At 44.0% G+C, this 72089-nt stretch overlaps 1 protein-coding gene across 1 annotated transcript; it reads left to right on the top strand.

The window, feature by feature from the left end:
* The first annotated feature begins 40561 nt into the window (after positions 1 to 40561).
* On the top strand, positions 40562 to 59860 carry LOC142301677 (procathepsin L-like). Its single transcript, XM_075342694.1, has 8 exons — positions 40562 to 40584; positions 44192 to 44295; positions 46233 to 46375; positions 46678 to 46869; positions 46980 to 47162; positions 54419 to 54578; positions 55220 to 55337; positions 59627 to 59860. Exons 2-8 carry the CDS (start codon positions 44193 to 44195, stop codon positions 59727 to 59729), a joined length of 1002 nt encoding a protein of 333 aa, XP_075198809.1. The 5' UTR covers positions 40562 to 40584; position 44192; the 3' UTR covers positions 59730 to 59860.
* Positions 59861 to 72089: the final 12229 nt, after the last annotated feature.

The following is a 72089-nucleotide window of genomic DNA, read 5'->3' as shown; positions in this document are numbered from 1 at the left end:
CTACTGAACCCATGGACACTACTGCTCCAAGTCTTATTAATACAAACTCAATTTCAACCAACAGAATTGTAGAGAGTGACATCTCCTCTCAATTTCTAAAGGTATCTGATGCGAATCGTTCATTAGATTCTCTAAAGGATGCCAAATCAAGCGAAATTTACATTAAGCACAAGAATAAATTACACAATTACCACAAGGCTCAGCAAGTGGATTGCAAACAGATAGACCACACCTCCCTGACGAAGGCTACGGTCGAAACACGAGGGACCACACCTCCCTGACGAAGGCTACGGCCGAAACAGAGTTGGTGTGGCTCACCAGTGGTTCAATGGCGACAGGTAATTACCCCTATGATGGGATCTGTTGTGGTATTTTCTTCTTGTTTTGCCTGTGATTCTGCTTTTTAGTTATGTGTAAACAGTCATTTAAAGCCTTATGGCATTTACTATGTGAGTGATGATCCAACTAACTTTTTGATACAATTTTTGTATATCACATTCATTGAACTTTATGTTATACGCACTCCTGGGAACAGATAATTGGGATGTGATACATATCTATATATAAACATTTTTCTGTTTGCAATCCACTTGCTGAGCCTTGTGGTGCTTTGGCACTTTATTCATTACTGTCCCTTGCTTTTTATTGTGATCCTACTTCTTAAGGGCCAGGATGCAACTCACAAAGGTTTTGGGCATCGGTGCAGATGCTTTCCTTATCTTCAGTCAGGGAATCTCTGGAGTGGAAGTGTGATGAACATGATATAGAATCTGTGAACAGCTCTGCAGACTCACCCATGTGTGGTTCCCCACAGTCAGTTTGCCAGTTGGAGATTTGTGACTCAGGGGCAAACAAGTATAATTGGTGTGGCACCTCTGGAGAATGAACTGTGTGTGATGTTGAGGTGCAGGAAGTGGAGGAGAGGCCACTTAATGCAGCACTTGCCATCCACTCTAGCAGGCTGTTTATCAGCCTCTTTCCAAGTTGAAGAGATGCACGATTGGCAACGAAATCTAGTGTAGTAGGCTGTTATTCTCATTTCTCATGGGATAGTATGAGCCGGAATAGGCTCACTAGACCCCTGACTAACAGAACTTCCCACACATACACCTCCAACATCCCTTCTATTCCTACTTCCATGACAACCGTGTTGTGATTCACCACTCAGGGTTGATGTATCCTTCCCCTTCCAAACAAATGTTTTGCAACCCTACACCCACACCTGTAAGACACTTGACACAAAAGATACATTTTTTATTTCCTGCCTGAGTTGGCAATATTGTGAAGGAACTAAAGTACCACTACCTACAAATATGGTTCACTGCGTAATTTGGAGCAGACAAGGAAAAGTGCCAAGAAGACCTTTTTAGCTTGTTCAATAGCAAATTTTCAGCAGCCGCCAGTAACATCATCTATAAATGTATTTCACTGCGGAATTTTGAGCAGGAAATTAAAGTCGCCAAGAACCACTTTTTAGATATTTCCTTATAAATATGTTGGACTGCGTAATTTGGAGCAGGCAGCAATACCTATTTAGATGCTTCACTGGTAACTCTTTAGCAGGCACTATAAGTGCCAATCCCTATTTCTATCATGAAATGTGCCGATTTGTGGCACACGCACACCTTTCCCTATACTGCACATCCCTATTCTAAACTATCGCTCTCCTATCTATATATCTCAACTACCTAGCATTAAACCCCTAGCTAAGCTCACCTACACTGCATGTCCCTATTCTAAACTAAGATCATTCTGAAATATTTACTAGGGATAAGCGAATGTATTCGCCACTATTCGGTATCCGACGAATAATAGGGTATTCGAGGTATTTGCTATCCGACAGCTAATATGGTATTCACTTAGATACTTTCATTTTAATTTCTGACTTCCTGGCGCCTTTTTCCAGCCAATGAACACATCTGATGTTGTTTGCCCTCACAGTAATGCCGCAGCCATCTTTGTTATGCTGTTACTGTGATTGGCTTGGCTGCACAGTGTCATAGGGGCTGTACTTCTACAAGTGCTTCATAAGTGCTCAGAAATATACCAGAAAGCAGAGATGTAATTCTGTGGAGTGACTTCTCCATGGTCATCATTCATCTATGATATTGACAATCCATCTGTCTCATTCACAGGTATGAACACTGTTCATTTGAATTGACCCTCTGAATTTCCTGCACAGATCCTAATCTATTCTCCTGCTCTGTCTTCACACTTAAAGCTGTTTCTGATATTGGTATGTTAAACTGACCTATCTCTGCTGTGTAATTAGTTATGTGTTGTCTTCTCTCCTGTGAGTTGTTTCCATACATGGTGTAACTCTTTGATCTGCTTCCTTCTCTCTTGCTCACCTGCTGTTCATCTTGTGTAATGAGACTGGTATAAATTTAGGGCATTAGGTCTGTGTACTTCTACAAGTGCTTCATAAGTGCTCAGAAATATACCAGAAAGCAGAGATGTAATTCTGTGGAGTGACTTCTCCATGGTCATCATTCATCTATGATATTGACAATCCATCTGTCTCATTCACAGGTATGAACACTGTTCATTTGAATTGACCCTCTGAATTTCCTGCACAGATCCTAATCTATTCTCATGCTCTGTCTTCACACTTAAAGCTGTTTCTGATATTGGTATGAACACTGTTCATTTGAATTGACCCTCTGAATTTCCTGCACAGATCCTAATCTATTCTCATGCTCTGTCTTCACACTTAAAGCTGTTTCTGATATTGGTATGTTAAACTGACCTATCTCTGCTGTGTAATTAGTTATGTGTTGTCTTCTCTCCTGTGAGTTGTTTCCATACATGGTGTAACTCTTTGATCTGCTTCCTTCTCTCTTGCTCACCTGCTGTTCATCTTGTGTAATGAGACTGGTATAAATTTAGGGCATTAGGTCTGTGTACCTTGGTCTGTGTACTTCTACAAGTGCTTCATAAGTGCTCAGAAATATACCAGAAAGCAGAGATGTAATTCTGTGGAGTGACCAGAAGGTGAACTCTACTTCTTTAACTGTGTCTTTCACTTGCATTTTGCTCCTTCCCCCTTATTCCCACTTGAAAACCCAATTCACACCATGTTCACTTACGCCCTCACAGTCTTTGCTCCACTCCTCCTCACTCTCCTTCGCTATCCCCAAACCCCAGCACTCTCCAAACAAATATTCATCTCCCCTTCCCTCTTACCTCCCCACCTGTCCTCATCTGCTGACCTGCTCCTAAACCACAGATCGCTTCTAGTATCGCGCAGACTAGGCCGTCCACTCTCCTTCTCCCACCTGCTCTCCCTTTCTCTACTTCTCCTCACTGCTGGTGACATATCTCCCAATCCTGGACCCCCACAGATGGGACACTCCTCTTTATCACCCCCCTACCGCTCCCCATCTAGTAGTAACTACCGCAACCTCTCCAACATAAAATCCATTCCCCTCTCTGCCACTCCGCAGCCCCCTCTCTCTGGAGCGCTCTGGAATGCCCGTTCCATCTGTAATAAACTGCACTTCATTCACGACCTCTTTATCTCTAGCAATCTATCCTTTCTGGCCCTCACCGAAACATGGCTGACACCATCCAACACTGCCTCCCCTGCTGCGCTGTGCTACGGCGGCCTCCACTTCACCCACACCCCTCGCCCTGGCAATAGACAGGGTGGAGGAGTGGGCCTCCTCCTTTCTAACAACTGCAGCTTCACCCCAATGCCACCTCTACCCTCCCTTGTCCTGCCTTCCTTTGAAGTGCACTCTGTCCGCATCTACTCTCCCTCCAACCTCCAAGTGGCCGTCATATACAGACCCCCGGGCCCAACCACTGCCTTTATCGACCAGTTCTCCGCCTGGCTTCTACACTTTCTCTCTGCTGACATCCCCACTATCATCATGGGTGACTTCAACATCCCCACTGACACCCGCCAGTCAGCGGCCTCCAAACTCCTCTCCCTCGCCTCATCTTTTGGTCTAACTCAGTTGTCCGCCTCTGCCACCCACAAAGATGGCCACACACTAGACCTTATCTTCACCCGTCTCTGCTCTCTATCTAACCTCACTACCTCCCCTCTCCCCTTATCTGACCACCATCTGCTGACCTTTTCAGCCCTGTCCTCCTCACCTGCCCCCCCTGTCCAGCACATATCACACCCCCGCAGAAACCTTGCACACATCAACATACACACCCTTTATGACTCTATCCTACCGCTGTCCTCCATATCTTCACTCCACGACACAAACAGTGCCACCATTTTCTACAACGCCACTCTCACATCAGCTATTGATTCAGTCGCTCCTCTTGTGAACGGCAGAGCAAGACGAATCAATAGACAACCCTGGCACAACAGCCTCACTAAAAAACTACGGCAAGTGTCTAGAGCCGCAGAGCGGCGCTGGAAGAAAACGCACTCCCAGGAAGACTTCACCACATTCAAAAATGCAATTCACACATTTCGCTTGGCCCTTACCTCGGCTAAACAGAATTACTTCAAAAACCTCATATCCTCTTTAACACACAACCCCAAACAGCTATTTAACACTTTTACCTCCCTCCTTCGCCCACCGCTGCCCCCTCCAACCTCCCTCATCTCCGCAGAAGAATTTGCCACATATTTCAAAGAAAAGATCGACCAAACCAGACAAGTCTTTTCTGCTGAACCACCACAACCCCTTTATATAACAGACCACTGCCCCTCCCCCATAAACTTCCTCCCCACTATCACCGAAGGAGAGCTTGCACATCTTCTCTCAAAAGCGCACCTCACTACATGCGCACTTGACCCCATCCCATCCCACCTCCTCCCCAACCTCACCACTATCCTTATTCCCGCCTTATCCCATCTCTTCAACCTATCTCTAACAACTGGTACCTTCCCTTCTGCCTTTAAGCATGCAACAGTCACACCTATCCTAAAGAAACCTTCCCTCGACCCAACCTCTACTACCAGCTATCGACCCATATCGCTACTCCCACTTGCCTCAAAACTCCTGGAACAGCATGTCCATGCTGAACTTTCCTCCCACCTCTCCTCTAACTCTCTCTTTGACAACCTACAGTCCGGCTTCCGTCCACATCATTCCACTGAAACTGCCCTGACTAAAATCACAAATGACTTACTTACCGCCAAAGCTAACAATCACTTCTCTGTACTCCTACTTCTAGACCTATCCTCAGCCTTTGACACTGTTGACCACTCCCTGCTACTACAGATCCTCTCTTCCCTTGGTGTCAGAGACCTCGCTCTCTCTTGGATCTCTTCATACCTCTCCAACCGCACTTTTAGTGTCTCCCATTCCCACACAACCTCTTCATCCCGTTCTCTCTCTGTTGGTGTCCCTCAAGGCTCTGTCCTGGGACCCTTACTTTTTTCTATCTATACATTTGGCCTGGGACAACTCATAAAGTCCCATGGCTTCCAGTACCACCTATATGCTGATGACACTCAGATCTACCTCTCTGGTCCAGATGTCACATCTCTGCTGTCCAGAATCCCAGAGTGCCTATCTGCTATATCTTCCTTCTTTTCCTCTCGCTTCCTAAAGCTCAATATGGCCAAAACTGAACTGATCATCTTTCCTCCATCTCCCCTGCACTCTCCACCTGATCTATCCATTACAATTAATAACATCACGCTCTCCCCAGCACCCAAAGTTCGGTGCCTCGGAGTGACCTTTGACTCTGCCCTGTCCTTCATACCGCACATCCAATCCCTCACCACCTCCTGCCGTTTTCAACTCAAAAATATCTCCAGAATCCGCCCTTTTCTCAATCCCCAATCTACAAAAATTCTAGTGCACGCCCTCATAATCTCCCGCATCGACTACTGCAACATCCTCCTCTGTGGTCTCCCTGCTAACACACTCGCCCCTCTCCAGTCCATCCTTAACTCTGCTGCCCGACTGATCCACCTCTCTCCTCAATACCACCCCGCTTCTCCTCTCTGCAAGTCCCTCCACTGGCTCCCAATCTTCCACCGTATCCAATTCAAATTACTAACACTGACCTACAAAGCTATCCATAATCTGTCTCCTCCATATATCTCTGAACTAATCTCTCGCTACACTCCAAAACGTAACCTCCGGTCCTCCCAAGATCTCCTTCTATCCTCCTCTCTCATTCGCTCCTCATGCAACCGACTCCAAGACTTCTCCCGAGCATCCCCAGTCTCCTGGAACTCACTGCCTCAACACGTCAGACTATCTACTACACTCGCAAGCTTCAAACGGAACCTAAAGACTCATCTGTTCAGAAATGCCTATAACCTTCAATGACCTCACTGCTTCACCCCCGTGCGGAGCTGCCGCCCCACCACCGTGCGGAGCTGCCGCCCCACCACCGTGCGGAGCTGCCGCCCCACCACCGTGCGGAGCTGCCGCCCCACCACCGTGCGGAGCTGCCGCCCCACCACCGTGCGGAGCTGCCGCCCCACCACCGTGCGGAGCTGCCGCCCCACCTACACCCCACCTACTGTCTCCTCCCCAAAATCCTTTAGGATGTAAGCCCGCAAGGGCAGGGCCCTCTTCCCCCTGTGCTAGTCTGTCTATTGTAACGTGTACATGTATTCTGTATGTAACCCCCTCATGTACAGCACCATGGAATCAATGGTGCTCTATAAATAAACAATAATAATAATAATAATAATAATACAAGCCAGCGGCAATTTTGGTCAGTCGGTCTCTCCCGCTCTCTTTCATACTCACCGATCACGGGCACAGCGCTGCACAGCTGTCACACTGTGGCAGGTTCTCCAGCTTTTGAAAATGCCGGCCACTCATTATTCCATCTCGTATTCCCTGCTTCCCCCGCCCACCGGCGCCTATGATTGGTTGCAGACATGCCCCCACACTGAGTGACAGCTGTATCACTGCAACTAATCACAGCCGCCGGTCTATATCGTGTAGTAAAATAAATAAATAAATAATTTAAAACAACAACGTGCGGTCCCCCCCCCCAAATGATACCCAGCCTAGGTAAGCACACAGCAGCGGGCCGGTATTGTTAGGCTGGGGAAGGCGAGGGCCATGGTTATGCCCCCCCCTCTCGCAGCCGAGAATATCAGCCCCCTGCTGCCCCGAGAATGTCACATCCATTAGATGAGACAGTCCCGGCATGTCATCAGCCCTTCTCAATTGCCGTGATGCGTTGGCAATCGGGGTAATAAGGAGTTAATAGCAGCCCATAGCTGCCACTATGTCCAAGATTAGTAATGGCAGCGGCTATGACACGCGATCACTAATCTGTAAGTAAAGTAAATAAACACAACACCAAAAATCCTTTATTTGAAATAAAAACACCAAAAAGCCCCTCTGTCACATCTTTATTAACCCCCACAAATATCCAGGTTCGGTGTAATCCAAACTGATTCAGCGACGTCTGAGACCCGATACTCAATGCAGCCTCATTCCGTGAATGATGCTGCAGGGGTTAATAGTTAGATAGATAGAGGGATAGATAGATAAAAAAGGAAAGATAGATAGATAAACAGGCAGACCAATGTCAAACACATATATAATGTCCTACCTCCCTGCATATTCTAAGCTGGCACCCTTTAGTGACCTTCATGTGGCACTAAAGGGTGCCTAGCTTTGTATTTAGCCAAAAAAATAAATAATTAGCGACGTAAGGCCCTCCCCATTTTTGATAGCTAGCTAGGGTAAAGTAGATGGCTACAGCCTGTAGACCACAGCTGGCAGCTTTAGCATGGTTGGGGATTCAATTTGGAGGGTCCTCAGGCTCTTATTTATAAATAATTAAAAAAAATGTGGGGTTCCCCCCAAATTGGTTCACCAGCCAAGGTAAAGCGGACAGCTGTGGTCTGGTATTCTCAGGGTGGGAAGGTCCATAGTTATTGGCCCTTCCCAGTCTAAAAATAGCAGGCCGCAGCCACCCCAGAAGTGGCGCATCTATTAGATGCACTAATCCTGGAGCTTCGCCCCAGCTCATCCCGTTGCCCTGGTGCGGTGGCAAACAGGGTAATAAATGGGTTGATACCAGATGTGTAATGTCACCTGACATCAAGCCCAGCAGTTGGTGATGTCATGGCATCTATCAGATGCCCGACATCACCAACTGTCAGTAATGAAAATAGAAAAAGAAAACAGACGACAAAAAAATAAAATTTATTTGAAAACACACTTTCCAACCATTCCCTCTTTCACCAATTTATTGTAAAGAAAAAAAAATCCCCTGTAATCAATTTTGGAAGACCCACAACAACTCTGGACCTTCTAGAATATGGCGGGCACGCTCAGGGAACGTATCCCCCATTTTCTAGGTGTGCAGACCCTCCATGTGAGGAGTGTGGGTGCAAAGATTCTGCACCTACTCTTCCAGTGTCCACACCAGTAGTGTGCGTGCAGCCAGCACAGCTCTCACTGAGCACAAGAAGCTGAGTTGACAGACGCTCTCTGCTCATGCGCCCAGCGTTTATTGTGAAGGAGCAGGGATCAACACTGCAAAAAGGTACAGACACTGGGGAAACACCGGTGGGGTATGGGGGGGGTGACTTAGCTGGACCCGGGGAGGAGTTTTCTGTTGCATGTGTCATGGCACATGCAACAGAAATCAGAGGAAGAGGGTGAATGCGGGTAGCACTGTAGTGTGTGCGCTTCTATCTTGGATGATTGGGAGGGGGCAGAAATCCAGTCAGGCACCTTCTACAGGCTGTGCCCAAACTGTTTCTGTCTTTTCCCATCTATTTCAGCCTCTTCCTCAGTCACCACAGCTCACCGTTAGGTCCAATATGAAATTATTCTGGTTTCCCATAGACTTACATTGGGGGTCGAATATTCGTGAATACTCGAATAGTGGCGAATTATTCGCCGGATATTCGGCGAAGCGAATAATAGGGTATTCGATCTTCCCTAATATTTACCTGTTCTATACCAGGATCTGACTTTGAATCAGTCAAAAAATTCACAATAATAGGACTTGGCTCTCATGTACTGGGTTTTATGGTTGTGGACACAATCAATGTGTTTCGTGTAAACATATAAAAGTAAAACATTCTCTTCTATTAATACAGGTCTTTCCTATAACATAAAAGATTATATTAATTGTAATACGTCTAATGTTATATACCTGATTGAGTGCACAACCTGCAAGATTCAGTATGTTGGATGTACGATTTGCCCACTTAAAAGACGCATCAGACGGCACATGTCTGATACACTCAATCCCGCTGCGGTAAATGTGTCTGTGGTTACAACAAAACACTTTGTTTCCGCTCACAATAGATGTTTGGATTCTTTGATCTTCACCGACATAGAAAGGGTGTACAAACCAGCCAGGGGAGGGGACCATAGGAGAAAGATTATCAACAGAGAATCCTTTTGTATTTTCAAATTGGGCACGAGGATTCCATATGGTATGAATACCAGAAAAGATCTGATAATTCAATACACATACAGTAATTCTTCACATGAATGCACAGTTTTGGTACAATTATGCTGTTCTTCATATGTTTTCTAACATTAATATAAATCATATACAGACAGTATTATAAATAGGAGCTATTATAATATTATCCCTACCTTAAATTAGAATATTTCTACAGGACTAACCTTTTAACCCCTTAACGACCCATGACGTACTGGGTACGTCATGGACCGTGTGCCGGTAAGCCCCGCCTCCTGCCGCCGGCAGGCGGCGGCGATCCGCGCACATATCAGCTGTTATCAACAGCTGACATGTGTGCTTGCTAGCCGCGGGTGGAATCGCTTCCACCCGCGGCCAATAACCCCTTATATTTCGCTGCCAAAATCAGGCAGCGATATGTATATGGGCGCCGCCATGACAGTCAACTTGCCCCGCCCCCACCGGAAGTCACGTGACATGATCACATGACTTTCGGTGGTTGCCATGGTAGCACAGGGTCATGTGATGACGCCTGTAGCTAACATGACTCACTTCCTCTCAATGCCGGAATATAGCCGGCATTGAAAGTAAAGCAGCAAATCTGCAGTTCTCAGCTCTGTAGCTGAGATCTGCAGATAGATAATAGCGATCGGATTGCTGATCGCTATAGCCCCCTAGGGGGAATAGTAAAATAAAAAAAAGTTTTAAAAAATTAAAAAAAATAAAAAAACCTAAAAGTTCAAATCACCCCCCTTTCACCCCATTGAAAATTAAAGGGTTAAAAAAATAAAAAATACACACATATTTGGTATCGCCGCGTTCAGAAATGCCCGATCAATCAAAATATAAAATCAATGAATCTGATAAGTAAACGGCGTAGCGGCAAAAAATTCCAAACGCCAAAATTACGTTTTTTGGTCGCCACAAATTTTGCGCAAAATGCAATAACAGGCGATCAAAAAGTAGTATCTGAGCAAAAATGATACCGTTCAAAACGTCAGGTCGAGACGCAAAAAATAAGCCATCACTGAGCCTCAGATCCCGAAAAATGAGAACGCTACGGGTTTTGGAAAATGGCGCAAAACGTGCGCCACTTTTTTTGGACAGGCTTGTGAATTTTTTTTAACCCCTTAGATACAAGTAAACCTATAAATGTTTAGTGTCTACAAACTCGCACTGACCTGAGGCATAACATAGATACCTCAGTTTTACCATATAGTGAACACGGTGAATAAAATATCCCAAAAACTATTGTACAATCACACTTTTTTGCAATTTTTCCAAACTTGAAATTTTTTTGCCATTTTCCACTACACTATATGGTAAAACGTATGGTTTCATTTAAAAGTACAACTCTTCCCGCAAAAAACAAGCCCTCATATGCCAAGATTGATGGAAAAATAAAAAAGTTACGCCTCTCGGAAGAAGGGGAGCAAAAAACAAAAACGCAAAAACGGAAAGTGCCCGGGGGCTGAAGGGGTTAAAGGTATATAATTAAATTGGATCATTTGTCTTGTTTTTATACAGTACATTCTGAGGATTTTTTATCCCCCACTTTCATATGAAAACTAGTGCATTCTCATAGAAGTTCTTTATGCATATGTGTATAACATATTTAAATTGTTTGGGTTTTTTTCAATTTATTGTTGTGGATATTTATCCATCCCTGTTATATATATATATATATATATATATATATACATATATACATATACATATACATATACATATACACACACACACACACAGTACAGACCAAAAGTGTGGACACATCTCATTCAAAGAGTTAAATTGTAGATTCACATTGAAGGCATCAAAACTATGAATTAAAACATGTGGAATGAAATACTTAAAGTGTGAAATAGGTGAAAATATGTCTTATATTCTAGGTTCTTCAAAGTAGCCACCTTTTGCTTTCATTACTACTTTGCACACTCTTGGCATTCTCTTGATGAGCTTCAAGATGTAGTCACCGGAAATGGTTTTCCAACAGTCTTGAAGGAGTTCCCAGAGATGCTTAGCACTTGTTGGCCCTTTTGCCTTCACTCTGCGGTCCAGCTCACCCCAAACCATCTCGATTGGGTTCAGGTCTGGTGACTGTGGAAACCAGGTCATCTGGCGTAGCCCCCCATCACTCTCCTTCTTAGTCAAATAGCCCTTACACAACTTGGAGGTGTGTTTGGGGTCATTGTCCTGTTGAAAAATAAATAATGGTCCAACTAAACGCAAACCGGATGGAATAGCACACCGCTGCAAGATGCTATGGTAGGTATGCTGGTTCTGTATGCCTTCAATTTTGAATAAATCCCCAACAGTGTCACCAGCAAAGCACCCCCACACCATCACACCTCCTCCTCCATGCTTCACGGTGGGAACCAGCCATGTTGAGTCCATAAGTTCACCTTTTCTGCAAAGACACGGTGGTTGGATCCAAAGATCTCAAATTTGGACTCATCAGACCAAAGCACAGATTTCCACTGGTCTAATGTTCATTCCTTGTGCTCTTTAGCCCAAACAAGTCTCTTCTGCTTGTTGCCTGTCCTAAGCAGTAGTTTCCTAGCAGCTATTTTACCATGAAGGCCTGCTGCACAAAGTCTCCTCTTAACAGTTTTTCTAGAGATGAGAAGGTGTGTCCAAACTTTTGGTCTGTACTGTATATATAATATATATATATATATTGCATTGTTTGTGCAGTTTTTATAAAGTTATTATTGTCTTTGTTTATTTACGTATATTTCAGTGTTGTTCCCATTCAATTTTAAGTGGGTGTACACCCTTTACGTGTTCTACCCTAATTAGTACAACCTGTTTCATGACGTATCGTGCTAATGATTTAAATAACTATCCTATAGACATTTTTCATTCCATGATCAAGACCAAAAGGTTGAAACGCATATGATAAGTCCTCTCTTTTGACCCCTTCGTGACCGTGTTCGTTTGACCATATTTTTAATGGATATAATAACATTTTCACTTTTATAATATTCCCTGTTCTCCATTGGACGCTATTTTTTTTCTGTTTGTATTCTAAACCATCGTGCTCCTATCTATCTCAAATACCTACCACTATCTAAGCTCACAGTCTAGCAGTGGCGGCAGCACTGCGCATGACCGAAACCGCAGGCATCTTCTGAGCATGTGCAGTGCGCGTCAGAAGCCGACATGCAAACACCAGGATGAGGCAGCGAGAATGGTAAGCACGCGCGAGATTCTGAAGAAGCGACGGTCATGTCGCTGATGTAAATCCATGGTATCACACCCACAGGGGCTTGATGCCATGGAAAGCATGTAGATGCCCACGAGGCGATGAGACGCCTATGGGGCTAGAGACCTCTGCTATTTACATAGGACATATGAAAGCAATAAAACATATTTTATTACTTTCATATTACACAATATTACAACACAGGGAAGAGTAGGAAGGGGTTAGCAGCTCACACAGGCTCCTGCTTGTAGGTCAGAACGCTTTTTTGACTTTTGGCGGATTCAGTTGTTCCCATAGACATGTATGAGCGGCGGATTGTGACTGATGCCCTTGCGTTGCATCCGCCGCCTGACTGATCAGTCGTGGAACGACTGACCGTCGGGCGGCAGGAACGCAGCTTGTAACGTTTTTTGACCAGCGGAATTCTTTTGATTTCGCTGCGCATGCTCTCTCTCGGTGGCCGAACGATCAGCTGATCGCCCGCAGCCGCCTTCTGTGAGCGATCAGCTGATCTCCCAGCCGCCAGCTTTTGAGCGCGATCAGTCGCTCTCAAAAGCCGGCGGCCTGGAGATCAGCTGATCGCTCACAGAAGCTGGCCGCCGGGCAATTAGCTGATCGCTCTCAAAAGCTGGCTGGCTGATTTGTGAACGATCACTCGTTTTACAACGGAATCCGCTTTCTTGTGACAGTGAATTCCAATTCTTGTCACCTGTTGTACAACGCATCAGTCACAAGCGTCAAGCAGCGCCTGTGATTGATGCAAAACAACGGAAATGTGAACCTAGCATAAGCCGGTTCATATAACAGTTTCCACAGCCTATAATACAGTTCTTTCCTTATCAGCAGGATTAACTCTCCCTCATCCAAGCTCTGAGAGGATCTTAGCATCAGGCATCAATAACTGTCTTGGCTTTGAGCAGTTTGTGGTTTTCTGGATCTTGCTATGTTCGGGGCCTACCTTGATTTACAATAAATGGCAGCCTGTATTTTTCCTTTCCACAGAGAGTTTCCTTCTCCTTACCAGACACAGTCACTAGAGGATAGAAGTGACTGGAAGTAGGCCACCGACTCCAGCGTTCATACACCTCTCCCACCAAACTCAGTCCTCACCTCCCTCTGCCACAGTCTTTTTTTTTTTCTGTCAAAAAAAGACACAGGAATCTCCTCACTGCTGCTTCACTTCCATTACCCATATGAGGCAACGGTAGTTTGGAGAACGGCCAGCAGAGGTCAGTGTGGATTACAAATGCTAAAACTCTCAGAGCAACACTTCGGAAGGCAAAGGTAATGGCCAACATTATAGAGAAACACTTGGCTCATGAAGGAACATTCTAGTAGTGTCTACTCTGGGTCACTTCACTATCCATAGATCCCGCTCTTTGCTATGAAAGATTCCTAAATGTCTACTCAGCTCTGTGCTCCTGAATACTATCCAAGAAACACTGAAAAAATAGGTGTTCAGCTGCTGATAATAAACAAGTTATAAAACAATGGGTGCTGTCCACTGCAGTGACAATATTACATAATATAGAAAAGAAAACTCACTGAACATAAAGGGAAAGCACAACCAATATCAATTATATAAGAAAACAACTTTTACTGACTCAATATTTAAAACCTATTAAAAACAATAACACAAAATCCCCACATGTGTGCAATAACCTGTCAATAATACTAACAACCTGCTCCAATATATATGGCCATAATGTAAATACAGGCCTCCGGGGGGATAAGGAGAACCCTGGGGTGAAAGACCCCCACGGGTATCACCGTGCACACACCATTTCTGCTACAAAAAAATGCCTGACTGTATTCAGATCATCTGTTCTTGAGTGCTGTCTGCACATCCAACTCTACTACAACAATTTATAGATTGTCTAATTTACTCTACTGTTCCTGAGTGCTATCTGCACATCCAGCCCTCTGATAAACTAAGGCAGAGGTCTCAAACATGCACCCCGCATGCGGCCCCAGAGGCAAGCATCTGCGGCCCGCGGTGCACCAGAGGTCTCAGGCTAGCAGGGAGGAAGCGCACATATGCGCTCCTTGATGACATTGCGTCAAATATTTGCCAGAAAAATGTCATTTTAGGTACAGATGAAGCTTAACAAAAGAGTAAAGTGCATGTTTGTGGTATCACCACATATGAAATAACCCAAATTATAAATCTGTACCATAACCCTTAGGCCAGATTCCCACTTGTGAGAGAGTCGAGCGAGCCTCGCATTGCATCACCTGGCATGGCCTGCTGCTCTCCGGACAGGAGCATCTCAGCTGCATAGAAATAGATGCAGCTGACCCGCTTCTGTCAGGGCAGTGTTCGATTGTGCCGGGTGATGCGATATGAGACTTGCCCGAGTCTCTAGCAAGTGTGACTCCGGCCTTAGGCCTCTGTCACACGTTCATGCCTCTGGTACGTGTTTGGCAGTTTGTTCACGTACCAGAGGCACGTACACACGGGGACATATGATTTCATAATGGTTTGGACACACGTAAGTATTTTGGAACGGAACGTGTGTCCGTGTGTTCCTCACGCCGACATGTCCACGTTTTCTCCGGCAGCACGGGTGTCACACAGCCCACACCCGTACCACACGGAAGTAGGGTGGATGCGGTCCCGTTTGACACGCGCCGGAGAAACACGTGTCATTTAAAATAAAAAAAACACATACTCACCTCCACCAGCCCTGCAGAATCTTCCGCTCCAAACAGTTGTTGCCGACCGGCGCTCATTATGAGCGTGTAAAGAAGGTGGGCGTGCTGGGACGGGCTCTAATCTCCGCCCCTCCACTCAGCTGAAAGTAGCATCAGCGGGAAGTGGGTGAGGCTGGAGCTGAAGATCAGAACCCTGGACAGCAGCGAGGACCACGTTAGTATGTAAATTATCGGTTCTCCGTGTGTTATCGCGGATAGCACACGGAGAACACACGTGGACCTCACGTACCGGAGACACATACTTACCACACGCAACACGCAGGGAAAATACATGTCTCGCGGCACGTGCGTGATTTCCACGTGAGTGTGGCAGAGGCCTTAGGCTGTTTTCAAAGGTATTTTTGCATTGTTTTTTAATGCAAATAAGCTGCATTTTATTGTACCAACAAAAGCTATGAGATTTCAGAAATCTCATGTATGCATTAGTTTATTTTTCCTGATAATTGGAAAAGTGCAGCGTTTTTTTAAATCTGCAGCATATCATTTCTTTCAGCTTATTTCTAGTATTTTATGCAGTGGTTTTCACCCATACAAAACAGAGAGTGCAAAAACGCTGCATTTTTGTTGCATTTTGGTGAATAAAATTTATTTTATTAATTGTACTGTAGATAACGGACACCTGTAATCTGCACCACTGACACAAAAGAAGCACCAAAATCTGCTTTTTGTGAGCAATATCTCTACTGCCTAGAGCAGGTTTTGTTTGCAAAAGAAAAATTGCAAAAATGCAACGTATCAACATAGCATTGTGATAAACCTCATACAAAAAATAAAAACACATCAGAAAGGTACCGTATTTTTCGGACTATAAAACGCACCGGACCATAAGACACACCATGGTTTTAGAGGAGGAAAATAGGAAAATAAAATTTTAAGCAAAAAACGTGGTCATGACACTGTTATGGGGCGAGGATCTGCTGCTGACACTGTTATGGGGGTGTTGTCCCCAAATTCTCTACTAAGGTACCCCATCCTGGTAATGATCCTCCTGCCTTGTATACGTGACGCCCTGGACTAGCCAGGTTGTCACAGGTAGTCCCACACACACACACACACACGTTCCCCCCCCTTAGTAAGGTGACAGCAGCAAAACTACAAAAACCCTTGTCACCTCCCTCCGGGTTTGATGTTCACACCAGGGGGGCAGAGTCAGGCGGTTGGCTCAGCCAACCGAGGAGTTCACAGGCCCGAAGGCGGGAAAAACAGTAGATTAGCTTTGACAGTGAAGTGGAGTGGAGTGAAGTTCAAGGGCAGACCTGTGTCTAGGTCTGCCATAGGCTACATCTGGTGTCTGGGTTGGAGCCCAGTCACCTCTGGCAAGGAGGCAGACGGCGGTGGCCGCCTGCAGGAGCTGGGATTACAGCCGGTGGAACCGTAGGGACCGGGGACGGGCGGTGGCCCGCCGGTACTGAACCGGGGAACCGATTGGAAACCGGAGCACCTGGAGGGGTACTCAAACCCAGTACGAGGCCCAGAAACAACCGGGCTGAGTCAAATCAACTGATTGAGGACTGGACTTTAGGACCTTTTCCACATAAAACCCGACTGAAGACAACAGCCCAACCATAGGGGTAAAGCCACCGCCCAGGCATAGAGACCCGAGGGGCCAGCGTCTGCGGGCAAAGAGGGCTCTCCCGACACATATCAGATCGGGGAGCGAACTACCATTGCTCAGGCATAGGAGTCGTGATTTCTACATAAGTGAGGTGCAGGAGAAAGGCGGAAACCACCAACCTGATAAGGGGAAAACTGCAGCCGGCTGCGGGCACCGTTCACCATCTTGTTTTGGTTTACCAGAGACTCCAGCGTGTTTGTCATAGTGAGTATAACAGTGCCTTCGGGCCGCGCACTGCGCCGCACCGCACCGACACTCCAGCACGCATCCATCCCCTCACCTCAGCACCTCCCTCGGACCCCCGGGACCATCATCCCCCTACCCACGGAGGGGGTCAACACCAAGCTGCGCAACACCGTCCATGGGAGCCTAGTCAACGGCAGCGGTGGTGTCCATCAATTCACCACAACCCGTGGGTGGCATCACGAACTTAGATCCCCTACAAACAACCGCGGCTCCGGCCGTGGACCTCCCCACCGAAGTCCCTACGTGTAGCACCAACCCCCTTTCAGAGCAACGTGACCCCCGGGTCCGTGAAGAGCTCGAGCCACCCACCGACGAGCACGGATCCGAGTGGCTTGGCAGCCGGCCGAGCCCCGGGGCGGTACATATATACAGTATATGTCCCTCATCCTGGTATAGCCCACATCTTGCTATATACCATCATCCTAGCATATGGCCACATCCTGCTATATACTGGCATATGGCCGCATCCTGCTATATACCCCATCCTGGCATATGGCCCCATCCTGCTATATAACCCATCCTGGCATATGGCCCCATCCTGCTATATACCCCCATCCGGCTCATATACCCCCATCCTGCTCATATACCCCCATCCTACTCATATACCCCCATCCTGCTCATAATATACCCCCATCCTGCTCATAATATACCCCCATCCTGCTCATAATATACCCCTATCCTGCTCATAATATACCCCCATCATGCTCATAATATACACCCATCCTGCTATATGCCCTCATTCTACTATACACCCCCATCCTGCTATATACCCCCATCCTAGTATATGGCCCGCATCCTCTGGCACATAAAAAAAACTAAACGTTCATACTTACCTTACCTCACTCCCTGCAGCATCGCTCTTCCTCCCGTCTGTGCCAGCAGCAGCGCCGCTGACCTGTCTGGAGCCGGCCACGATCCCTGCAGCATCGCAATGTCCTCCTGTCTGTGCCGGCGGCGGCTGCGTGTGGACACGTGCGCACAGCGATGACGTCATCACTGTGCACACCGCTAGTCTCCACACAGCCGCCGCCGGCACAGACAGGAGGACATTGCGGTGCTGCAGGGATCGTGGCCAGTTAGTATACTGATTCACTGCACCCTGCGCTGATGATGATGCCGCACATGATCACTCCAGGCTGTAGTTGCCAGGGGTGATCACACAGGCCGGCTGTTTATCCCTCGCCCATCATCCCGCCCAACTGTCAGCGCCGGCTTCAGCGCTGAGAGATGATGGGCGGGATGATGGGCGTGCAGGCGCTGCTACAGCCTGCTCGTGCCGCCGATGACCGGCTCCGCCAAAGCACCCTCATTCCCCTCAGTCCTACATTCAGACTATAAGACGCACCCCCCACTTTCCCCCAACATGTGGGAGGAAAAAAGTGCGTCTTATAGTCCGAAAAATACGGTAGCTTTTTCATCACTGTGACAACAAATTGAATCAAATATTATCAGTTATATAGGAAAAACAAATATCACTGAAAACATCTTGCATCACGGCAAAAAAATCTGTCAACAAATGTTTACTAGTAGTTCAAATGCCCTAGAAAGTGACATAGCTCCCAAAACACATTTCCAGTAAAATTCACATTCCCAAAGCCAAATGGCTTCCCGTTTCTGAACCCCAAAGAATGCCAAAACCAAAGTTAGGCTGGAGTCACACTTGCATGTGCCTCAAGCGATGATTGCATTACCCGAAGCAGCAGGTGGCTTTACTGACAGGAGCAGGTTAGATGCATAAAAATACATGAAGCTGACACACTCCTGGCAGCCAGTCCAGGTGATTGCTATCCTCAGTTGTCAGATCTGTGTAAGACCCGCAACACACATCCGTTTTTTTTGTACGTGTGCGGTACGTATTTGCACGTACCGGAGACACGGAGACATGGAGACCCATGTTATTCAATGGTAGATGGCACACACACGTAAAATTGCACGGAACGTGTGTCCATGTGGTAAGTACGTGTGTGCGCTTTTCTACACGGATGACATGTCCGTTTTTGGCCGGCAGCGCGCAGGCACGGACCCGCTTTAGTCTATGGGTCCGTGCCTGCATGTACCACACATGGAGTATGTCCGTGTTCAGCACGTATTGTCCGTGTCCGTTTTCCATCACAAAATCTGAAACACTTGTTTCCAATCTATGAGGTCAATAGAAGGCAAACAACAACACCAGGATCTCATGATGAATGATTAAAATCGTTAATTGGGTAAGAATGCGGGCCTTTAAAAATGGACAGCACACGGACAGCACACGTACGTATTTTTTGTCAATACGGACATTCCACACGCACACACGGCTCGCATACGCCATCACACGGATGCCATACGTACCGGAGAAACGCCCCTAAAAAACGGAACATGGACCCGAAAAACGGACCGTAAGACACGTACGTTTTTTTGCGGAAGTGTGTTTGAGGCCTCAAGCGGGCTTTACACGCTGCGATATCGGTACCGATATCGCTAGCGTGGGTACCCGCCCCCATCTGTTGTGCGACACGGGAAAATCGCTGCCCGTGCCGCACAACATCGCCCAGACCTGTCACATGTACTTACCTGCCTGGTGACGTCGCTGTGACCGGCGAACCGCCTCCTTTCTAAGGGGGCGTTTCGTTCAGCATCACAGCGATGTCACAGCTGCGTCACTGAACCGCCGCCCAATAGAAGCGGAGGGGCGGAGGTGAGCGGGACGTAACATCCCGCCCACCTCCTTCCTTTCGCATAGCGGCCGGGAGGCAGGTAAGGAGAGGTTCCTCGTTCCTGCTGCATCACACGGAGCGATGTGTGCTGCCGCAGGAACGAGGAACAACTTCGTTACTGCTGCAGTAACGATATTTGAGAATGGACCCCCATGTCACCGATGAGCGATTTTGCACCTTTTTGCGACGATGCAAAATCGCTCATAGGTGTCACACACAACGGCATCGCTAATGCGGCCGGATGTGCGTCACCAATTCCGTGACCCCAACGACTTCTCATTAGCTATGTCGTAGCGTGTAAAGCCCCCTTAATTACGCTTTGCAACCAAGCACATCCATATGCCACCGACATGAGGAACAGCTGATCAGCAATAGGCTGGATGTTGCATTCCATCAATCAAATATTGATCACCTATCCTAAGGATAAGGAAACAATATAAAGTTCTCGTACAACACTTTTAATGATTAATGACCACATCATTGAATAAGTCAGTGATATGAGTTCGGTGGGCTTCTAACACCAGGCACACCCATCGGTCAACTGAAAACTACTCCAGCAGTGGCCAGAACGAAAGCGGGCTTTACACGCTACGACATCGCTCAAGTGATCTTGTTGGGGTCACGAAATTTGTGACGCACATCCGGCTGCTGTAGCGATGCCGTTGCGTGTAACACCTATGAGCGATTTTGCATTGTCACAAAAACGTGCAAAATCGCTCATCGGCGACATGGGGGTCCATTCTCAAATATCGTTACTGCAGCAGTAACGAAGTTGTTCCTCATTCCTGCGGCAGCACACATCGCTCCGTGTGACACCGCAGGAATGAGGAACCTCTCCTTACCTGCCTCCCGGCCACAATGCGGAAGAAAGGAGGTGGGCGGGATGTTCGTCCCGCTCATCTCCGCCCCTCCGCTTCTATTGGGCGGCGGTTCAGTGACGCTGCTGTGACGTTGCTGTGATGCTGAACGAACCGCCACCTTAGAAAGGAGGCAGTTCACCGGTCACAGCAACGTCGCAGGGAAGGTAAGTAGTGTGACGGGTCCGGGCGATGTTGTGCGACACGGGCAGAGATTTGCCCGTGTCGCACAACCGATGGGGGCGGGTACGTACACTGGCGATATCAGTACCGATATTTCAGTGTGTAAAGCGGCCTTAAGTGATGTTTGGGCAGAACACAGCAGCCTCATACATTGCTTAGTGGTCACATTGAAGTGAGTGTGCTGCAGCACTTGGCAGTGGCCACTAAGGAATGTACAAGGCTGGTGTGTTCTGCCCATACAGTACTTATTACTGGGGGTTAAAGACAGAAGAGGCCCCTATGCAAGAACTTTATAAGGGCCCTTTGAATCCCAAAAGCTCATCATAATGGGGAATTCCACCTGCTTTGTAGACAGAAATGGATCCCCCGTACCTCTTGAGCCCATGTGCAACTGCACAGGTTGTACCAATTGAATGTCCACCCCTAGTGCTTAGTTCTGGCAGCTGCTGGAGCACTGAAATTTGAAAGGGGCAGCAAACTGTATATAAGGACGGATTCTGTATTTTTCTATAGGAGCAGCAGACTATAAAGGAACAGCCCAGTGATGGGGTCACATGGTTCGGCAACGCGGTCATGTGTGAAGTCGTGGGACCCGGATGTGACGTTGCGGGACCCGGATGTGGCGTCCTGTGACCCGAAAGTGTCGCCGCGGGTACTGGACGACCAGAAAGTGCGGCCTGTGTTGTCACACAGGACCTTGGCGACCTCACACCGACGGCAGCCCAGTTCTGCGGGGCCAGGCCAGTGGTGCGGGATGGCGGCCGGAAGACTACGACGGCAGGCAGAATCCACAGTGACAGCGGGGACGTTCCCAGGTGTGCTGTACTGAGGAATAATGGGCGGCGGAGGTACCGTGGACGGCAGGGACTCAACAGTCTGAGTTATCTGGAGCGGGGAATGGATCGGGTTATGGGTTAAGCTCACCGGCGGCTGCTGGCAGGATCCCCGGGCCCGGGTCCAGTTCCGACGAGGAGTACCTAACACATCTGGCAGTGAAGAAGTGGTCAGAACTCGTCACGGAGGACACGTGACGACTGTTTCGGGGTTCCCTCGAAGTCAGCCTGGTAAGACCACGGTTTCCCCTATTCCTTGTTTCTGAGGTGCGGATGTTGTGGGTGGTGTGCCTGGTGGTCCGAGTGGCATACAGGGTCTGAATGTAGGTACTGGTGATGGTAGTCTGGTGTCTGAATTGTTGCGGTTGGTTAGGGGTTTATTTACCCCTCCGATGGGCACTAGTGCAGGGTGTTGCGGCCGGAGGGTCGGGGGTTGTGAGCGTTGGTGGCACCGGTGGGTGTTGTGGTATCTGGCGAAAGTGATGTCAGTGTGCCGGTTGTGGCGGCATCCACTCCTGCATCGCCTGTCATGGTGGATATTGTTCGCTTGTATGAGAAGGCTAGGGGAGAGGTATATATTTGCTTTGATGGGCCGCTGGGGGCACACCTAAAACAGGAGGTTGGGGAAAAAATCTGGAAGGATGAGTATGTAGAAATTTGTTTGTTACTCCCTCTTGAGACGTTTAACCTCGACCAGGTTAAGTCAGACAAGAGTAAGAAGGATGAGGAGGAGCGGCGGTGGTATTACCTCATTACTCGTATGTTTCAAAATTGGTTGCAGGCGTTTGTGATATTGGCTAGGGTTGTAGGCAAAAAGGCTCCAGATAAATGTTCAGCGCTGTTTTGTTATTTGGATTCCATAGGTGAGGTGTATAGGATTTATGGGGGGACTGCTTGGCTATGCTATGAAGAGTAGTTTTGGCAGCATAAGGCGGTTCAACCCAGTTTACGGTGGGACCATAAGGTGATTAGCCTGTGGATGTGGCTGATGGCCGCGCCCAAGGCGGCTTCAGAGTTCTTTCCTGGAAGCTTCGGGGAGGCTCCGGGGTCGTCTGTCTCTTCGCTGTCCAAAAAGGGTCTAAAAAGGGGCTGTGTTGGGAGTTCAACAACAAACAAAGAATGTTGTTTTGGGTCCTCTTGCAAGTTTAAGCTCAAGTGCTTGGGCTGTGGGGGCTCTTACAGTTATCTTAAAGGCAACCTGTCACCACTTTTTTGTCGTATAAGCTGCGGCCAGCACCACCAGGCTCTTATATAAAGCATTCTAACATGCTGTATATAAGAGCCCAGGCCGCTGTGAGAACATAAAAGTGCACAATTGTAGTTGTCTGTTGTGGCCCCTTGGCTTGAAGCTGTTGGAGCCCCGCTAACTATGTGAAGTGTAGCTGTGCTCTTGATGGCTGGCACTTGGGATTTTAGTGGGTTGTTTTATCTGGAGAACGCTATCCTCTGTGTTGTGCTGATGCCTTCAATCTCTGAGCACTTAGGGAAGTTCATAAAGATACTCTCCCTCCCAGGTTAATTATCAGGACGTTGAATCAGTTCCTGACCTAGGGTCCTGTACCCCGTCGTGCTTGGTACTGGTCCGCTTATTGGGCTTGCTGATACTGACAGTCCTCCAAGACTATGTCCGACCATCAAACTTAACTGAACTGGAATTGTTTTGTAAACAGGAATGGTCAAATATACCTTCATCCAGGATCCAGGAACTCGTTAAAAGCTACAGGAAGCGACTAGAGGCTGTTATTTTTGCAAAATGAGGATCTACAAAATATTAATGCCACTTTTATGTTGAGGTGCCCATACTTTTGTACCGTTCAAATTTTGTTTAAATGCGGATTGCACATTTTCTGTTAGTACAATAAACCTCATTTCAATCCAGAAATATTACTCAGTCCATCAGTTATTAGATATATGAAACTGAAATAGCTGCTGCAAAAACCCAATTTGTTATAAAGAAAAAAGGTTAACATTAATAGGGGTGCTTAAACGTTTTTATATGACTGTATATATATATGTATATATATATATATATATATATATATATATAGGATATGTGATAAGATGTGAAGTACTGCTATATAGTAAAGTAATATACTTATAGGAATGCATAAGATGTAGTGTATAGATGTAGCCAGCGCTTTTTTTCTAAAAAAATATTACAATATTCGCCAGTACGCATCTCTGAGGCGAGGAGCGGGGGGGGGGTGCTGTCACCGGTTTACCTGTTGAGGCACTGGGCGGCGGAAAACGCCATTCCCCATACAGCTACACCCCCGGCCGCATTGCTGCCCCCCTGAATATAGTGCCGCCTGAGCAAACTGCTCAGCTTGTCCAACAATGGACGATGCGGGCCTGTTTCTCATTGTTCAGTTTTGTAGTCTGTACGCTAATTTCAATCAAAAACTATGTAATTCAGATTTCAAAAGAAAAATAAAAAATGACTAAAACCGTATAATCGTTTTTTTTCACTTGCAAAAGATGGTTTTTTACTTACCTAGGCTGTATTCTATAATAAACGCCAAATTTCAACCAAATTTTCATCAGTGATGATGTCTCAAGTTCGTTCTTTACGGTTTCTGGCAATGGCTGATTGCCGACCTCGAAGTATCCATTTGTTTCTGTCTCCACGTCTGTTCGGGGTCTTTTGCTTGCCGGAGCCGCACCGACCGAAAAATAGTACGTTATTTTATCTATCTAAGACAAGTTTGACAAAACAAAACTCAATAAACCCTGCTCCCTCCATTCTCCATCCCCCTGTTCCCTCCATCCTCCATCCCCCTGCTCCCTCCATTCTCCATCCCCCTGGTTTCTCCATCCTCCATCCGCCTGCTCCCTCCATTCTCCATCCCCCTGGTCTCTCCATCCTCCTTCCCCCTGCCTGCTCCTTCCATCCTCGATCCCCCTGATCTCTCCATCCTCCATCCCCCTTGTCTCTCAATTCTCCATACCCCTGATCTCACTCTATCCCCCCTGCATCCTTCTTCCCCCTGCGCAGCCTGCCGCTCTCTGCACCCCTTTCTCACATACTCTGAACTCCTCCAACTTCTCCAGCTTCTTTCCCGCTGGGCAAAACTCCATGGCTCCGCCCACCCGAGTCACATGTACGTTACATCATCACAGGTCCTGCAGCTCCAGTAGCTGCTCTGCTTGTGCCTCCACTTCACACTTGGCTAATTTGTATAGTTTACAAATTAGCCATGTGGACAGTACATACCAGCACGTACCGCCACAAAAAAAGCAATGGATGTAGCAGTTGAGGTAGTGACATAAGGTTATAGGATGGGATGCTGATAAGATAGGTTGCCCGGCAACCGACTGTAGGGCAAATGACAGTTGGCAGTTGGGATTAGCCCATGAGGGAGGAGTTAGTGCTGAGAAAGAGACAAACTCCGTCTTAGGGCTCTTTCACATTGTGTTTGTGCAGTCCGTCAGACGTATACGTTATAAACCACCCCAAATGGATTCTAACGTATATGTTACCGCATCCATAGACTTTTATTAACCCCTCAACGACCGCGTGCGGTAAAATTACATCCTAGCGGTCACAGGGTTAATCCCGGCAGCGGCAGGAAATTGGCACACATCTCAGCTGATTTATACAGCTGAGATGTGTGCCTGCTAGGTACGAGCGAAATCATTATCCGCCCATGCCGCTTAACTCCTTAAATGGTGCTGTCAATAAGTGACAGAGCCATTATAATTGCGAGCATGGTGAACGTTTACATACCGCCGAAACCGGAAATCACGTGATGTGATCACGTGACTTCCGGTTGTTGTCATGGTAGCACAGGGTCATGTGATGACTCCTGTAGCTCACATGACTCACTTACTGTTTCACCCAACTGAGAGCTGGGTGAGACAGAAAATGAGCATATCTGCTATTCACAGCTGTGTAGCTGTGATCAGCAGATATGGCAGAGTATATAGTCCCCTAGGGGACCTAGTAAAGTAAAAAAAAAAGTTTAAAAAATTAAAAAAAAAAAAAAAAATCTAAAAGTTCAAATCACCCCCCATTCGCCCCATTGAAAATTAAAGGGTTAAAAAAATACACATATTTTGTATTGCCTTGTTCAGAAATGCCTGTGCTATCAAAATATAAAATCAATTAATCTGATCGGTAAACGGCGTAGCGGCAAAGTAAATTCCAAACGCCAAAATTAAGTTTTTTGGTTGCCACAAATTTTGCGCTAAATGCAATAACAGGCAATCAAAAAGTAGCATCTGTGCAAAAATGGTACCATTAAAAATGACAGCTCAAGACACAAAAAATAAGCCATCACAGCCATAGATCCTGAAAAAATGAGAACACTACTGGTCACAGAATATGGCATAAAACGTATGCCACTTTTTTCGGACAAACTTCTGATTTTTTTAACCCCTTAGATACAAGTAAACATATACATGTTTGGTGTCTATGAACTCACACCGACCTACACACTGACATATCGGTTTTACCATATAGTGATCACAGTGAATAAAATATCTCAAAAACAATAAGAAAAACAATTTTTTTTGCAGTTTGTCCGCATTTGGAATTTTGTTGCAGTTTTGCAGTATATGGTAAAACTCATGCTTTCATTTAAAAGTACAGGTCGTTACGCAAAAAAATGAGCCCTCACATGACCATATTGACTGAAAAATAAAAATGTTACGTCTCTTGGAAAAAGAATGGCAAAAAAAAATAACGGAAAGCGCAAAATCGGCCGGACGTGAAAAGGATAAGTAAACAAATGCTATCAAATGTCAAAAATTGCATAAATTTGTTAAATATACATTTATTGAAACACACGTGAAAACATACACAACTACGTTTTTATGTCCTTTCTAAACAAACATACATTTAACGTTAACACATACCCTATAAACGGAAGGATATACCATAGAAATCCTCAAAATCTCATCTAGAATATCAAAAAGCAACTAAAAAAACAAGCAGAGATATTCCAAGAACATAAATTTCATATAAATTTTATTGGTTAAAAAACATACACACAATTTAAAAACATACATAAAAAACAAAAAAGAGGGGAGACAGGGTAAGACAAAATATAGTGGGTGGCCCAAATGATATATAAAATAACTATAGAGGTGGAATAGTCTGCTGCATCGTTTTAAATGTAAAGACAAAAAGGTCTAATGCCTGCTTTACACGCTTCAATAAATCTTTCAATCCGTCGTCGGGGTCAAGTTGTAAGTGACGCACATCCTGCATCGTTCGTGACGTATTTGCGTGTGAAACCTACGTGCGATCAAGATTGACCGAAAATACGGTGATCGCATACACGTCGTTTATTCCTCATACATTGAGCGTTTTGTTGTATGAACCTAATGAATTGTAACGTGTAACATCCGTCATACGATTTTGGTGTCTGATGCTATGTGCGCAGGTGTGCGCTCTGCACCGCAGCTTAAAAAAGCTCTGTTTCAGAGCGCAGCTGAAAAGCTGCGTTCTGAAGCGCCTCACAATGTCTGTCATTCCCTAATCTCTGTCAGTCGGTCACTATCTCTGTCCCTCTCTCTCTGTCCATGTCAGTCTATCCCCCTCTCTCATATACTCACCGATCCCCGATCCCCGGCGCTGCACGGCGTTCACACTGCTCCGGCGGCTTTTACTGTTTTGAAAAAGCCGGCCGCCCATTAAACAATCTCGTATTCCTTGCTTTCCCCGCCCACCGGCGCCTATGATTGGTTGCAGTGAGACACGCCCCCACGCTGAGTGACAGGTGTCACACTGCACCCAATCACAGCAGCCGGTGGGCGTGTCTATACTGTGTAGTGAAATAAATAATTAAATAATTAAAAAAAACGGCGTGCGGTTCCCCCCAATTTTATAACCAGCCAGATAAAGCCATACGGCTGAAGTCTGGTATTCTCAGGATGGGGAGCTCCACGTTATGGGGAGCCCCCCAGCCTAACAATATCAGCCAACAGCCGCCCAGAATTGCCGCATACATTATATGCGACAGTTCTGGGACTGTACCCGGCTCTTCCCGATTTGCCCTGGTGCGTTGGCAAATCGGGGTAATAAGGAGTTATTGGCAGCCCATAGCTTCCAATAAGTCCTAGATTAATCATGTCAGGCGTCTATGAGACACCCTCCATGATTAATCTGTAAATTACAGTAAATAAACACACACACGCCAGAAAAAATCCTTTATTAGAAATAAAAAACACACACATATACCCTGGTTAACCACTTTAATCAGCCCCAAAAAGCCCTCCATGTCCGGCGTAATCCAGGATGCTCCAGCGTCGCTTCCAGCGCTGCTGCATGGAGGTGACAGGAGCTGCAGCAGACACAGCCGCTCCGGTCACCTCCACGCAGGTAATGAAGACAGCCGCGCGATCAGCTGCTGTCACTGAGGTTACCCGCTGTCACTGGATGCAGCGGTGGCCGCGGGTAACCTCAGTGACAGCTCAGCTGATCGCGCTACTCACCTCAGTTGCTGCGTGGAGGTGAGAGGAGCGGCGGTGAGTAGCGCGATCAGCTGAGCTGTCACTGAGGTTACCCGCGGCCACCGCTGGATCCAGTGACAGCGGGTAACCTCAGTGACAGCAGCTGATCGCCCAGCTGTCTTCATTACCTGCGTGGAGGTGACCGGAGCGGCTGTGTCTTCTGCAGCTCCGGTCACCTCCATGCAGCAGCGCTGGAAGCGACGCTGGAGCATCCTGGATTACGCCGGACATGGAGGGCTTTTTGGGGCTGATTAAAGTGGTGAACCAGGGTATATGTGTGTGTTTTTTATTTCTAATAAAGGATTTTTTCTGGCGTGTGTGTGTTTATTTACTGTAATTTACAGATTAATAATGGAGGGTGTCTCATAGACGCCTGACATGATTAATCTAGGACTTATTGGCAGCTATGGGCTGCCAATAACTCCTTATTACCCCGATTTGCCAACGCACCAGGGAAAATCGGGAAGAGCCGGGTACAGTCCCAGAACTGTCGCATATAATGTATGCGGCAATTCTGGGCGGCTGTTGGCTGATATTGTTAGGCTGGGGGGCTCCCCATAACGTGGAGCTCCCCATCCTGAGAATACCAGCCTTCATCCGTATGGCTTTATCTGGCTGGTTATAAAATTGGGGGGAACCGCACGCCGTTTTTTTTAATTATTTAATTATTTATTTCACTACACAGTATAGACACGCCCACCGGCTGCTGTGATTGGGTGCAGTGTGACACCTGTCACTCAGCGTGGGGGCGTGTCTCACTGCAACCAATCATAGGCGCCGGTGGGCGGGGAAAGCAGGGAATACGAGATTGTTTAATGGGCGGCCGGCTTTTTCAAAACAGTAAAAGCCGCCGGAGCAGTGTGAATGCCGTGCAGCGCCGGGGATCGGGTATCGGTGAGTATGATAGAGGGCTGCTCAATTCAGTTACTCAGGAGTTTAGCGGTCACCGGTGAGTCCTTCACTGGTGACCGCTAATCAGGGCGCTACACAGACAGAGCCGCAGCATGACAATGAAGTCGGGTGAAGTTCACCCGAGTTCATTCTGACAGTGGGGCTCTGTCTGTGTCTGCTGTCATCTGCCATTCAGCTCTGCTACATGGCTGTCTGTGGCTGCTGTCAGCGGCCATGTAGCAGAGCTGAATGGCAGATGACATAGTAAAAACGCATCCCTACACATTACACACGCTTGGCAAGTCAATAAATAAAAAAAAAAAAAAAAGGTGCCCAATGCATACGTCACAGAACACATGATCTAAAGGATCGCACACAAAATTGATCAATTGAACATAGACTACTAACGCACGTGTGACAGCAAATGAACGACCTATGTGCAATCTCATTCAATCGCATATGCGACCTGGGCGTGTCACATCGCATACGAGATCGCATACCTAATTGTAAGGTGTAAAGCTGGCTTTAGATAGGCTGAGTCACAGAATTGATTTAATCACAAGGGGCAGTGATTACTTTAACAACAAAAATCCTAGATCTTTATAGACATTCTCCCTGAGAGTTATCAATAAATAATCCTGATCATAAAGAACAGGGGAATCTAGGTCCAAATGGTTACATATAGAAACACAGGGAGAGCTTGTTTTCATAGATCATTATATTAAAGTGAAAATCGTAGATGACTGCTGCCTATATACTCCATTCTGCTCCATATAAACCATAGAGATGATACTGCATAGATCGTGCAGACAGACAAGGTTAGTCAGACCACTTAGTAAGGTGAGGCCATACCCAGAGATACTTAACGACCCCTCAACACCACTCCAACGACCGTTTCGCACCCGCTTCTGCGTTCTGAACGTTCTGCGTGCACATTTTCCTGATGACAGGATTTTGAGCCACTCTTTCCCTAACGCATGGCCACCGCGTTACCCAATCTCAAATCTTGCGATTTCTGGTTGTGGGGACACTTGAAAGAGTGGATTTATCAGGGAAATGTCGACACCCTGGCTGTCCTTAAACACCACATTATTTTGGAAGTGCGCAGCATCCCACCAGACATTTTCTGCATAGGATGAACATGATCACCATGCATGATGGTGGCCATATTAAACAGTTATGCTAGTCTGTGGAACAACTGTGACATCTCCAATTATCGGCACATGGTTTTTGGGCCGCTCGCTCACTATACAGCTCCACTTTTTCACCTGGTGTGGAGTTTTGGTATAAAAAACTTTTTAAGATGCCTTCCATTTCCCTATGCCTTGAATAGCATGCATACCTATTTTTAGCCAATTCTGTCCACTGGGTCAGTCTGAACATGGCTCCAAACACCTAAGGGTATGTGCACACGTTGCTTTTTACCTGCTTTTTACCTGCTTTTTTGCTGCTTTTTCTTCTGCGCTGTTTAATGCCAAAATGGATGTGTTCTTCTATTCAAGCAAAGTCTATGGGAATTTGGGTTTCTTGTTCACACTATGTTGTTCAAAATGCTGCCTTTTTGTGGCAGAACTTTGGTCAAAAACTCAGCTTTTCAAAGAAGCAACATGTCAATTGTTTTTGCCATTTGGGTTTTGCACTGCAAAGCTGAGTTTTTGACCAAAGTTCTGCCACAAAAAGGCAGCATTTTGAACAACATAGTGTGAACAAGAAACCCAAATTCCCATAGACTTTGCTTGAATAGAAGAACACATCCATTTTGGCATTAAACAGCGCAGAAGAAAAAGCAGCAAAAAAGCAGGTAAAAAGCAGGTAAAAAGCAACGTGCGCACATACCCTTAAGTTATTTTATAGCCAGCTTGTACATGATATTAAAATGCCATTAATCATTGTCAATAGGTATAGCACGTCCATGGTAGTGTGAAGATTCATTTAGCAATTTATTTTTTTGCGGCAGCCTTTAAAGAAAAAAGGCTTGTAACCAAGAAAGCTTCTAGCCACATGCCTGGTCAGGTAGACTATAATATCATTTTTACAAAATGGCGGTTTCATTAGCTTATCATTTATCAGGTAGTAATGTGTACAGGAGTATAAATTATTGCATGGTATTCTTGTCTGAAGGTGGATGAATGTAGCCACAGCAAAGAAGGCCGACAAAGCCAGAAGGGTCATGCAGGAGTATCTAAAAGCCTTCCAGCAGTGGTAAACATTATTTACACTATGTATTTAATCTGAATATTTATTACAATAACCTTTACTTAACAGGAGTTAGTCTTGTATGTGTGTATATTTTTTGTTATTTTTGCTTTATCCATGTAAAATTAGATATAGACATATACAGTATCTGAATACATTTATTTTTGTATGTTCATATTTCATAGGTAAAGCGCCCTTCAAGGTAACATGTTCTTGAAGCCAATTAAGAACCAACAGATGTGGACAATGAAACACTCATCGCATTTGTCCATGAAAACTGGTCACTGGGATCAGTCGGATCCTAGTCATACAGACTTGTCAAAAAACTGTCTTTTGTGGGAAAACATCTTCACCCAACTGGTTCCCTGTTACAGTAATCTCTTCACAAAGAGCAAAAAACAATTAGTAAGTTTACAATAAGATTTCACATAACATATAAAATTTGAACATTTTGGTTGAAAATAAATGTTAAAAAATGTAACATTAAAATCACAATTGTGATAACTGTTTTTGCATGTAGAAAACTGAAAATTAGCTATAACTTCCAAAACGTTACTCTTTTCTTACAAAACCCATACATATTAGATAGAGGTTGATGAGAGACCGGTTTATCCGCAACTTTAAAAAAACTTTAAAAAAAATATGAACTTGCCAATGAATCATCCACAGAAAGTTTCACAACATATGTGTACTATAATCAGCTAATGTTTCTACAACGATGCATACAGCTACGCAAGTAAGTAATGTTACTTAATATAACAATTATATGTAAAGAATATCATCCTACTGATTTTTAAGATAAAAAAATATATATATACATATTAATTCAAGACTCGGTTTAATTTTTATTATAGAACAACCTGTAGTACAGCAGCGCCTCATGAAAGGTATGACCAGCACCGCACCCATCCATGACCACAACACTTTTCCTGTGAAGTGGGGCCGGGCACCTATGGGAGGGATCCTCACCCACAACTACCTCCCCATGCACCTGTGCACCCGTGCACCCGCTTTACGTTTGGTTTAATTGGCAAGATCAGGCTTTGCTTCAGGAAAACCACCATGAAGCAGGAAAGGCTTGATCGACAGTTAAAACTGCAACTGTTCCACAGTCAAAGATGGTGACAGACATAGACGCGAAGATGGCAGATGATGGCGCAGGTCTAAAACAAGACCCTGCCCATCGTGTTCAGTAACAGAGTAGAAGCGCGTCGAGGTTAGTGCAGCCTTCCAAAAGCTAAGCCTGCAGAAGGAGGAAAAATGCTTGGAGACAAGAGCCCATGTTGAATAGTGCCTGCCCACAGAGGGCATGGCAGAAGAAGAGATCCCGCCTATCACAGCAAGCTGATGGAGAACGGTTAGCATCTCTAAAGAAATGGGCAGCTGAAACGAAAGAGGCTCCACCTTAGAGGAGGTGGAGCAGGGCAAGAAAATGCCTTCAACAGAGCAGGATGGTACAATTGCTGGTGAGCATGCAGGAGAAAGAATTAGTTGGTATACTGAGATCCTAATTGCACCCGTTTTGCCCTGGGATGGAGGACCAAAAGTCCGAGAGTCCTGTTGGCTGTAGATGTCTGAAAGTTTGGTTTTGCTTTTTTCACCACTTAGTTACTCTCCTACTGGATTAAGTGACATAAGGTTATAACATAAAACGTTGGTAAGATCTTTCTCTATTTCCTACATGATCTGGTCTTGGCTTGGCCAAGACAATGGTGAGAAGCGGCCTTCTGAAAGGTATGAACAGCCAGCACCGCACCTATCCACAAACCCAGCAGGACCACAACACTTTTCCTATGAAGTGGAGCTGGGGAGCATACTGGAGGGAATCCCTCGACTGCGACTACCACCCCATGCCCCTGCTTTACAGAGATGTCACTGAACACCTCAACGAACTCAACTTGAAGCTCCAGGGCCCAAAACAAATGATGTTTGACAGTGTTAAAGCATTCAGAAGTAAGCTGTCTGTATGGGCCAAACAGCTGCAGTCTAGCAATTTGGCTCATTTCTCAGCTATATAGTTGCTAATACAAGTTGAACCAAAACATTTGAAGTATGACTCAGATATAATTTCCTAATTACTACAACAGTTCAATCAATGTTTTCATGATTTCCTGGATCTTGAAAATAAATTTGCACTCTTTACCACACCGTTTTCAGTAAACATTGCTTGTGTTTCAGAAGATCTGCAAATGCAGATTGTGGACTTGCAGTGTGATACTGTTCTTAAACAGAAATATATGGACATTGGTGTTCCAGACTTAAGCTGGCTTTACACGCTACAATAAGTCTAACGATGTGTCGGCGGGGTCACGTCGTAAGTGACGCACATCCGGCATCGTTAGTGTTGTTGTAGCGTGTGAAACCTACGTGCGATTGCGATTATACGAAAACACGTTGATCGCATACACATCGTTCAAAAGTTAAAAATTGAACGTCAGGTTGTTCAATGTTCCCGAGACAGCACACATCGCAGTGTGTGACACCCCGGGAACGATGAACACATCTTACCTGCGTCCTGCCTGCAATGCGGAACGAAGGAGGTGGGCGGGATGTTTACCTCCCATTCATCTCCGCCCCTCCGCTTCTATTGGCAGGCTGCCGTGTGACGCCACTGTGAAGCCAAATGTCCCTCCCACTCCAGGAAGTGGATGTTCGCCGCCCACATCGAGGTTGTATGGAAGGTAAGTACGTGTGACGGGAATTAATCGTTTGTGCAACACGGTCAACAAATTGAACGTGCCGCACATACGATAGGGGTGGGTCACATCGCATACGACATCGTTTGTGAAATTGCAAGGTGTAAAGCAGCCTTTATACAGGTTTGCCTTTAGAGAAAACTTTCCAAAACTTGTCAAAGCTGCTTCCAAGATCATTGCCATGTTTGGCAGTACATATATATGCAAACAGTTTTTCTCGTCACTGAAGATTAACAAATCAGTTTTACAATCAAGACTTACAGATGAAAATCTTCGTGCAACATTGCGGCTGGCTATCATGCATGATATGAACCCCAATCTTGACATTCTTGTATCTGCCAAACACTGACAATTGAGCAGCCAGACTGCATTTTGTGACAGTTGATCTGGAAAAATGGATTGTTAAATAAGCATGTGGATTAAACCTGCAAATTTCTGTTACATTTAAGCTTAGCAGTATTATTATAGTAATGTAGTATTGTTATAGTAGTTCAAATAAGTACTTGATTAACAATACTTTTCTATTGAATTAAATTTGAAAAGTATTCAGCCCTCAAGCCTAACTTTTTTTTATGGGCAGCCCATTTAATTGTCCAAGTTTGAGGACCCTGAACTAAGGTGTCTGACTGGCTACTGAGCTTTGCTATTCCTGAGATTTTCTGACCTTCCAGATTTCCTGATCCACATGATGTCCTGCATATCTACCTCTACAAGTCTACATGCAGTCCAGATTTGCTGTATCAATGCTTCTGGTCTGTGCTGCTCCCTTTGTCTTAACCCTTAGCAAATCTAGCTACAGATGAGACCATAACAAAGAGAGAGTTTTTTGAGGGGAAGACAATTTAGAAGTGAGTTGAAGTAGACTTTTTTCCAAAATAAGGAAAGATGTATAATTCTGTCATCTCAAAAACGTCTTCTAAATACAAGTGATTGGACTTAGGGAGTGAAATAAAGATGTATGTTAAATATAAACCCAAGACAGGGGTCATGTGCCTGGGATTTATGGTACTACCATAATTGAAAATGGAAATATCAGGTTTAGGTAGGTTAGTAGACGGTGGAGACACAAAAAGGTCTTCTCTTGAAAGATTTCGTTTCAGATACAGAAAGGACATGATGTTACTTTTAACTGCTTACATACTTTTCCATTGTTGCCTTTTTTGGAATTAAGACAAGGATACTAATTTCTCATTAAAGAAATGCATGATAATATCAGGATGCGCTAACAAAATCCTTGACAAATCTGCAAATTACAGTACAACCAATGGATGGCCATTACAGAAATATGTTAGAGTTCCCCTTTAACTTCCATTATACTCAGTAGACAAGTCAAGCCCGTCCAATCGTCCGACTGCTCATTACGAGTAACAAACATCTGAGCATGGTAATACTTGCGCATCACTAATCCTTTACTTTTTCACTTTTACTTACTTTTGTTTTGGAAGATTCTGGTTTTCTGTAGGTTTTTTTTCAGAAACAAAAATGCAAAACTACATTTGAAAAAAGCATAAAATCCACAAAATGTTGGCTACCTCCTCCTCCTTGTTCAAACCTTTTTCTTTTCTTTCAGGTTCTATTTTATTTTAAAAGAGCTCTGAATGTCATCTTGGAAAACGGGCTCTGTAGGGCCCTTTGTTTAAAATGGTTGATTTGGGAGGGAACAACTCTGCCGATATAGGCTTTTTCTGGGTCAACTCAGAAAAAAAGCTCTATATGGCCTTTTTTATAATTGTTGCTCTGTGGGGGAGCTTGGCTGTGAGGGTCAACAGGGGAAAAAAGGCTGTTTAGGGTCCTTTTATAAACTTGGGTGCTCTATGGGGGCACTCTCGCAATCTTCGGTCTGTGGAAAAACGCCCATTCATTACAATGTATGAGCTGTGTATCACACAGTACTTGTCCATGGTTTTGGCTGACTAGACAACTATATCAGCCACACCCACACATTACTATACTCTATTTGTGATTCCGAAGTTTTGTGGCCTAACCCCAAAATAAAACAAAAAAAAAAATACAAAAAAGCATTGGCTACCTCCTTCTCTGCCTCCTCTATCTACACCGCGAGGTTCACCTACTTCATTTGAACCTCTGCCTCCTGGTTCAGGACTTTTTTTAGGGTTTATTCGATTTTAGTTTAAAGGAGCTCTATAGAGAAATACAAAAATGGACTTGCTCACCTGATGTGGTTGTGGGTGACAAAACCACTCTTAAAGCATGGGATCAGCTGCTGAAATATCCACAAGGCGATTTTAAAGAATAAATAATAGGGTGGATTTCAAGTGTGTTGCTGAATTATTCATGAAGTATTTATGTAGTGTTCTGGTGATGTAGTCATTTACTGATGTTGGGTCCGGTGACATATTAATGTACCGATGATAGTATTCATGTACTCATGGTGATTCTGATTTTGTATCCACGTACTGATCAAGGTTCTTGCAATGTATTTATGTTCTGATGGTAGTTATGGTGTTTAAATGCTATACTGCTATTGATTTTCATCCTGTACGCATGTAGCAACATGGCTATGTTAGTAATGTATTCTGCCGCTAATTTAAAAATAATACACTGTAACATGCTAAATCCTTATAGTGTGTAATGTACTCACTGTCAGGATTTGGCTCTACCTGCTAATTCTAGCAGTCATCAAATGACCACTTATATGCCATTTTCATATATGCTGTTGTGCTATCTAGCTTTTCTTACTGTTTTTCCTCATTAAAATAGTGAATTGAGGCTGTGATTTTGACTAAGCAATTAAAAGAATCAGGAAAGGAATCTAGTTGGCATGTGACTGTAAGTATGCATTTGAGAGGTCACATGACAACTATTCAAACCATTTAATCTGTGTATAGGAAGGGGAACTAAACTGAATTTTTACCCTCAGTACAGGGAAACCTATATTCGCCTATGACGTTAGCTATGAAGTTAATACCATAAAGCTACTAGCAATGAAATTACTTTTATTACTACCTTTTCTTTCTTGTAATAGCAGTGGTGTTTAGAATCTTTTCTTCCTCCCATAACCTTAATTTAGACCATCTGTCTTGCACAGTTTTTTTTGTGTGGACCGGAAGTCACATTCTCTATGTAATCATATGAGATCCTATAGTGGTATGCAAAAGTTTGAGCAATCTTGGTCAAAATTACTGTTATTATGAACAGTTAAGCAATTTGAGGATGAAATGATCTCTAAATGGCATTAATTTAAAGATTACACATTTCCTTTGTACTTTAGGCAACAAAAAATATTTTCAACCTGTACATTTTTAAATTAAAGAAAAGTAAAATGGCCAGATGCAAAAGTTTTCACACCCTGCATGGTTAAAATGTAGTAGCACCCCTTTCACAACTATCACAGCTTGAAAATGCTTCTTGTAGACCACCAAGAGTCTTTCAATTCTTGTTTGAGAGATTTTCATCCAATCCTCCTTGTAAAAGTCTTCCAGTTCTGTAAGATATTTGGGTCGTCGTGCATGCCCTGCTCTTTTGAACAAAAGTTCTCCATCTTCTCCATTCATTCTCGATCTTTAAATATCATCCGAGTGCAGTAAAATGATTTCCCAGCACCCATACACTTGAATGGGTGTACGCTATCCGATTTGCGCTGCCACTTGCAGAATGCTGTGCTTTTTTTTTCTCATGCTAATTTGGCATGAGAAACAAAACCTCTGATAGGGACATAGTATAAAACTGTGCTGAGTGCTATCTAATAAAACATTGGATAGCACTTGTCCATGTAATACGCTAATATGAACAAACCCTCAGTGTGCAAAAGCAGAAAAATATAAAAAAACCCTACATAAATATAGTATCTCTGTAATTGTACTAAACTGAAGAAAAAGTTGTCTTATTGCTCTTACGGGCTCATGCAGATGACTGTAGATTCTCTCATCCAAGAGAACCAGTTTGCTTATAGAAATTACACTCTGATCAGAGTTTGATCAGGTGTCAGCATAATGTGATCTGATTCTCTCAAATGAGGAGAAAAAAAGTCTCCATCTTCTCCATTCTGTCAGACCATGAAAATCGGACTACACTCAGATGTCATCCGAGTGCAGTCCAAAGTTTTCCACTCACCCATTGACTTGGATGACAATTGTATCAAACTCGGACGTATCGTGTTTTTTTTCTCTCAGACAGACCCTGTCTGAGGAAAAGATTGAACATGTGCTCAGTCCTATATAATAACATTGGTCTGAGTGTGTTCAGATGTTTTGTCGGATCTCACTCGAACCGAAAATTCAGTCATGTGTACTTGACTTTACTGAGCGGTGAATGGCATAAAAATAAATAAAAACCTATTACTGAATTATTTTTTTTTCCTTTCTATCGCTGAAAAATATGAATAATAAAGTACAAATAAAAACTGCAACTCATCCCACAAAATAACCCTTAAGCGGGCTTTACACGATGCGATCTCACTAGCGATCGCCCCCGTCGGTTGTGCGACACGGGCATATCGCTGCCCGTGTCGCACAACCTCGCTTACCCCCATCACACGGACTTACCTGTCCTGCGACGTCAATCTGGCCGGCGACCCGCCTACTTCCTAAGGGGTGGGTCGTCCGGCGTCACAGCGATGTAACACGGCAGGTGGCCAATAGAAGCGGAGGGGTGGAGATGAGCGGGACGTAACATCCCGCCCACCTCCTTCCTTCCGCATAGCCGGTGGTGGCAGGTAAGGAGATGTTCGTCGCTCCTGCGGTGTCACACACAGCGATGTGTGCTGCCGCAGGAACGAGGAAAAACATCGCTAATGAGAGGAAAACGATTTTTTGTTTTAGGACGACCTCTCCGCGGCAAACGATTTTGGCCGCTTTAGAGATGGTTTAAGTCGCACATAAGTGTTACATATTGTTAATGACGCCGGATGTGCGTCACAAACAACGTGACCCCGACGATAATTCATTAACGATATCGTAGCGTGTAAAGCCCGCTTTTAGGGCTTGTGCGCACGTTGCGTAAATGCATGCGTCCTGCGTCCCCAGCACAATCTATGTAGATTGTGCATAATCCATCCGCACAATGCTTTTTTGAACGCAGCGATTTGGATGTCAAAATTTTGACCCAAATCCGTGCGTACAAAAAAGCAGCATGTCAATTAATTTGTGCGCTTTGGATGCTGCTCCCATTCTGTCTATGGGAGAGGCAGCATCCCAAGCGCATGAATTCGACATTTATTCTGCTGAAACACTGCATCCATTACGCAGTGTTTCTGCAGCGATTTGAAGCGCACATGTGCTGTCAAATCGCTGCAGAAATTTCAGCAGGTACGTGCGAACAAAGCCTTAGACAGCTATCAGCTGAAAAATGAAGAAAGTTAAGCTTTTAACATATAGCAGTGCACAACCTCCCTTTTTTTTTTTTAAGTATTCATGTACAAAAGTAGTAAAAGATAGAAAAAATAATTAAAACCTGGTATCATACTGCCCTGAAGAATAAAACTGTCTTGTCACAAAGGCTATGTTCACACGGCATCCTTTAGCCAAGTGTTCCCAGTTGAAGCTGCTTTAGGCTATGTTCACAGATCAGTGATTCTGGTAGACATGACTTCCGTTTTCATACGTACAGGAGACATGGACATACGCACACTCCTTAAAATCAATGGGTCTGCGCATGCATCAGTGTTTTCACAAGGACTATGTGTCCGTATGGAGCATACACATGTGCATGTGTTCCACACGAAGACAAGTCCATTTTCTCCAGCAGCACTGATGTCACACGGACCACAAACTGATGTCATCCGTGTGACATCTGTCTGACACGTACCAGAGAAAAAACATGTCTTTGAAATAAAATGAATTCTATACTCACCTGTTTCCAGCGCTGCTGTCACTTGCTTCCAGTCCCGCTCATTATGTTCCTGTATATGCACTGCACTGCAGACACGGAAGCAGCAGTGCTGGAGACATCAGCACCGGCGACAGGTGAGTAAAAAGTTCCTGCTCTCCATGTGCTATCACGGATAGCACATTGTGAACAATAGTGTGCCAAATTCACAGCACACGGATGGGCCATACACACCTTCAACATGGCTGTGCAAAACATGAACATTTTTCTTGGACGTGTGAAAGAGGCCTTAGGAAAATGCTGGTGGTCATTGTCATTGAAGCAGCATTGTTGATTGACCATTTTGCCATTGTTCTTGCCGTGGCTCTATAGGCAGTGATTTTTAATCCATGCTGTCAGCAGAGAAAGGCCACTCTTTTTTAACCACTTCAGCGTGTCCAAATCTTAAAGGGGTTAGAACTTAGAAGACGTGACATACGACAGAATATGTACACAGCAATTTGATTTTGACATTTGCTGTGTATTATGTTCATTTATAGGGCGCTTTTGAGTCACTTTTTCATGCAGATTGTGAGTGGAATGTGTCTGAATATAATGCTATGTGCACATACCCTTATTCTCTACAGTGAAAGGCGTAAAAGAAAAAATTCTCAGATGCTGTTATTTCTACATTCTGATTCCCACAAATGTGTCTGAAAATTAATCTTTCATCTTATCATGTAGTTAACAGTTGCCAGTTATCTTAGTGTTCAGTAAACCATTTACCAGATGAATGATAAAAAGATTAAAATGAAGAGGAAATAGATAGTGTATATATACTAATGTCTTCATTGATTTTCATGCTCAAGCAAGAACTTAACCTCTTTCAGGTAAGTAACACATTCTAATGAATGCATTATTTTAAATTTTACATAAAAAAGTGACATTGTATAGAAGTGTGTAATTAGTCATTCACTGTTTATCATTGGATCAAAACCTTAAGGTCACAACTCACAAGCAATGTGTAGGTGTATGTTCACACTGCACTTTTTTCCAGGTGTTTTTGGTGTGGATTTACTCTAAAAAAGCCTGAAAAAAGGGCTCAGAAAACGTTTTAAAGGCTCTTCCTATTAATTTCTATTGTGAATTGACATTGCTGTTGATAAGTACAGGCTTCTGAGTATTTCAGCTTTCCAAAAACACAAAGTAGTTAAAAGAAGTAAGTTGAATTGAATATGTGCACACAATTCTTTTTACTGAAACTCCAAGTTTTTGAAGATCTGTTGATGAGGATTTAGATAGCTTACACTCAGTTTCTGCTCCTGAGGGTACGCTCACACGAGCGTGAAAATCGGACGAGTGCAATGCGAGAAATTCTCGCATTGCACTCTGACCAATGTTAGGCAATGAGGTTGAGCTGTTGGTCAGCTTTTCTCGCATCCAGATTCTGGATGCGAGAAAAGCGGCAGCATGCTGCGATTGTCTGCGAGAGCCGTATCCCTCGCACCCATTCAAGTGAATGGATGCGAGAGATACATCAGACTGCACTCGGATGTTATCCCAGTGCAGTGCGATATACGCACAGGCTGACAGTGGAGGAGATGGGAGGATTAACCCCTCCCTCTCCTCCGCAGCGCCTGCACTCAGCTTCACAGCTGTGACCCGATCGCAAGATCGGGTTACAGTCGCATGACACCCGGCTCACGCTCGCAGCAGAGCCTGAGCCGGGGGGAAATTAGCATATCGCATCCGATGCTCTCGCATCGGATGCCATACGCTCGTGTGAGTCCAGCCTAAAATTCATCAAAATGCTCAGTGTGCACAAAAAACTGGAACAGATTTTTCCGCAATGAAGTTGCTACAAATTTTATAATGGGAGTCAATGGGAAGGCCCAGAGGGCGCTATGGAGGCTTTGAGTATTTTGTTTAGTGTTTTCTCCTCAAAAATTGCTGTAAATAACTGTTAACAAATGCTTCGAGAGGCCCTGTGCGCACGCTGTGGATTTACCACAGATTTACCGTCGGATTTGCTGCAGAAAATGTGTCTAACATTGCTGTAGTCATTCCCCAGCAAATCCTATGGGTTTTAAAAAATGCTGTGCGCACAGTGTGTTTTTTATACGCGCGGATTTACCCGCGGATATTCCGCTGCGGAATTAATGAGCATGTCACTTCTTTTCTTTTGCCATAGATAATGGTACAAATCCGCGAGGACTAAATTGCGGTAAATCCGCGATAAATCCACGGCAAACCGTGGCAAAAATGCGGGTGCGGTTTTACCACGGTTTTTACCGTGGCTACGGGATTCTTTCAGAGGGTCCGGATTTTTCTTAAGAAAAAGGCACTTTCTATTGCGCACATAGCCAGAAACATTAAAAAAATAGTAACAAAAATGCACAGTGTATAGTGTTTTCTGAAGCAGTTTCCGTTTAAAAGAACGCAACAATTTTCACAGCAAAAAAGTGTGAACATACCACAAGATGTACTCTTTGGGGAGGTTCCGGAGCATAAATTGTTTGAAAACTCTCCAAATCCTCCTTAAAAATACAACACAATGTTTTCACCACTGAAGAAAAGTGAGCATACCATAAAGTATACTTTAATGTTCACATAATGCTTTTTCTTTCAAAGGGTCAAAAACAAGTTTTCCAAGTGGAAACCGCTTTGGGAAAAACTAACATTTTCAGAGTGGATTTTTTTTTGTCCTAAAGAGCTATTGCTAACATTTTGCTAAAGCTATCTGTATTTTTTATTATTAACTTTTTCATAGTTTTTTCTGTAAAAATGTTTCATCCCTTTAGTGCTTTTACAATTTTTAAGCGTTTTTTACTGATTTCTCACATTTTGGCAACCACTCAAAATTATGCATTGTTCAATCAAAAAGCTGCAAAGAAAACTTAATGGAAAAAAACTCTGATAAAACTCTTAAAACCCCTTCAATTCTATGATTTTTGAGGGCAGATTTTGGAGCAGAAACTGACTGAAAACTCTACAAATCCTCCTTAAAAACTGCAAAACTACTCAATAGTTTAGTTTCTGCTTAGCTTCTGCTCCAAAAACCAAGCAAAAAAACTCAATGTGCGCATAGCCCAAAATTACTTCAGGGAAAAAAAAAATGGCTCCAAAAATTTCCCAAAACAGGGAAGTTTACTGAAGTGGTTTTTGCTTGTAAAATTCATGATTTTTTAACTAAACAAAAAAGCCCTTAGTGTTCACTTAGACTTTCCATTGACTTCAATTCTAAAGTGTAGATCTGCTTCAGAGCAGACAATGCCTTAAGGCTATGTTCGCACGTTGTGTTTTTTACCACGTTTCTGCAGCGTTTTTAGCAGCAGCGTTTTTGTGCTAAAACGCATGCGTTTTTGTTTTCCAGCAAAGTCTATGGGAAAAGCAGAAATCCTGTCTGCACTTTGCTTTTTTTTCTGCAGCGTTTAATTTGCATATTTGTGGTCAAAAACCATGCTGAAAAAGAAGCAGCATGTCAGTTGTTTTTGCCATTTCTGCAACGTTTCCTTAACATTGGAGTCAATGAGAAATGGCAAAATGCAACCAAAAGCACAATTCCTGCGTTTTTCATGCTTTTTACCTGCTTTTCCACTGCGTTTTTGGCTCCAAAAACGCATGCTGTTCTGGCCAAAAATTAATGGGTTCTAATGTTCCTTTACACACACACAATAACCGAAAATTTAAATGTTAAAAAATAATAAACTTCACCTATTTTTCTGTTAAAATGTGCATAACCACTATTTTTTCATAAAAATTGATAATTTCCCATATATTTTTATTAAAAGTTAATTTTATACTTTTTTTCTCTTTTTTCATTCTTTTTGACTATTTCAACTTTATTTCTCAGTGTCTTGATCTACAAAACGCATCTGCAGAAACGCAGGTGAAAACGCAGGTAAAAAGCGCTGAAAACGCACTAAAAACGCATGCGTTTTTAGCGCTAAAAAATGGTCAAAAGCCATTTGGTCAAAAACCAAGGGAAGGAAAACGTGCAGAATAAACTGCAGGTACTCCGACGCAATGTGCGCACATAGCCTTAGAATGGTTCTCTAATTTCTTTTAACTGATTGGCATTTTAGGAACCATGATGTAATTAAAAAAATTACAAACTGGAACATATAAACAACATAGTAGTTTTTCACTAAAATAAATAGGAAGAGTCTTTCAAGGATTTTCTTAGCAGTTTTTCGGCTGGAAAAAACTCTGTGTGAACATACCCTTACAGCTGGTTCACTATAACAGGAAACTGTAGACGTTCCATTTACATATCGTGTACTGTCATCTTAAGGCCAAGCTCACATCACCCTATTTAAAGGGGTTGTCCCATGAAAAAAGTACAGTTTAAGAAATAAATAATAAGTTCTATGATCAAATGTGCTGAGATGATCATATTAATATGCCCTTCCTATGTAATGTGTAATGGCTATGTATGACCATGCCCAGTAAGGTGTGTGCTATGTTGGTTTTTTTTTCGTTTTTTTTTTTTTGTAGGATGCAATTGGAAAAACGTTTGCTGCTTCTGACGGCTGTTGCTATATGTGCAGCTTCCTCCCATTTTCTTGACCAAGAATGGACTACATGGAAAATAAAATATGGTAATCTGTCTGAGTGTATATACTGTAGGAGAGGTTTCTCAAGCTTCTACACTTAGGATAAACTTTATAAGGCTAAGACCCCACTTTGCGTTTCCACCTGCGTTTCAGCTGCTTTTTAGGTCCATTTTGAGAAGCACCTTTTTCATGCCAAAAGGCATGCGTTTTGATTTTACAGCAAAGTCTATGGAAAATGGGGATTTCCAGACCGCACTTTGCCTTTTAAAACGCTGCGTTTAATTTGCATATTTTGTGGCAAAAACCATGCGTTCAAAGAAGCAGCATGTCAGTTGTTTTTGCCATTTTGGGTGCATTTTGCTAACATTGAAGTCAATGAGAAATGGCAAAAACCAAGATTCCAGCAAATTCCTGCGCTTTACCTGCTTTTTATGTGCAGAAAACATGCGTTTTGGACTACCAAAACGCATGCTTTTTGGACATTAAATTAATGATTTCATATGTCCCTTTTCACACACAGATAGTCCGACAATTAAATTAAAGAAAAATAATAATTTATTGCTATTTTTCCAATAAATAGTATATTACCGCTATAATTTTATTCAATATTTCTATTTTCTTAATTATTTCTAAAATTCTGTGTTCCTTTTCTTTTTTTTTTTTTCATTGTGTTTGACTGTTTAAACTTTATTTAGCAGTGTCTTGATGTTCAAAACACATCTGTCAAAACGCAGGTGAAAAAGCATGTAAAAAGTGCTGAAAACGCATCTAAAACGCGGTAAATCCGCATGCGTTTTCAACGCTAAATTTCTGAAAAAGGCAACTTTGGTCAAATCAATTAAGCCCAAAATGTGCGCTTAGAACTGCAAGTAGGAGAACGCAAAGTGGGGTCTTAGCCTTACAGTTACCATTCTGACCATAAAGCTGGGGCCACACGGGGATTATTGCAATCCCCTCGCATGACACTCGGCTCACGCTGGCAGTACAGCAGAGCCGACTGTCATGCTTGTGTCCCTGCGACTGAGGTCCAACTGTGCGAGCGGACTTCAGCTGCGGGGGCGGTGGGCCGGCACTGAGGAGGGGCGGGCCAGCACTGCGGAGGGGAGGGAGGGATTTATCTCCCTTTCTCCTCCGTAGCCGGCTATTGCCATTCTCGCAATGCACTCACATTACACTGGTGTACCGCGAGTGCAATGCGATTTTTCTCTCGTCCCATACACTTGAATGGGTGCATGAGAAAGAGTCTTGCATTACAGTCGCAGCATGCTGCGATTGTTTTTTCGGTCCGATTAGGGCTGAGAAAATAATCGCTCATGTGCGCTGACACACAGGCTAATATTGGTCCGAGTGGAATGCGATATTTTATCGCACTCCACTCGCACCAATTTTCTTGCCATGTGTCTTGGCCCTGACTATTACGGCACCTCATAGCAAATAGTGACAACATGGAGAAAAACCTTTAGGTTAAGATTCTTAATTTCACATTTTAGCAAGAGATGTACATGATCCTCTTACAGCAAAAGCTATAAAACATTGATTTATAGTTTATTAAACAGTTTATTAAACTGGCAGGAATACGCATCAAACCTAATGCAAATACATAGAGTAATAGATATCAATACATTTTTCCCGTCTCTTCTGTTAATTATTAAAAGGAATCTGTCATCAGGATTTCATCCTCCAAACTATTTAAATGCACATGTAGCTCTTTCAAAGACAAATCCAGCAATACCATTACATGGCTAGTACGTTTCTCCACTACTGAGAAACCAGTGATTGAATTGATATGCAAATGAGGCTTTAGAGCTATATGAGATCCTGTCACTCCAGCTCTATTCCCCACAAAGTTCCACCTCCTCCTTTGCCTGAAGTCACACAACATAGAGGCACTTCAGCCTCATTTGGAAAAAACAATTTCTCAGAAATGGAGATTATACAGTCTGTTCTTTGATTTTTGGTTTTTTTTTATCATCCCAATGCAGAAAAGAAATATGCCACTGAAGATGATGAGCTGTTTCGAAGGCAGACTTGGGATGCCACCTGGCATAAGGTTCAAAAACATAATCAATTGGCAAGCCAGGGTCTCAGCAGATACAAAATGGCCATGAATAAGTTTGCAGATATGGTGAGTTACATGAGTGAAACATGTATAAATAACTACAAAAATATTAAGATAGACAAGATAAGATAAAATATACAAACATTAAAATGTTGTGTTAAAGCTGACAGATATTTAATGTCAGATCTAAATAGTTTTGGAAGGCTCTGGAGCATTTGCATTAATATCTCTTATGAATCACACACATTAGAACAACCACTTGCTATTTATGAGTAGTATATTTTTAAATGTCCCATTATAAATGTAGTAAATTATATGAATTGTGAATTTTATTAATCTTTTTTCGTTACATTTTTCTATTTCTCCAGACATCAGAGGAACGTAGTTCCAGGAGTTGCGTGACTTCAAATAAAATATCATTAGCTCCTAAGAAAAGACCGATGCAGCCTCGTGGCAAAAATTTCAATATACCGGAATCAGTTGACTGGAGAGATTCAAACTGTGTGAGCCCTGTACAAAATCAGGGTGATTACTGTGGATCCTGCTGGGCGTTTGCAACAGTAAGAAACCCCTTAATGTACTATGTTGAAAATACCCATTAAAGTCAATTATTTTTTTAAAGTTATATGGTTTCAACATTTACTATAAAATTCTCCATTATATATTTAAGGTGGGAGTGGTGGAGTCACATTATTGTATCAAGGCCAAGGAGCTGGTTAAAATGAGTGAGCAGCAGCTTGTGGACTGTGACGGTGTAAACGATGGCTGTTGTGGAGGAATGCCAACAGATGCTCTGGAGTATATTTCCCGCAATGGTTTAATGAAGGCCAAAGACTATGAATATTCAGAGAAGGCTAGTTTTCCCTTTTTTAGTTTTGCTTATAGAATGCGCATTAGGCAATGTAGAGGTAGCAATATTCTACTAAGTAAAGAGAAAAACAATGGAACTTTATGAACCCATTATAAGACAGATGAATCTAGTATGAATCCAGTAGATCTATCATCATTGATCCTGTAAAAAAAAGCAAAGTAAAAACAAAATTAAAGGGGCAATCCGGGAACATAAAAAAATGTTTCACTGGCCCTGCCCTCGTAAACTATAAAGATGAAATCCATAGTGCTGCTCCTGTACCTGTGATTCAGTGTAACGCTGGAGCTGCTCCATTAAACTTCCCCTACCTTCTGGGACATCACAAATAAGAGGGCGTAGCATGCTGTAGGCTGTTAGTAACAGCCAGCCCCCTGATAATAGCTGCTTCCCTGCAGTTCGAGAAAAAAGGGGCATGGCCACACCCTGCCATGCCTTCTGCTCTTGGACAGAACGAAAGCAGCTATTATCAAGAGGCTGGTTGCTATTAACAGCTTGGACTGGGCCACGCCATCTTGTGATGTAATATCCTAGAAGGAAGAGGGAGCAACAAAGAGCATCTCCAGCCTTACACTGAATTACAGGTATATGATCAGCACTATGGATCTCATCTTTATAGTTTGAGATTAAAGGCTGTAGATAAACAGGTTAAAACCTGGGCTGCCCTACTGAATGAAATAGGCTGAAGATCGAAAGAACAAAGTGTAACTTATTGTCAATGCGTTTTCAAGTACTGTAGACTTCTTCAGGACAAACTACACCTATTTGATACAATCAATATATAGTATAATTTACACATCACAATTTTTACCTCTTTTTACTGTTTCCTACCTTTCTAACTGTATAGCAGCACTTTTCCCATGCACTCTGATGACCCCAGCTAGCCAGAGATTCCTTTACCAGGCTGTAAACATTATTTTTACTCACCCTCTGAGCAGAGCAGAAATGAAAACCCATTTCTTTCTGACCTATATTGCATGCTAATTACCATATTTTTCGGATTATAAGACGCACTTTTCCTCCAAGAAATTTGGGAGGAAAATGAGGGGTGCGTCTTATAATTCCAATGTAGCTTACTGGAGAAGGTGAAGAGGGGTCACAGTACATGCTGCAGGCCACAGGCACTGTGCTGCAGGCTTATTGTGGGCTGTGCTGAGACTGTGGACTGTGCTGGGGCTGCGAGCAGTGCTGGAGCTGCGGGCTGTGAGGCTTGGGCCACCATTCTGAAAATGCTGTCAGTGCGGGCTTCAAATAATGGTGCCTGAAGTCGGCGCATGCGCAAATGGAGCTCTTGGCTCAAGATCTTATCTGCACATGCACCACCCTCTGGCCCATTGATCGTCCTGCAGCGGACTTAGGGAAAATGGCGCCTGGAGGCGGCGCGTCAGCAGATGAGATCTCGGCTTGTCATTGAGCTGAGAGCACCATTACTTTGAAGCCGGCACCACTGACAGTTTCTGGATGCTCCTCCTACTTCACAGTGCCTGCAACAAGCATTTGGTACACTCACTGCACCGCTGGCAGCATCACCCTACTCCAGCACTGCCCCAGCCTCCTGTGACCCAGCTCCACCACCGCTGTCAGCCGCCCACCCCCATTAAGAAACAACTGGATTATAAGAAGGACCCCATATTTTTTTCTTCCCTTTTTGTTTTCTCCAAATTTGGGGTGCATCTTAAAATCCGGTGTGTCTTATAACACGAAAAGTAGTAGTTTCCTATGGCCCGGCCATCTAACAAATTATTATTTTTAATTACCCACCTCAAAAGTGCAGTTTTATTTCCCACTGTCCATCTATTTCACAGCAACATTGTTTCACTTTTGGTTTAGGATTTACTTACCGTATTCTTCATTACCTCAATGTTGGTTGTACCCCATGCTTGTGCCACATAAAATTATAAATTTATCCAAACACTATACACAAGTTCTATACCTCTATTGTTTCCCTTTCTTGCCCTACACCTTATCATACCATTCACATTATGTCTATCCATCACCACTTCGTCTTTGGTGGATCACCAGGCTCATTTTACAGCAACAAAAACTGCTCTATTAACAATAAACTTGAGTTCGACTCTATTTTTCTTTCCCTATATGTATACTTTTTATTCTTAATTTCATCCTTTTTTACCACTTTATTTATATTCACCTAATAAAGATTGTTTCATCAAAACAGCTCTTCAATCACTAGAAACACACAACATAATTTACTACTTTATTTATTCATAAGTGTTTCTGTTCCTTTTTTTTTTAAGTTTATATTAGCATTAATTAATTAATATGTGACGTCATTGTGTTTCGTTTTGCACCCATTTTTGAACGCTCTATTTATTTTCTGGACTTTGTCATGAAACTATTATCTGTAGTTAGTCCTAAAAATGACCGCAGGACTTTGAAACGCGTTGATAATAAACTACACGCTGGTAATTGGATCTTCAGCCTCATATTTCATTCACTATGTCAGTATCGGTTTTAACCCCTTTATCTTCAGCCTTGTATTTCGTTATTGTGGGTCTGCAGCAGCCATTTTCCAAGTGTCTTTTGTGGTTGTGGTGTCTCAAACCCTCCCTGGTGAGCAGATTGTCTATTTGCTCTATCCAATAATACCAAAATAAAAGCCTATTGGGCTTTCTCTTTCCAGTTATTTTTGCGTGATAGTTAATGAGGGCAGGGTTGGTAAAAAAAAATGTTTTATCTTCTCAGAGTACCCCTTTAATTGTAGCTACTGTACATAATAATAAGCATAAAAGCTTTCTTAAAGGGGAAAAAAAAGACATCAACAGAAAATGACCTATTGTTTAAATCAGACTTTTTTGTTACACGTACAGTACCGACCAAAAGTTTGGACACACCTTCTCATTCAAAGAGTTTTCTTTATTTTTATGACTCTGAAAAAATTGTAGATTCACATTGAAGGCGTCAAAACAATGAATTAACACATGTGGAATGAAACACTTAACAAAAAAGTGTGAAACAATTGATTAATATGTCTTATATTCTAGGTTCTTCAAAGTAGCCACCTTTTTGCTTTGATTACTGCTCAATGTGTTAATTCATAGTTTTGATGCCTTCAATATGAATCTACAATTTTCAGAGTCATGAAAATAAGGAAAACTCTTTGAATGAGAACGTGTGTCCAAACTTTTGGTCTGTACTGTATTTTGGCAATTTTTGTTTCTTTAAAAACATATTACAATCTGTATTAAAAATAAAAAATATAAATATTACAATTTTCAAACTGGCTACTGGGGCTTTGTACACTCTTCTTTCCTGATACTTCAGGAAACAATGCATGTGCACAATGGTTAGACCATGACTATATGTTTGTATTGAAGTACAGTGATACCTCGGTTTTCATTGATACTCTGTCTGAATACAATCAATGAAAACCGAAACCGATGAAAACCGAAGCAATTATTTCCTTAGGAATCAATGTAAATCCAATAAATTTATTTTAGACTAAAAAACAATAAGAAATTAATATAAAAGGAATATTAAATGAATATAAAACACTAATGTAAAGAATAAATAAATTTTATCTTACATTTCTTACATACATTTTGAAACTGACGAGCGGGGTGATACTCACATAATACCACACAGACCAGGATGATGCATGATGCATGGATCACCCTTCATTGTCTCAAAATTTGAGGTGCTGGGCAGCGTGGCTTGACTCTTGGGTTTGCTTATTTAACTACGTGCTAACGTTTTCACTGGTTTACTGGTGGCTATTTGTATTCAATAGCCCTGCCTCTTTACCTATACACCTCTTTAAAGGTAATTGATTATCCCTTTGGAACATGTTGAATAAAGTACATATGATGCCATGTTTTTTTAACTGGATGTCTTGATTATTTTAGCTGGACATCATAATTAGGTGTTGGGCTAGCCATCTTTTGATATTGCATTTGCACTTTATGATACCGAATTAGTGTTTGGTTAGCAGTTCCAATCTGCATGGTAACCCCCCTTTTTTGCACCCAGTGGTCTTTATAATTGTGCAATAATCTGTTTTGTATTTATGTACCGGTATTTATATCACGCTGCACTAGTCTGTGTTTTCTATGTTTTTATGGGGTAGGGTGTTTTTAAATCTGTGAGTACTAGCACTTTATGAATAAATCTATTTTTGTATTATTTATTGTAGTTTTTTACACATATGTGATGAAATAAAAAAATTTGAAATTATATAAAGATTTTCTGACTCCTATGCAAACTCAATTTTTGGTGGTTAGTTTTGATATGGTGAGATTTGCCATGCCTGATGAATGTTAAACATGGAGTTCTATTTCCTGTTTTGGTTTAAAATAATGCATGGATCACTCTTCATTGTCTCAAAATTAGCAGCGTAGTCACACGGGCATGCTGACAAAAAAAATCAAAAACCAAAGCAATAAAAACCAAAGCAAATTTTTAGTGCAAAAAATCTACGAAAACCGAAACCAACGATAACCAATGTCAATGAAAAAATAGGTAAAACTGTATCTAATGAGCCTATGCAACAGTGAAGTAAGGGGGTGCAGAATAAGATGTGATATAAATGATGGATTATTTGTTATTAGTTGTGTATACAGGTGCTACCTGGCATTGGAATCCTCCCTTTGCTGATAATTAGCCTGATGAAATACTTCTTGTCCTTGCAGAAAGAGTTGAGTCTAAAAAAGACTCAGTGGCTAGTGTGAAAACCCTTTCAATTGCTAAATTCAGTAATCCTAACTTTTTTAGAGAATAGTCTGGCCCGCAACACAAGTTCCATGATGTGCTTAGCAAAACAGCCATACAGCTTTTTGTTAAAAGGCTTGCTCATGCTATAGCAGGCAATTATACCCCTCAGTTCTGAAGAGGCCTCCTGTACTGACTCCCAACCTCGCCTTTAGATTTCCATGATTTACTACATGTGGAAAGCTTGTTTCTCACTAATGTCCTGGGCTGCATAAACCCTCAGCACTGATGACTTCCACTTCCCACAGATAGTGCTCCAAACCTCCGACTTATATCTGCATTTCTTTAACCCCACCTGAGAGTGTGAAGGCCCTTCCTAGGTTTAGTCAATCCTTTCTACCTAATCTGCAATGTTCCCCCAGAACACTCTCAATTACATTGTCTCAGTACCAGATATGCAATGAGAATGCAGAGCACCACAGCATATCCACTTGCAAAATAAAAGATATATTAAGGCTAGAATATGCACATGACATAACCAATAACATCTTAATAGCCTGCTAGTCCTTAAATTAATTGTCCTGTCTCAAATGAAAAGTCTGCAGTCACTGTATTTGACTGCAGCCTGCTGAATTGTCACAGTATGCAATGTGCCCGCTGTCAAGATTCTGCTGTGTTCGTTATATGAGTGGGTGTATACGTGATTTGCATACCTGCAGTCAAATGATAAAAGTTTCACCTGGCTTCTCTCAATAGAAAACAATTGAGAACAGAACAGTAGTATAGTTAGCATGTGACCAAAAGTATACAAATTTCTTGTATGAAGTCATGTGCCCAACTACTCACAAAGATAAGTACTTTTCATATACTGAAACTAAATAGGGGTTACACAACTCTATTGCCTTGTATCTGACCTTACTTTTACTGTCATTTTACAGTAGAACAGGGAAGCTCACTGATCAGATCAAGAAGAAGATCTTACCTTATTGTCAGTGTTCTAAGGTAAACCTGTCAGGTTGAGCGAGCACACAAGTTATGCCCGTTCACCGTGCTGCTGCTCAACATCACAGTCATCTCTAAGCTACAGTAGGGTAAAACAGATTTCTAACTTGACATTAGTCTTTCTTCAGGCTATAAACAGTAATGTCTTAGGCCGGTGTCACATTTGCGTTGTTTTGACGGAAACGGAATCCAGCACAGATGCAGTACAGTTCATTTATTTACAATGGAAGCGCGACACCATGTGGACACATGCGGATTGTGTATGAAGCACACAACAGCATGGTGTCGCACTTCCACTGTAAATAAATGAACTGTACTGCATCTGTGCTGGATTCCGTTTCCGTCAAAACAACACAAATGTGAAACTGGCCTTACTAGACAGGTTGCAGCCTGAAATAGGTGACAGTGACCATTTTGAATTACTTCTTGGGGGACCCCTTTAAAGAGGTTGTGAATGATTTCCATTTTTTTTTTAACTATGGGACTAAAAACTAACATGCAGGTACAAACTACCTGCATGTTCTAGCAAGCGCCAACTCAAATCATTGACCACCCTTGCTGACAATTCAGCTACATAACATCAATAGAGCAGCTCTTCCCTCTTCCTCTTCTGGGGTGTTTTGTCAATGGGGTATAACTGCCAACATCATACTGAATGACAGCCGGCTCCTCACTGTCTATGCAAATCTAGAGTGTAATATGTATATATGATATGTAAAAATTAGATATCCTCCATATAGCATTTCAAGACTAAATAACTTTCCCAATTTCTTGGCAGAAGTTAACCGGTTCCAAGTAATAGATGAAGATTAGTACAATCCACAGAGTCATTGTTTATAGAAAATACGGAAATTACAATTGTCATTTGTAGTTTTGTGTTGCTCATAAAACAAAATGCAGCATATATCTAGTTGCCTGTGTCCATTTTGCTGACTATTTATAGATTACCAGTACTAAGGCTGGATTGATGTCTAGGAAAAATAAAATGGTAAACACATTTTATTATAGGAAAATAGTAAAGTATAGAAAACTACAGATAGTCAAATATTCCAAACTACCATACTCCTAACTACCATACAGCACCCAGAAAATATCAATATACAATTGCCAAATTGTTAAAGTGCTGCCCCAAGTCTGTTACAGTATGAACCTATATAGCAGCTGAAAAAGTAGTTCCGCATATGCAGACAGTTCACTACTGAGTACAGGTTACATAAGATACTGAAATTCAAGGGTCCTATTATATTGTACATTTGTCACAATGGCCTTAAATTGGAATTTAAGGGTTATTTCCATCTTCATGGTTCTAATATCTCAAGAAAGGCTACAATTTTTTTTAAAAAAAACAGTAAATTGCAAAATTGCTAGTATTTATATACACTACCCAACAATATCCATGTATGAAGATAGGAATAACATTTTAAGTGGCATTTGTCCCTTTAACCCCACATATTGCAACTGCCATACTATTTGCGAGTCATCATCATGAGAAGGAACTAATAGATAACATAGCTTGAATAGTTTACTAATGATATAACCAAAATAAAACAATTATCTTCCACATTTTCTTCCAGAAATTCACCTGCTTGTACAAACCTAAGAATGCGATAAACGTTAATGTGACCAAACACTATGTTCTGCCTCAAGAAGATAATATGGCTTCATCTGTAGCACTAGATGGACCAATTACTGTTTTAATTGATGCAAGTAGCGACCTTATGGAGTACAGTGAAGGTAGGTAGTTAAAGATCAGAAATTAATACACCCCTGAATGGAACTGATATACTGTATAATCTCGTAACAAAAAAAAGTAGAGCTTAGAGGATCGAGCCATGAAGGATCAAGTTTGAGGAAAATTACCTAAAACTCCTGGTTTCACAAGGATTCAAACACTTTGAGATTGGCTTTACATTTCGCAAAAAAAAAATAAATTTTACTTGGCACTAGTGATGAGCGAGCACTACTATGCTCGGGTGCTTGGTACTCGTAACGAGTAGTTGAATGTTCATATGGACGTGACTAGAGTACCGAATATAATGGAAGTCAATGGGGAACTGAGAATCAGTGATGGTCAAGCATTCTACCACCACCAAGTGGAACAGAGAAGCCCAGTCACAGGACTCTCTCCTCACTATTCTGATGGCAAGAAATAGTCCTATTGTCATCAGTGGACACACCACTCAAGTTATAAGGACTACTAAATATTTGTGTGATAAGTTTTTTAATCTATTGTTGGACCTTAGACTGTTTTGTGGCTAAACTCTGAATTTGCCAGATAATCCCATGTACCTCATACTGAGATATTAATCAATGGAAATAGAAATAGCAGTATACTATACAATAATATAATGTTAGACATATTACTATTATTCTAGGTATTTTTGATGGTGAGTGTACTGAAGAGATCAATCATGCTGTCATTGCTGTGGGATATGGTACAGAATATGATGAAGAAACCGATGAGAATGTTGATTACTGGATAGTAAAGAACAGGTAAGCCTGGTGATGTTTACAACGGGCGAACACTTAGCATTCCTGTAAAGCAAAGATTCCACCAACAGCACTGACATGGCAATATCTCAGATTAAAAGGGAGGTCCAAAACAAAAGGTGACTTTCATACTAAATAGATATCTTTTTAATGTAATAAATCACTTTTTATTATAGTTCAATTAAAATTCCCTACTGTTTCCTCTTAAACTCTGGTATGCGCATAAATGGGCATGTGTTGAAATTGACCAGAGTACTAAAAGGTAATGTCCCACAAAGGGACTATGTAAAACAGTTTTAAAAAAAACTTTTAAAAAAGGTAAAACTATAAACAAAAATCTGAAAATAAAGAATAAAAAAAGTATAATTATTCCAATAAATATATACATTTATGTAAAGAAAAAAAATAAACAAAAGTTCACATACTTAAGGGGGCTTTACACGCTGCGACATCGTTAATGCGGAGTCGTTGGGGTCACGGAATTTGTGACGCACATCCGGCCGCATTAGCGATGTTGCTGCGTGTGACACCGATGAGCGATTTTGCATCGTTGCAAAAACGTGCAAAATCGCTCATCGTGACATGGGGGTCCATTCTCGATTATCGTTACTGCAGCATTAACGATGTAGTTCGTCGCTCCTGCGGCAGCACACATCGCTATGTGTGACGCCGCAGGAATGAGGAACCTCTCCATACCTGCCTCCCGGCCGCTATGAGGAAGGAAGGAGGTGGGCGGGATGTTCCGGCCACCCATCTCCGCCCCTCCGCTTCAATTGGGCGGCCGCTCAGTGACGTCACTGTGACGCCGCACGGACCGCCCCCTTAGAAAGGAGGCGGTTCGCCGGTCACAGCGACGTCGCCGGGCAGGTAAGTATGTGTGACGGGTCTGCGCAATGTTGTGCGTCACGGGCAGCGATTTGCCCGTGTCGCACAACAGATGGGGGCGGGTACCCACGCTAGCGATATCGGGACCGATATCGCAGCGTGTAAAGTAGCCTTTAGTATCGATCCATCCGTAACAACCCAAACTATGAAACTGTCACACCAATTAACTCCTTCAGTAAACATGGTAAAAAATAAAAATAAAAAGTAGACAAAAAAGTGGAATAAAAAGCAATCAAAAAGTGTGTGTGTATATATATATATATATATATATATATATATATGGTACCGCTGCAATGTCATCTTGTCTCAAAAAAACAAGCCACCATATATCTCCATCAGAAAAAAAATAAAAAAAGCTATAGGTCTCGGAATACAGCAATGCAAAAACTATTTATTTTCTATAAAATTGTATTCATGGTGTAAAAGTGGCAACACATAAAAAAAACTATATAAGTGTAGTATCACTTTAATCATATTGACCTGAAGAATAAAACTGTTATCACTTTTATGTCATAGTGACTGGTGTAAAAAAACAAACAAAATACAGTTCCTGAATTGCTGTTTCCCCATGATTTTACCTAAAATGGTACCGATAAAAATTCTAACTCATCTCGCAAAAGAACAAGCCCTCACATGACTGTCAGCAGAAAAAAAAATAGTCTTCAAAATTCAGTGATAAAAAAAGTTCATTTTGTAAAAAAAGCGTTTTTTAGTGTGATAGTAGCAAAACCTAAAAAAATATATAAACCTGATATCGCAGTAATCGTACCGACCAGATGAATAAAGCTGCCTTATCACTTATACCATAAGGTGAACGGTGTAAAAAAAAAAATAAATAAATAAAGCCAATCCTTCAACTGCTGTTGATTTTGTTTATTCTGCCTCCCAAAGATTGAGGTAAGGCACGGCTCATATTTATCCTGCTCTCTATGCTAAGAGCTTAAATCAGGGATTACATGGAAATCTCAGAAAAAAGTACTGTATTTTTCGTTTTATTAGACGCACCGGATTATAAAATGCACCCCAAATTTAGAGATAAAAAATGGGGTCCGTCTTATACTCCGATGTTGTCTTACCGGAGGGGGGCAGCAGTGGTGGCGAAGTGGGGTCACAGGAGGCACCTCTGTGCTGGCAGCGGCAGCGGGTCTATGGTGGCAGCGGCCGTCAGTGGCGTCAGCGGCGGTGGGTTAGTAGTGAAAGCAGCGGCATCGAGTCAGTGGTGGCAGCGGCAGTGACGGGTCAGTGGTGGCAGCAGCAGCGGGTAAGTGGAGGAGCAGACTGGTGCAGTGAGTATCCCAGTCTGTCCGCGGTCCCAGTTCCCGGTTCTCATCCAAGGGTTCCATCTGCACATGCGCTGACTCCCGGAGCAGCGCGTGCGCAGATGGAGCTCTTATCCAAGAGCTCCATCTGCACACGCACTTACTCCCGGCGCCATCATTTGAAACGAGGACCGCGGATACACTGGGACACCTGCCGCACAGCCACTGCAGTTTCCACAGCCGCCCACCCGCCCAGAGTTACAGCCAGCAGGCCGCCCGCCCACACAGAGAGGCAGCCAGTCGCCGGGACAGAGAGGCAGCCGGCACCGACAGGCACCTGGCCGACCACACGCAGAGCCGCACAGGCAGCCCCCAGGTAAGTTATATTCGGATTTTAAGACGCACCCCTCATGTTCCTCCCAAATTTTTGGGACAAAAAGTGCATCTTATAATCCGAAAAATATGACAATTCAGACAAAATTACAAAAAGAAAATTCAGTGTAATGAGTCAGGAGTCAATTTTGAACTCTTGTCTGGCCTGTGTTACTTTGGTGTCCATCTTTTGACAGATGTTTTTTATGAGTGCACAAAAGTGCGGTCATTAATAGTTTTGTGTACCTTTGAAAAGACTGACATCATTGAACAGAGGAGGAACAGAGTCCACAGTAACTATGCTGCCTCATTATAGTAAATGGATCTGTCGGGGGTTTCACCTCAATCATATATTTTGGAGATGTAGATGGAAACCCTGATGTAAGTGATTTATAGAAGAGTAATATTACATTGGGATAATGTTGGTTTTACAAATGTGACACCTAGCAAATCAAAACAAATGGTGCGTTTAGTGATTAAAGATCAAAAGACTTCTAAGTCGCAAGTGTCCCTGTGCCCTAGTCAGGTTGGACAACCACTGAATATATACTGTATAAAATATTTGTACTTGAACAGAAACATGTAATCTAGTTAACCACCATTAACGGTAGGCAGATGTGGCGTCCTGTGCCTAGTCGCCACAAATAATAACTGCATGTGTATTTCAATATGTAGAACATGTATTGTTAGCTTTGATGAGATATGGTTTTCTTTGTTGTTCATCACAAAACACACATTTGCATACACTCCCTTACTAGGGCTGTTCTCTTGAGATAAACCAATGCTTGAGAGTGAGCCCTAGCAGGAGACAGAGGAGGAGCCGATTTCTGAGGTAAGTTCTGTCCTGAGGTAACTGCTAAAACCTCTGAAGGGGCCAGCTACAAATTGTCAGGGTTTTGGTCCCTAGGCCACCAGTACTTACAAGGTCAGTGGCAAACTGAGAGACTACTATTATCCTTGTTATGAGGAGCAGTAAATTTCCTGGGAGCACAGTAGCACATGTGAGTCTGGAAACTTCTAAAGGAAATAGTGAGCTTTCCTTGAGGATTCTAGTCACCTGCTCGCAAGAAGGGATTAAAAATCCGGATTGTACTTGTCTTGGAAATCCCAGGATACCAAGATACATATTCCCAGGAAGGGAATTAGTAGTAGAACAAGAGTACACTATCACCATACAGCAGAGAAGCCAACTCTCATCAGGGCAGGAAGTACCCCTATTATTAGATGCTGTGATAAACGTTCTGCAGAGTTCCAGTAAAACAGTAAAAGTTCCTGGACCTGTCTGTGGCTAAATTTATTCTCTACTGCACCATCCCTACCCCCAGGACCCAGCCCTAGTTGGGAGGCGATAGGACAACCCTCTGGCACTGTGCATCATCACCTAACTCGTGGGAACCTCCAGCAGTGACCAGCCATACTACAGCCAAACATCCAGACTGGCGTCACAAACTCTTAATTTGATTTATTTTATTTTTGTCTCCCCATTTTTAAATATTATTTTTACCCCCCATTCTCCCCCAATTACAAAAGCTTGTCGCTCGTGTTCGGTACAGCCACATCACCGCTCGCACCCACAATGATGACAACACAGGTCTACCGATAGTGGCACACATACCTTAGCAATGGTATTGGAATTGGCAAATTGGTTAGATGTATTCTGTACTAGATCGGAAGCCAAATTCTCATCATAATTTAGCTTCATTGTATTTTTAACTATCTGTGTATACATTATGCATTTTCAGTTTCTTGCTCTCATTGTTTTATTTTTCCTTACAGCTGGGGCGAAGACTGGGGAGAAAATGGATACATTAAAATGAAGCGTAATATAAACCAGTGTGGCATAGCATCAATGCCTGCTTCCGTGGACCTGGCAGATTGAAGAAATAATCAAGTCTTTATTATGTTTTTAAAAATTCTTGTAAGCACACCATTTTCTAGAAGTGTGTGACAACATATATCCTCTATCTACACTTTCATTTGTACATTTGTTATTAATAAAAAAAAATACACACAAGTATAACATTTCAAATTTGACAGTCATTTTCAGATGAAGGTTACACAGCAATAGTACTGCTGGAATCTTAAGACATCTGTGGTATTGTGGTGCACTGCTGGTACAATGATACAATATATATTTAAAAGACACATTAACTGTATATAGAGTGTGTATGTATAAATATATTTCAGAGATCTCAGCTTACTTGGCGGTGTTTGAGGTAGGCACAAGAGGCAATTTAAACAAAATGTCCAGGCTGCTTTATTACAACTCCATAAAACAAGCCAGAAAAGGGAACATAAATGGCCTTTCTTGACAGAAAAGCAGGATACACAGTCCTAACAATGGCACTTCAGCATTAAACCAATATAAGAGTCCAAGCATGGAGATTTCCATCAGGAGGACTTCTAAAAGCCCAGTAACACACAACGACTTACCAGCGATCCCGAAAACGATGTGACCTGATAGGGATCGCTGGTAAGTTGCTGGGAGGTCGCTGGTGAGATGCCACAGTCAGATCTTACCAACGATGCAGGAACGATACAGGTCGCAGTAGGACCTGTATAACGATCTCAGCAGTCACTGAGACCCTGTCACACAGTGTCAAACACAGCGATGTGTCCTGCCCAGCAGGACATCGCCTTTGAAGAAAATGGCCTGGACCATTCGGCAATGACTAGAGATCTCACAGCAGGGGCCTGATCGTTGGTAGGTGTCACACATAACGAGATTGCTAACGGGATCGCTACTGCGTCACAGAAACCGTGACTCAGCAGTGATCTCGCTAGCGATCTCGTTATGTGTGACGGTACCTTTACCTCCACACACAGACAAATAATGATTTCACCTGGACATCATTATGTCCACTGTATTACTCACCAGGGTGGAGATATGTGAGTAGCCAGTCTCACCCATCTCTGTCTGCTTGTAAACCCGGCCCTTGCCACACCCTATTAACACACACTGTACTAAATGTACTGAAGCTTTCTTCTGGGCTTACATCACTGAGGATAATGACCTGTGTGACGCAAGGTGATGATTCAAATATGCTGAAAATGCTAAGGAAAGCCCTGCAAAGGATGACCACAGGGGATGTTTTTGGCAGTGTTCAAAGGGTCACGGAATAGGCGTTCCATCTGCTGCTGTTGCTGTTGGAGATTAACTGCTTTATCAACTCCTCCATGTTGTCTCATTTAAGACCTGCAGCTGCTTTTACCCAAGACATGAGGCTTCCCTGCAGGAGTCACACATGTTCCTTGGGATTCATTGCCCACATTTGTGAACCAACTGTAGAGATCTTGACTCACTCTGCAGCGTTTGAGTAGGCACAGGAGGCAATTTAAACAAAACATCCAGGCTGCTTTATTAAAACTTCATAAAGCTAGCCACAAACATGGAAAATAAATGGTATTTCTTTTCAGGATAGCAAGGATACACAGTCCTAAGAATGACACTTAAGCATTAAACCAGTTTACAAGTCCAAGCATGGAGACTTCACACAGAACTTCTTACCTCAACACACAGACAACTAATGATTTCACCTAGGCTTCCTTACTGTAAGTCCACCATACCACACTCCAGGGTGGGGATATGTGAGCAGCCAGTCTCACCTATCTGTAACGCCTGCCTGGATCCACAGACTCAGACGGGCTGTAATGGACAGGCTAGAGGGAAGCCACTCCCCAAGCCTAGATACCTAGGCCCTGGCTAACCCTGAAATAGGCACTAGGTATCGGCTGGACAGGATGAACACTAGTCAACCTCACTAAAGGTACCGTCACATTAAGCAACATCGCTGCTGAGGCACAACTTGCTAGCAATGTTGCTGTGTCCTGCTGTGAGATCGCTGGTTGTTGCTGAATGTCCTGGACCATTTTTTAGTTGTTGCTCTCCCACTGTGAAGCACACATCGCTGTGTGTGACAGCGAGAGAGCAACAACTGAATGTGCAGTGAGCAGGGAGCCGGCTTCTGCGGACGCTGGTAACCAATGTAAATATCGGGTAACCAAGAAGTCCTTTCCTCGGTTACCCAATATTTACCTTCGTTACCAGCGTCTGCCGCTCTCACGCTGTCAGTGCCGGCTTCCTGCTCCCTGCACACATAGCCAGACTACACATCGGGTAATTAACCCGATGTGTACTCTGGCTAGGAGTGCAGGGAGCCAGTGCTAAATGGTGTGCACTGGTAACCAAGGTAAATATCGGGTTGGTTACCCGATATTTACCTTAGTTACCAAGCGCAGCATTGCTTCCACGCATCGCTGCTGGCTGGGGGCTGGTCACCGGTTGCTGGTGAGATCTGCCTGTGTGACAGCTCACCAGCAACCCGTGTAGTGATGCTCCAGCGATCCCTGCCAGGTCAGGTTGCTGGTGGGATCGCTGGAGCGTCGCTTAAAGTACCGTCACACTAAGCAACTTCGCTAGCAACATCGCTGCTGAGGCACAACTTGCTAGCGGTGTTGCTGTGTGTGACATCCAGCAACAACCTGGCCCCTGCTGTGAGGTCGCTGGTTGTTGCTGAATGTCCTGGACCATTTTTTAGTTGTTGCTCTCACGCTGTGAAGCACACATCGCTGTGTGTGACAGCGAGAGAGCAACAACTGAATGTGCAGGGAGCCGGCTTCTGCAGACGCTGGTAAACAATGTAAACATCGGGTAACCAAGAAGCCCTTTCCTTGGTTACCCGATATTTACCTTCGTTACCAGCGTCCGCCGCTCTCAAGCTGTCAGTGCTGGCTCCCTGCTCCCTGCACACATAGCCAGACTACACATTGGGTAATTAACCCGATGTGTACTCTGGCTAGGGGTGCAGGGAGCCAGCGCTAAGCGGTGTGCGCTGGTAACCAAGGTAAATATCGGGTTGGTTCCAAGTCGCTTCCACGTGTCGCTGCTGGCTGGGGGCTGGTCACTGGTTGCTGGTGAGATCTGCCTGTGTGACAGCTCACCAGCAACCCGTGTAGCGACGCTCCAGCGATCCCTGCCAGGTCAGGTTGCTGGTGGGATCGCTGGAGCGTCGCTTAGGCCCGTTTCTCCCGTCAGTGAAAAACACTGACGTTTTTCACTGGCGTGTAAAACACGCACATGTCCCTCCGTGTGCCGTGAATTACGGCACACGTGGGTTGTCTAAGTGCAATCCGGGCTCCGTTCTCCGTGGCCCGTGATTGCACTTAGAGATTAACTCACCTGCGCCCGCTCCCGCTCTCCATGGTGCTGATTGCTCCCGCGGTGCAGCATCCGGCCGGCGCTGACCCCCGCAGCAGCTGCTTCCAGGTTGGCTGTGTCGTGCATCATGAATATGCGCTACAGTAATGAGCCGGCTCAGAAGCAGCAAGCAGAACAGGCTGCAGAGAGCGTCGCTGGAGCCGGGTGGCACGTGTTTCACGGACCACACCACTGCGTGGTCCGTGGGACATCAGTGATGCCAGAAAAAAATGGACATGTCTCCATGCGGCAATCACAGACACGCGGGTACGCCGCACGGAGACACGTGCAGTGAAAAATCACTGATGTGTGAGCAGACCCATTCATTATAATGGGTCTGCGTATGTCAGTGATTCTGGTACGTTTTAAAAAAAGCACAAACGTACCAGAATCACTGACATGTGAAAGGGGCCTTAGTGTGACGGTACCTTTAGTGTGACGGTACCTTAAGATCTCAAGAACATACAGGGAAAACAAACAGGTGAATGCAAATGGACAACTTATCTACAAGATGTCTTTGGGAGAATGACAGCAACATACAACATGTGTCAACAGATGATTTCAAGCTGACTGCTTGTAATCTGGACATTATAGGAGTAAATGCAATCATCAGCAACAATCCAAGGGGAAATGCAGGTTTATAGAGACACTGAGAGTGGGGATAAGGATATGCAGATGAAATGTAAAGATATCCACAGGGTTCAAAAGTGAAAGAGTTAACCCTAACAGGGAATATACATAAAATTCCATTCACATCAAGGAAAAAGAATGGAATATCAAGGAGAAGTTTGTGCAGCCAAACGCAGCAACCTTCTGCAGCCGGACACCACAGGGTTGTCTATCAACTCTGACATACCCGTGACAGTGAGACATTAAAAATGCCACTTTGGCTCAGTCTGACGAAAACTGATGGACCAGCAGTTCAAAGTGGAGCATGCACTGGTTGATGTATACTTGGCATTGCTTTGGGTCACCAGCAAACCATGGTGGTCAGACAGATGAGGCCCAGATACAGTTGGTGCAGGAGCATTCAGGCAGACTTTCACCGCCCATAGGTGGGTCAGGATTTTACCTTGCTATTTCCATACGTGACACATCTCATAGTAAAGTTTGGACATGGAAGGAGTGTTGGAGTCAGCGGGATCCATGGCCTGAGAAAATTGTTACTGCCGCTGGTGCAGAGTGTGTAACAAAACTAGGGGAGTGACTCCACTGCACTATCGAGCCCAGGCTTGCCGTGGAGGGATATGGCTACCTGGTCTTCTCTAGAGGCTCTGGTGGTGAGATTAGGTTTATACTGCAGGTTACCTGCATGTACCACTCCAAGGCAGTCCCAGAGTCCACAGCAGCTGACCAAAATGGTGGCAAACAGGGCAAAGTCAGAGACATGGACTGGAGTCTGCACTGAGAACAGGTAAAACAGAGTCAGACCCACAGGCTGGAATATGGACTGGCAACAAGCCATACGGATTCAGAGCCCCAGGTTGGAGTCTGGTCTGGCACTACGCGAGTTTCGAAACCACAGAGGGGGTTCAGGTTTTGGTTCAAACTGGATGAGTAACAGATCAGGTATAGGTAGGATTGGTATTCAGGATGGAGATTCAGGTACATACAAGTGTACGGGTACAGGTGCACAGGGTGGGTTCCAGGTCACAACTGAAGACTTGTACACAAGACGGGTTCATGTATGCTGGACAGGTTCAGATACAGGGTCACAGGAAAGGTTCAGAGACAGAAACCTGACAACACAAATAACAGGTACAGGATTAACTAGAACTAAAGTTGCTCAGGCACCTCCCTACAGGGAAGGGTGCCTGTTATGCTCATGGAGCAAGCACAAGATTCGTGGGTCTACTGGACCAAAGGTACCGATCACTTGCCTGGAGGAGCAAACTAGATCAGCCGCTGAGTCTTCACTAAAGCCACCAGAGGTGGTAATAGGTACATACGCTAGTAAGCAGGTGGCAGAGGACAGCCCTAGGTGATTAACAGTACCCTGGAAGCTAGCACCACTAATACAATACAGTCACTAATTGTAACAACAGCAGCGTAGATTTGGCTGGGATGGGTGGATGGATGCAGTAGCAATGGCCAACATGGATACTTGCAGCAGAAGATATCGTGGTAGGTGGCCGGCATGAATACTTATAGAAGCAGATATCATGCAAGGCAGCCTGCGTGGATACTTGCAGCAGATGTGTAATGCACTGAAACACAGATACGAATTAGAAACAGAATACAACACAATGACAGCAGCAGCACAATGGGACTGGAGAACTAGCAACATTAAAAACTTGTTACCCAGGCACCTCACTTAAGAGGAAGGTTCCTTAAAGCTGAGTTGAGATGCACTTCCAGGTCAGGGCGTACTGGCCCTTTAAGAAAAGGGGTGTGTCCGCAAGAACACCCTACGGGCATTTCCAGGTGGCCTGTGCGGCGTGTGCAGGCCCTGGGAGACAGCAGCATGGACCGGGGATGGAGCAGCCACCACTGGGTGGCTGGGAAGGTGAGAGAGCCAGCGTCTCCACCGGGGGAGGGGGAAGTACAGAGCAGCGATGCCGGTATGGGCATTACAGTGTCTTAAATAGTCAATACCTTCCAGCCATAGGCTAGGGACACGTCCGTGGTGCACACACTCTGCCTTTAAGAAGCGGTGAGTGTGCGCACCCTAGGCACATTGCCAAGAGACCTGAGTGACGTGCGCAGGCCCTGAGAGCTGTGAGCTGTGGTGGTAAGAGACGGGACAAGTGTGTGGCTGTGGCGGTAAGTGTGTTGGCATCCCTGCCAGGGGGGAGAAGCAGGGCAGTGTAGGGACACCAGCGTTACACTCATTGAATAGTATTGTTTTGAGTGTGATTTGATTTTTAGATGGAGAGCACTCAGACTGAAGTACCTTTGTCTGCACGAGCTCTTAGGCCTCCCATCATGTGCACCATGCAAACTAAGCTTAACACATATATGCAGGGGAAATGCCAGAAAACTATGAGTCAGTACTTGAAGTGCGGCAGTGGAACAAGCGAACAGGTGAGTATAGTATTTCATTATTTTTTAATCCCTTCACAGCCTGCATTTTATTATGCTTTCGGTATCTGGAGAGACCTTTGTACAAAACACGTCTTCTAATAGAATTCAGGGAATTCTAATGATGGAACAAATAATAGAGATGTAAACTGAATTTCCCTGAATTTAAATTTTTGGAGATTCTCTTTAAACTTCCAACCATATGCTAATCATAAGGGCCTATTACAAGGAAATGTAAAGCGCATGCTTGGTATAGTTATTTTTAAGTGACCCAATGTATGTGAAGGCACAGTCTCATGTCCTTCCCTATGCAGATGCATACCAGTCATACACAGACCTCAAGAACACACATATTGACCTACATCTGGTAAATGGTGTCAGATGGTAATAATAAAGTGTACACTGAATAAGGCTTACAGGGTATATTTTTAGTTACTGTAGAGTAGTGTACACTTAGCATTTCTTGATAGAAACCAGTTATTTACTGTTAAAAGATCTTTTCATGTGTCCTAACCATATTTTTTATATCTTATCTTGTGTTCAACGGATATCAGTTATCTGACCTGTTAGGAAAGCAAATGATAAGATTATATAATTTGAGAACTGTACTAGAAAGTTCATACGTTACAGCTAATAATGGACTTACATACCAGAAGTTATTACAATGTACAGCAAGTGAAATAAGTATTGAACTTATCACCAGTTTCCTAATTAAAATTATTTCTAAAGGTTCTATTGACAGGAATTTCTCACCAGATGTTGGTAAGAAACCATTTAAATCATACAGATAAAGAAATTAAACCATAAATGTCCAGAAATTTTATTGATGTGTAATATTTAAGAAACTAATGTAATGTAAGAAATGTATTTAATACTTTGTACAAAAGCCTTTTCTGGTGGTGACAGCTTCAAAATGCTTCCTGTATGGAGAAACTAATCACATCATTGCTCAGGTATGATTCGGCTCATTCTTCCAAACAAATACTCTTCAAATCCTGATGGTTCCTTCTATGAACTCAGTGATTTAGTTCCTTCCATAAACTTTCTATTGAATTCAGGTCAGGTTATTGGCTATGCCACTCTAACAGATTTATTTTCTTTCTGAAATCAATTGAGCATTTCCTTGGCTGTGTGTTTGGTATGATTATCTTGCTGAAAAGGCCACCCTTGTTTCATCTCCATCATCCTGGTAGAAGGCAGCATATTTTTATTCAGAATGTCTTGGCAGATTTGTCCTTTCATCCTTCCTTTTATCCATTAAGTTTGCCAGTGCCGTATGCTGAAAAACAACCCCACACAATGATGTTCCCATGTTTTTGGGATGCTATGCAGTACTTTTTGGCCTCCAAACATGGTGTGTATTATGGCATCCAAACAGTCCAATTTTCATTTCAGCTGACCAAACTATACTCTCCCAGCATTTCACAAGCTTGTCTAAATGTTGAGCAAACTTTAAATGCACTTCAACAAGCTTTTTGTTCAGCAATGGAGTCTTGTGTGATGAAAGTGCAAAAAGGCCATCTGTGATGCTAGTCACTAATCATGAACTAGCCATGAGCCTGGGTAGTCAAGAGGTCCGGGGTTAGATACCATAAAGGCTCATAATAACCAAAAAGTGTAAGACAAATGCATAGTCAGGTCATGGTTTGAGGTCAAAATTCCAGGTAGGTAGTAGATCAAGACAAATAGGTTAGGCATATGGGTAGTCAGACGCAAGGTCAGTGGTCGGGCAACAACAGATCAGATAATAAAAACAGGAACAAGTCATGCAGATGTGGCGCCCTGGACAAGCCAGGACGTCACAAGCACTACACCAACATACCCCACACCCCGGTCAGGCACACCGAAGTCAAACAAAAACCCTTGTTGCCTCCCTCCAAGGGCTGATGTCCACACCAGGGGGTGGGCCAGGCGGTTGGTCCCGCCCACCGAGGAGTTCACAGTCCTGGAGGTGGGAAAAACAGTTAGTTGAAGTTTCAGATTAGTTTGGAGAGGAGTGGAGAGAGGAAGTGAAGTAGTAAAAGAGAGAAGTCTGAAGTTGGTCCGGGTGTGTGGCCCGGACGATACAGCAAGGTTGGCAGACGGTGGTGACCGTCTGCAGGAGAGGCCGATCGGAGCCAGCCGTAAGGACCGTGGACGGGCGGTGGCCCGGCGGTACCGGACCGGTACACAAAGAGAAGCCAGCACCAACCGGCAGGGCTTACGGACCCCGACAAGGCTAGGAGTCGCCGTTGAAATTGTCAAATCCGTTAGCGAAGGGAACCTCCTGGGTTTCCCAGCAACCAAGTGCCGACAGAAGGCAACAGTCCAACCGAGAGAGGGAAACACAGTCACCGCCAAGGCTACAGTTCCCAGGGCCAGAGCCTGCGGGCAAAAGGGGCTCCTTCAGCAACCTTCAAGCTGGGGAGCGGGTTACCGGTGGGAACCCATTGGAACCGTTTACACTACACAGGTGCAGGGAAAGGCAGTCACCATCAACCTGCCGGGAGGAACAACACCGCAGCCGTCTGTGGGACCCGTCCATCCAACCGTTTGTTTTACTGGAGACTCTGTGTACATCATTGGCTGAGTGAGTACCACTGTGCCGTGCGGCCCAGCGCTGCCCCCGCGACCCTGCACCTCACCAGGCCCGTAACCCGCCTGCCATCCATCCCTACCCCTCAACGGGTCCTGGGACAACCAACCCCCCCTACCCACGGAGGGGAGAAAACAACATCCTAGCTGCTCCCTGTCATCGCTCCCGGGATCCCCGTCCAGAGCAGTGGTGGTGTCACAACCTCAGCACAACCGTGGGTGGCGTCACGGACAATAAATACCCAAAACCATTCGCTTTTCACTCACAGGCGAGGAACGCCGCTCGAGTCCCCGGGATCCAGCCCACCGCTTGAGCCACCACCGAGCAGCAGCAGCCGGACCCGAGCAGTGGGAGAGCGCAGCGTCCCCTCCTCCGCCCGCAACAACTTGGCATCACGAACAGGATCTTACCGCTCTGCCGTCTGGTAGAGGTGCGCCTTGTGACCGCCGGAGGTGTCCGGCTGAAAAATTTGTGAAGCCGCCATCTTGGGCGCGAAAAGTCCCCGCTCAAGCGTCTCCTCGAGCAGTGGAGGCGCGAAAGCCGAAACCCAGCCCCTGTAGAGAAGGAGCAGGAAAAAGACTAAGGGGGACTGATGGCGTCTGGCCGCATGTAGCCCGCGGGTATACAAGCAGGGACGCCGGGACCCCACGATCCGCTGACCCCTGCAAAGAATGTCCGCTCCACCCAGCTATGCGGAGGCTACCAAGCCGGTGCCCGGAACAGCGGCATGGCTGAGGGCCCGAACGGCAGAGATCTGCCGACACTACCGGAGTCAGATATGTAGGCTAAGGGAGCAGTGGACCGCGGAGGTGGAGGAGGTAGCTGTGGTCGCCCGGGTGTATGGAATGGAGGCCATGATGGAGGAGCTGGTGAGTGACCCACGCCCCTGTGTCCCCGAGGGACCGGCCGTTACGGCTGAGGGACCCGGTCTACCCCTGGCCCCCAGGCCGCCTCCGCCCTCCTTGCCCGTGCACCGCACAGCGCCTGGCCCGTCGGGCGAACACTCCTTCGTAGCCGTGGCCGAGAGAGCGGCAAGCCTGGAGACTGCGACAGCTGGCGCAAGGACGGACGATAGTGACTCTGGGCCTGATACCGAGCCCGTTTCGGAGGAGGACGAGGGAGTCGTCGCCCTGCAAGGCATGGAGGCCACTTACATCCCCCGGAGTGGAAATAACGGGTATCGGGCGGCCCTTCCTCGCCGCGCCTGCTATGCGCTGGAGGAGCTGGTGCCCGTGTTCTTCCACCCAGAGCCAGGTGGGGAGGACGAAAGTGCACCGTGATGTCAGCGGAGTCCCGTTGCAAGTTGTCCCCGTTGGGACCACAAGCTTTATGTGTTAAAAGTACCGTTTTTGAAAGTTTGAAAGAATGATAAGTGAAAAATGATTATCTGAGAAGTTCACCTGATTTGCAGCTTGATTGGAACTGGTCGTTGCCGGCAACTGTTGTCCCCGTGGGGACTGTTTGAAACCCAATGCGTACCGCACAGCGCTGCCCCCACGACCCTGCACCTCACCAGGCCCCGTAACCCGCCTGCCATCCATCCCTACCCGGGACAACCAACCCCCCCTACCCACGGAGGGGAGAAAACAACATCCTAGCTGCTCCCTGTCATCGCTCCCGGGATCCCTGTCCAGAGCAGCGGTGGTGTCACAACCTCACCACAACCGTGGGTGGCGTCACGGACAATAAATCCCCAAAACCATTCCCCTTTTCACTCACGGGCGAGGAACGCCGCTCAAGTCCACGGGATCCGGCCCACCGCTCGAGCCATCACCGAGCAGCAGCAGCCGGACCCAAGCAGTGGGAAAGCGCAGCGTCTCCTTCTCCGCCCACGACACAGACACAGGCTGCAACGCAAACCTCAAAAAGCATGGAAATGGTCCAGCCCACTACAGTCCGAGATTTGGCGATTTGCTGTCATACAATATTTGACAGCCCAACACGCCCCTGTCATTGGGAAGCTGAGCTGTCACAACATCCTTATGACATAGTGAGTGGCTGATTCACAACACCATGGAGGTTGAGTGCATTACTTTTTTTCTTTGAATCAATTGTACCTGCTGATTCCAGATCCTTCTGTAGCTCTCTCTCTCTCTTTCTGTAGGTGGTGCTCGCTCTTGGACAACCCTTCTAATAATTATTTTCTCTCCCGTCTGAAATCTTACATGGAGCACCTGGTTGTGGCTGGTTAATGGTGAAATGATGTTCTTTTCACTTCCAGATTATGGCCCCAACAGTGCTCACTGGCAGCTTCAGTAGTTTAGAAATTCTTCTGTGTCCAACGCCATCAGTATGTTTTGCAACATTAAGTTTGCGAAGGTCGTGAGACAGTTCACTGCTTTTACCCGCAATGAGATGTTTCTCTTGTGACACCTTGGTAGTGAGACATATTTTTATAGGCAATCTTATAGGCAATCAGTTTAGGTAGCTGATATTTTTCAGTAAATAGGATTGCTTTTTAATTATATTGATAGATTTCAGCTTATGTCATGACGTTCCATGGCTTTTTCATCTCTCCTTTTTCATGTGTTCAATACTTTTTCATTGTGTCATTTCTCATTATTGTGCAGAATATATTGACATCTATAGTTTGATTTCTTTAATGTGTGGATTGGATGGATTATTATACCAACATCTGGTGAGAAATTTGTCAATAGCACTTTTAGAAATATATTGACTTAAAAAATTGGTGATGTGTTCAATACTTATTTCACCTGCCGTATATTCACTTATATCTTACGTGTGCAGACATTTCTAGAAAATAAACTCTCCATGTAACCTGTTGCCAGTGTATATATCAAGACTTGAAAAAGTTTTCATACCCAGTGAACTTTTCTTTTACTTTTTTCACATTATACTCACAAACTTAAATGCATTTTATTTGGATTTTATTTGATATACCAACACAAAGTAAAAAGCATTTGTGAAGAGTAAAGGAAATGATATATTGTTTTTGAAGTATTTAAAAAATTTGAAGATTGTGACATGCATTTATATTCAGCCCCCCTGAATCAATACTTTGTAGGACCATCTTTCAGTGCACTTACTGCTGCAAGTCGTTTGGGGTATGTCTCCACCAGCTTTGCACATCCAGAGGCTGAACGTTTTGCCCAATCTTCTTTGCAAAATGGCTCTAGCTTAGTGAGATTGGATGGAGAGTCTTGAAACTGATTATCCATTTCATTTAGATCTGGCCTGTGACTGGGCCTTTAAAATACATGTATATGCTTTAATCCAAACCGTTCCATTGTAGCTCTGGCAGTATGTATAGGATCGTTTGTCCTTACTGGGAGGTAAATCTACATAATAGTGTCAAGTGTTTTGCAGCCTCTAACAGGCTTTCCTACAGTATTGGCCTGTATTTATCTCCATCCATCTACTCGTCAACTCTGGCCAGTTTCCCAGTTCCTGCTGAAAAAAGCCTGGCCACAGCATGATGCTGCCAC

The sequence above is a fragment of the Anomaloglossus baeobatrachus genome, chromosome 4 (assembly GCF_048569485.1).
Source record: "Anomaloglossus baeobatrachus isolate aAnoBae1 chromosome 4, aAnoBae1.hap1, whole genome shotgun sequence".
NCBI classification, from domain to species: Eukaryota; Metazoa; Chordata; class Amphibia; order Anura; family Aromobatidae; genus Anomaloglossus; species Anomaloglossus baeobatrachus.
This window is presented reverse-complemented; position numbering and strand designations above follow the sequence as displayed.

Coding starts and splice junctions, on each gene's coding strand:
- LOC142301677 (XM_075342694.1), top strand. CDS start 44,193: ATGCAATTGGAAAAACGTTTGCTGCTTCTGACGGCTGTTGCTATATGT. Junction 44,296..46,232: donor TACATGGAAAATAAAATATG/GTAATCTGTCTG, acceptor ATCCCAATGCAG/AAAAGAAATATGCCACTGAA. Junction 54,579..55,219: donor CCTTATGGAGTACAGTGAAG/GTAGGTAGTTAA, acceptor CTATTATTCTAG/GTATTTTTGATGGTGAGTGT.